Raw genomic sequence first — 72089 nt, forward strand, 5'->3', positions numbered from 1 at the left:
TGAAGATTCACAAGTTCTTGATCAGGTGTTTGATGTGGGCTGGCATGATCCTTTCTGCAGCGATAAATAAAGAAAACAAAGATTTTTTTTTTAATAATGGTAACAACAATAATATTAGTATAATTATGTATATAGCACTTACACAATTGCAAAGTGATTCTCACAACAAAAATAAAGAACAAAACAATATCAACAATAAAAAAACAAATTATTACAGGAATGTTGAGACAAATAAATGTTTTTTCAGTCTTTACAATGCACTGTCGGAAATGACCTTCCAAAGGCTAAATTCAAACTCAATACCATAAATAACTGGGTACCAAAGTGCTTTACCTGATAGAACACGCTCCACACGGAGCAGCAACCATCCGGCTCGGCCTTTTGCTGCATATCATCTCCTCCCTCTATCTCTCTCTCTCTGGTGTTAGGTTCCAGTAGATCTCTACTATCCAATAAAACAGAAATTCCCCAAAAAAATCATATTAAAAATGTTAAAAACAATGACTGGCTGTTGGCATTGAAATGGATTAGAATCTCACCTTTTTCCTGGATGTCAGGAAGGCCATGGAGTCGTTCCCTTCAAGTCCGCAACCAGTCATAGGAGTTCAAATGCAAAGCCTGAATGATGACAAGAGCGAGAGACATACATTTTATAATTATATTTTTAATTCATACCAGAGCAGTGTGTACAGGCCCTGTACGACATGCAAAGAACAGATCAAATCCCCTGAGAGACTCACACACTTTGGTGATGTCCTCATCTGATAATGTTTCATTTTTTAGCAGCATAGTAACATTACTCAAAGTATATGTCAGACCCAACTCATTTACAGTATGTTTTGCATCTCCTCAACAATGGTCTGTATAGTTGAGTAGAAAAAAACTGTCCCTACAATTTCAGGTAGATTAACACACATTTGTAAGAAAAGTTTACAATGAAGCACAAAATCCCTCTTTGTATTAAGCGAGCTGCCACAGAAAGTGCAGCTTAACATGCTAACCTTTGGTGAGCTACAGTAAAGCTAACTTTATGCTCAACACAAAACCTTTAACGTGCATTACATTGACGATTTTAAACACAACTTAACTTTCTCTACTTGTAAGATAACGTTTAGTTAACTTACCCTTAAATAACTACATCACGTTTTTCAGTGGAAACACAAACTGCAGAAAACGTTAGCTGCTAACTGTTGTTAGCTAAGACAGCTAGCTCTTAAGGGAAGTAACATAGCCTCATGGCAAACGTAAGGTTGAGTTAACGTAACGTTGTAAGAAAGCAAAACGAACCTTCGAGAAAGCGTTTACTCTCTCTCCTTAGCGGGCATTGTTGATTGTTCGAAACACGATCTCTTGATGTGCTGCCCCACACATCGTCGGTTTCATCGACCCTGGGTTACCTGGTCTAGCAAACGTCCGCCTCGTACGACGCACTTGTTTTGTCCATATACGCAACATTTGATCATTTTTTGGCCACAAAACCATCCCATAACCAGATGTTGAGACGGCCCCACATCCCCATACAACATATCGCTTGCCAATTATTCTTGGCGTCTTATTGCTGTGCATCCTTTGTCGTAATATTTGGCCCTTCAATGCATTCAAACGGGACTGAGCTCAGCTGTGTTCCACTCATGACGTCACCGCCGGAAATGGCCGAAGTTGATGTTTCCGGCGCAACGAACGATTGTTACTAACTGACAACTTTTGTATGCTGTTATAATCGTGATTTATTAAAAATAGATCAATAATAAAAAAATCATATGGCACATTCCACAATACAAATGCAACCTCTATCATATACTAAGCCCACTAACAGGTGCTAAAAGCATTTCGTAAGCTCTTTAATTTTCTTCATTATTAGTCGATTTTTTTTTTTGGACGAATGCTCCGGGCCAGAGGTTACGATGGTGGGGCCAGTGATAATACAAGTCCACCGGCCCGGAGGTAGACATTATTTACCCTTAATGTCTACCGCTAGTAAATTGTCTACCCCCCCCAGCCCCCCCGACAATTTACTAGCGGTAATTACTAGCGGTACCGCGGTGGGCCGGCGGTACCGAAGTGGGCCGGTCGAGAGTCCCGGGCTGATTTGTAGTCCCAGTCCGCCCCTGGCAAAGGGGGTTGTCGACCCTCCACTTCGCGTCGGGCCGAACCACGCCCCTTAGCTGTGATATAATGAGCATATACCACGGCCTGTCGTGAGCTATTGCTTAAGTATACTGTAGAATGCAGTACCCATATGAATGAATGCTTTACTGATTTTAATGTACTGAGCACATACCTAATAAATGTTCTTGGATATTTTTTAAAACGAGTTTAAACTGCTTTTCTTAATTTGTGTTTAAAATATACATCTATCACAGATGGGGAGACAAGGATCCTCTTGCAGTGCCACACGTGCTCCAGTGGATGACGGGTCCACATCCCCACTGATGTAAAGAGACATTTCAAAATAACACGCACATGTGACCATGACTGCAGGGAGCGGCTAGGAGTGCGTGCACTCAGCAGCACTCACACTGACTTTAGAAGAACCATGGGTGAGGCAGTGAGATATGGTGGTGGATTCCACAGAGTTTAGAACAACTAGCTCTACTCTAAGGCTGAGTGTATAATTGTTTAAAGATATTTGTTAATGGCTGATTGATGAAGTCATGCTTTTATTAGTTGGAAAAGCATACATTGTCCATCCATCTTCTCCCGCTTATCCGTGGTCGGGTCGCGGGGGTAGCAGTTCCAGCAGAGAGCCCCAAACTTTCTTTTCCCTGGCGACATCAACCAGCTCTGACTGGGGGGTCCCAAGGCGCTCCCAGGCCAGCGAAGAGATATAATCCCTCCACCTGGTCCTAGGTCTACCCCTTGGTCTCTTCCCAGCTGGACGTGCCTGGAACACCTCCCTAGGGAGGCGCCCAGGTGGCATCCTAACTAGGTGCCCGAACCACCTCAACTGGCTTCTTTCGACGCGAAGGAGGAGCGGCTCAACTCCGAGTCCCTCCCTGATGACCGAACTTCTCACCTTATCCCTAAGGGAGACGCCAGCCACCCGGCGGAGGAAACCCATCTCGGCCGCTTGTATCCACGATCTCGTTCTTTGGGTCATGACCCATCCTTCATGACCATAGGTGAGGGTAGGAACGAAAATGGCCCGGTAGACAGAGAGCTTTGCCTTCTGGCTCAGCTCCCTTTTCGTCACAACGGTGCGGTAAAGCGACTGCAATACCGCTCCCGCTGCTCCGATTCTCCGGCCCATCTCACGCTCCATTGTTCCCTCACTCGAGAACAAGACCCCGAGATACTTGAACTCCTTCACTTGGGGTAAGGACTCATTCCCTACTTGGAGTGGACAGTCCATCGGTTTCCTGCTGAGAACCATGGCCTCAGATCTGGAGGTGCTGATCCTCATCCCAGCCGCTTCACACTCGGTTGCGAACCGATCCAGTGAGTGCTAAAGGTCGCAGACCGATGAAGCCATCAGAACCACATCATCTGCAAAAAGCAGTGGTGCAATCCTTAGTCCACCGAACCGCAGACCCCCTCCCCCACGACTACGCCTCGAAATCCGATCCATGTATATTACAAACAGGATTGGTGACAAACCCTCACCGGAAATGGGTCCGACTTACTGCCGAGGACCCGGACACAGCTCTCGCTTTGGGAGTACAGAGATTGGATGGCCCTGAGTAGAGACCCCCTCACCCCATACTCCCGCAGCACCTCCCACAGTAACTCCTTGGGAACCCGGTCATACGCCTTCTCCAAGTCTACAAAACACATGTAGACCGGATAAGCGTACTCCCAGGCCCCCTCCAGGATCCTTGCGAGAGTAAAAAGCTGATCCGTCGTTCCACGACCAGGACGGAATCCGCATTGTTCCTCCTCAATCTGAGGTTCGACAATCGGCCTGACCCTCCTTTCGAGTACCTTGGAGTAAACTTTCCCGGGGAGGCTGAGTAGTGTGATGCCTCTGTAATTGGCACACACCCTCTGATCCCCCTTTTTGAAAAGGGGGACCACCACCCCGGTCTGCCACTCCTTCGGTACTGTTTCCGACTTCCACGCAACGTTGATGAGACGTGTCAACCATGACAGTCCCTCAACACCCAGAGCCTTCAGCATTTCTGGGCGGATCTCATCCATAGCATACATTGTGTTTTAACAAAACATCAGACAAGCAAAAAGGCACATAAGGAGCAGTTTAGGAGCAATCGTCATCGTTGGGCTCTGTGTATTCTCAATAGATATCTGTTAACCAAGGTTGTTGTAATCAGCTAATGTGTCAGTTTATAAGTTCACGTTCAAATGTCATTGTACACACTGTGCAAGAATCGTGTGTACAAGTCACAGCCATGTGACTGAGAATGTTCCAGAGGATCAACAGTTCTCTGAAGTTCTTCTAGGTCTTCGTCATCCAGGGGGCACACAACTCACGAACCACAACGGCCCGTTCCAGTCTTCTTGCAGACGGTACTCTCCTAGTCGATGCCTGGGTCTTGAAGTTCCTAAGGATCCAGGAAAACAATTAAAATAAGTTTAGTACATGAAGTATTTTCATACACTTATGTAACGTGTGCTCTTTTTAAATAAACACAAATGTTACATAAAGGTGATTTTGTTTACTCAAAATGGTATTATTCTAGAAATTCAAACTACTAGTTATTGAACAGATTGCTATTGCCAATAATGATATACATCTTCCAGATATGCCTCTCATCACTCAATGCAACATAACTGTAAGGTTTGTAGATGGAAACAATTTAACTACAGAATATCTATACAAAATTGAAGACAGAAGCTCACATTGATTCAGACCTTTTAACCATGTTGTCTGGAAATAAATATAAATAATGTTGGCTTTCGTGCTCCATAGTCCAATTGACGTCTCAAAACTAGATATATCTGCCTGCCACACACACATTTGCAACTCAATTGTTTTTTTAAATATATTTAATGGGAACTCTCTTTATAACTGTTACCTCAAGTCTCTCCCCTTCGTCTAGATCAGGGGTCGGCAACCCGCGGCTCTTTAAGCCCTCTGCGCTGGCTCCCTTGAGCATAATAATAATACATTGCATTTCAAAGCGCTTTTCCAGGTGCTCAAAGACGCTTTACAGTGGTGATAAAACATGATAAAATAGAATTTAAGTTATTAGAACAAGATAAAACAACAATACAGCATAATTCACAGATTAAAAGCCAGTCTGAAGAGGTGTGTTTTGGTCAGTGTTTTGAAAGTGGGGGGCTCAGTGCAGTCTCTGATGTGTTGTGGGAGGGAGTTCCAGAGGGTGGGGGCAGCAATGGAGAAGGCTCTATCCCCCCATGTTCGGAGCTTGGTTTTCTTGGGGATAGAGAGGAGGTTCGCTTCTGATGAGCGAAGGCTGCGGGAAGGGGTGTAGTGGTGGATCAGGTCGGAGAGGTAGGGGGGAGCCTGGTTATTGAGAGCTTTGTGTGTTAGCAGAAGGATTTTGAAGTGTATTCGTTGACGAACAGCTTTGACATAAATAAGAAGGACATTAAATGAAAGTATTTGTAGGACTATTTAAATGTTGTTGCCCGGTTGAAAATGTTTCGTATCTTGTATTTTGAGGTGATACCGTGACACATAAATAAAAAACAAAAGGGTTTTAATTAGGTCAACTAAAATATGCTCACATCCTGCTACGGTCCCGCGCCTTTTCCTGCAGGCGAATAACCTGACCCCGGCTCGATGAGCGAACTATGGATACATCAAAGAAATGAAAAGTACCGGAGGAACACAGGTTTTAATTCTGCGTGGACAGAGTTCTCTGCTCTCACAGCAAACGATGCTGGCTCACCGGGATGTTTGGTATGTGGAGAGAAGTTATCAACGGCGCTGCAGCTTTACGTATCGAGGAGAAACACGGAGAGGAAGACAGCTGACGATCTTCAGTCATCATTCAATCAGTTTACTCTTTTTAGGGAGCAGCTATAGGTTTTATTTATTTCAAAGTGTAACACCTGTGTCTTTACCTTCATTTAACCACAGATTTCAAGACGTCTATTTTCAGGTGTTGAGGAGTACTACTGAGTATGTGAAGAGTATGTGAAAAACTGTTCATATTTGCTTCCATTCATATTGTAGCTCCAGTGATGTCACATATTTAGTATGAAAACAAAGAAGAAAGAAATCTTAGAATAGGATAGGAGATAGAAATAATTGATTTGACTGGTTCTCTGTAGCCCTGTGCTCATCTCTGTGGCAGGCTGGGACATTCTTACATTTGTAAAGCTGAAATGACTGTCTATTAATTTTACAAACTAGTTAAGCAACTAACTCTTTATGACTTATTTTAAAGGGGTACACAAGTGAACTTAGAAGTATACCTTCATAAAGTGTGTCAGCCTTTAGAGTGGTGCAGGAGTACATTCATAAACATGGGAATTGTACCACTCTAAGTTCCCTCATTTAGTTAAATGTAAGAACAATCGTGTGGAGATAATTCTGCTGAACAGAACATGTAAGAATCATAAACATGAGTTTTTCAAAGATCTTATTTTCTGCAATATTCCGAAATCCAATGGAAAATTGGCCATTGCTGTAACTCTAGGGAGCCTGTATGTTTACATCCGGGTCGGCCTTCTGAAATAAGTCTAGCTGCACCACTGAGGAATTGGCTTTGTTGAGACAGCATCGGTTCATCCAGTGGTTCCCAACCTTTTTCAGTCAGGCCCCCCTTGTGTAATTGGAAATATTTTCCAGCCCCCCCTAATCCGGGTTCCCACCGAGATTGGTAGAATAAATGGTTGTACAAACAATACATTTTCTCTGCTAATAATAACAAGAAAAAAAGATCCAACTAGCATTTTATATTTTAATATGGATTGAACATGAACAAACGTGCTTGTATTGGCAGATGATCCTGTGCCACTCTGAAATAATGAGGCCTGATTGAAACAATTACAAATACTGCTTATCGATCCGGTTCTTTAACAGTATTTTTATAGGTTCTTTTTTAGGGGAAAAACTAAACAAATTAGAAACAGAATTCATGTTGATTAATTGTATGTATAGTGTGGATTATGGGCTGCTAGCACACATAAAATACCTGCAGTGGTGGTAGTAAGTAGATTTACTCAAGTACTGTACTTATATTGAAGTATTTCCACTTTTGCTTCTTTGTAATTCTGCTCCTCTACAGTTCAGAGGTACATGTATTTAACCCCTTTAGTTACTTCACAGATCTGGATGAATGATGTGAAATATAATCAACTCTTAAATCAGACTTTATTTACACCTGGAGTAAATTCACAAGCTACCCTGCAGTATACTACTTTTACTTAAGTACTTGATCTGAGTACTTCTTCCACCTTACACGTAATTGGAGCAACAGAACTCCGAGTTAAGGAAGTTGAAAACTGTGCATTTCTCCGTATGAATATGATGCCTTTTGGCCAGCTGATGGACAGATTGCTCGTGTTTCCGCAAAAATACTTATGGCAAACGAGCATTGACCACATCGAGCTCTGTAGATTAGATGTTCTCCACCGGCGGATCTCTGTGTGCACGGCGCTGCAGCGAGTATGAGCGAGATGCCCCGCCCCTCACAGACAAGAGAGATCTCCGCCCCGAACACGTTAGATGTATTCCTCATCACACTTTGTGTTACAGCCGCTGCTATCTTGTGTCTTTAACGTTGTGCATATGTAAATGAGCTGTGCAGTTCCCCTGCTGTCATTGGCCGTCCCGACCTCGCGGCATCTGCAGTGATTGGACGGACGTCACCCAATCCCCGCCCGCTTCTGCCACGTCATCCGGGGGAGGAGTACAAAGGCCGGGCACGGACATCATTCGGGAGGCTCTGTATTTTGTGACAGACGCCTCAACCCCCTCCTTGTGACAAAGCCTTCCTTCTGAGAATTCTGAGACTATTTAGCCGTGTGCATTGTGTATTAGCTCCACTGAGTAGCAGTGTCTTTAGTATCTGGGCGAGCACACTGAGTAGCAGTGTGTCGTAGGGTTCTGTGTTAGAGGAGGGGTTGTGTGCGTATACTGCGTAGATCCAGCACCTGTAGACCCGCACCAGCTGTGTGTTTCCACAGTCCCATTTTGTGTATTGTTTGTTTCCACTTTAGAAGTGAGATTTCCTTTTGTGCAGCGGGGCAACTCTCTTTTGGAGACCCCTTGTGTTGTGAACTAGTGACAGGTTGACCCGTTGTTGGGCAACGTTTTTGCTCAGTTGCAGTTACCAATAAAACCACCGGTAACAATTACAAACTGGTCGTGTCGTTAACCTTTCTTACCCCTAGACAAAGAGGGAACATAACACTTTGTTGATTTGGGCTTTATAGCTGAAAGGCTTGTCGTGGGCTCGTCCACTTTTCTTTTAACTGCCGGTTGTGTTAAAAATGTGTCCATTTTATTGATTTTACAGCAAACAAGTTTGTTTACAACTTCTTCCCAAGCTTCATGCGCTCCCCTGCAATAGCGCAGGTTGGGAACCACTGGGTTAAGATATGCTTTAAAGAGAACACTGACTTCTCAACGACCTGCAATGCAAGAACTTCTTCAAAACCCTCCCTGCCTGTGTCTTAAACTCCACAACACCAATTTGCCACACAGATTTGTGTTTCTAATTTGTCATGTTCAAGCACAAGCTGAGACAATAATAACGTCTCTAACGTCCTCAGAGTGTAAAGAGTACTCACGACACAAGAACAGGTGGAGTTCTTTTTAACACTAGAACCGCCAGAGGTCGCTGTATACCTATATCCGCCAACGGGTAAAGTTTACCCACTATTGATTTCCAAGGTACAATGTACCATACAGAACGGTGAGTTTTGATCGCACAGGGATGAAATGTATATCAATATAATCTGTGGACTCTCAGTTTTTCATATTATATAGTTTGTACAGATAGCATGAAGTATAAAATATGGATACAGTGCTGATTTAAATGCTTGGTGTTAGACTTGTGTTTTGTTTAGGTATATATCTCTCTATCTGTCTATATATATATATATCTCTCTCTCTCTATCTATAGGAACAGCAGTAGACAAAAGGCATTGCTATAGCAACACGTCATGTTTATGTTTACGCGCAAAGTCAATAGCGCGAAGATCACTGCATATTCTATGGAAGAAATATGACCCACTCTCGCGAATAAACTCTTGATGTTAGGCTTGTGTTTCGTAAAGGTAAACATGCTTCATATCGTCTGATAGCCTTCTACTCATAAAAAAACAACAACATGACAATAATATAAATTAATATAATAATGTATTTGTTATATAATTGAACAGCAGATAACACAGAACATATACAAATAACAAAAAACATCAGAGAAGAAGAACAATAAGAACACATCGATCACAACGCTTCCCAAACACTGAGCACCTTGGCTGTGCGTTCGCCTCACACAGCATCCCCACACGTGACACATTTGCAGAACGTTTTATTCTGCATGCAGTGCGCCTTCACCATGCAGGTCATTCTCCTGCGCTCTTCTGCACCGGCACCACTGAAGGGCAGGTCCGCAAGTGGTGGCGCTTTTGATGCCATCCACTCAGCGCGCAGCTCGTGTGCCAGCTGGAGCACGAAGTCCCTTCTCGGTGTGTTCTCCTGGCTCATGCAGCTCCTCAGCACCCAGGCATCGATGGCAGCGAGATCCAGCACATTATAAAAAACAGCAACGGGCCATCTACGCGTGCCACCTGAGGCTTTAGTAAAAACGATTGACCAATGCAGTGTTTTCTATCGGCCTAAAATAATAAGAATAACAATAATAGCCTACCTTTCACCGAATATTGGCGAGTCATTTGGTCGAGCACGTCAACCCCCACTTTTGAGTGGTTGTAGTATTCCACAGTCTCTTTCTTTCTGGCCACATGCTGGTGTTGCGTGCTGAGTATGGTGACGTTTCTCCTTGGCTTGCACTGGTAGACTGAGAGCACCATTTTGTCGCTCTTCAGCACCTTGGTGCTGAACAGCTCAGATCTCCCTTGCACAGAGGGTGGGAGCTCCCGCTTGTTGCGCTTGATGGTTCCCACTAGGCTGTTTTTGGCGAGAAGCGCTTTGGCGAGAGGGAGGGAGGTAAAGAAATTGGCTGTGGTTATATTTCTTCCCTTACCAACAAAGGGCTCCACCAGCCTCAGCACCACGTTCTCTCCTAGCCGTTGTGTTGCTGGCATCTTTTCCCAGGGAAGCCATTCAGCATGTATTTGCTGTCAACGTCAGCTGCCAGCCAAAACTTGATGCCACATGTGTCCGGCTTGTTGGGCATGTACTGTGTGAATGGACATCTTGATTTGGTCGGGAATAGTTGTTCATCCACAGTGATGTGGATAAAATTTACCCGTTGGCGGTTCTAGTGTTAATTCGGCTGTAATTTAAAAAAAGCATTGCTTTCTTTATTCCCATCTTTACGGACAACAACAATTCCACACATACTCTCAGCCACCCCGAACCAGGCACGCCAGATTCATTTTAGAAGTGGGGGGGGCCAAAACAAGTGCGTGTGTATGGCCCAATCCCAAACGACGCCCTACACCATGGGTCGGCAACAGGCGACCCGCGGGCCATTGTTGGCTCGCCAGCAATAATATTTGGCCCGTAATTTTGAGAATGTAAAAAAAAAAAAGATTTTTTTTTTTTGTTTACAACATCGGACCGACAGTTGCACATATAGGCTATAATGTCCGAATAGAGCACCTGAAGAATGCTTACTGTACTTGTATCGATGTTGAGAGTGAATGACACACAGCACAGGCACAATCAGGCAGCGGGGTGCACTGACGCTGATAGTGGATCAATAGGTGGACAGCGCGTGGTGCTGAAATAGCCAACATTCGGTGTGTGGTTTGAAAAAAATAACACCAGCTCACTAAATCATTCAAACATAATAACAATAAAAATTAACAAAGTTCAGTCAAAACATTGACAACAAAATTGGAGAAGCCGCTTGATCATGGAGGGCGAGGGGTGGTGGTGCATATCCTGAAACGACAGAGCAAACGCGCTACATTAGGGATAATAATTACAATGAGCCATTAATTCAAAAATATAAAAAATATAATTAGGCTATTAAATAAAATTACGACTTTAAAATTAGGCTATTAAATAAAATTACGACTTCAAAAAGTCAATATGGATACAGAAGTATAATAAAATAGTCCTTTTTTTAAATTCCCGTTCGTTCACTTAATGTGAAAACTGACATCTCCCATCGGTCGCTATTTTTTGGATATCTCGTGATATGGACGTCACTTTAATCCGCAGGCAGTTCTCAAGGTTTTTATGCATCGATCGATTCCTCTCCTGCGTCTTTATCGCATGTATAGGTGGAAGGGAACATTGTGAGCACATACAATGTGAGTCTCTTGATCGTGCTATACTCCTCTGAGCTTCCCACCCAAAAGGAAATTGAAAATCAATTAGCTCCATTTCTAATGCAGCCTCGTCTAAGGAGGGGATCATTTGTTTCGCCTGGGAGGTGAAGTCTCCACTCGGTCGGACTGAGAGAGGATCGCGTACAAAGGCAATGATGTATTTTGGGATGGAGTAGTCCTCAAACCTTGACGTGAAGTTGGCCCGTAGCTGCTTGATGAAGTCCACCATCAGCTCGGTCACTTGTCCCAGTGCCTGTGATTTTAGTGCACTGAAATGGAGGAGCCTGCCAGTGGATATGTCTGACTCGAACAACTCCAGCTTCCTCGTGAAGGATTCAAGCTTTTCAACCATATCCACTATGGGTTTGCCTCTCCCCTGTAGCTGCAGGTTAAACTGGTTGATCTGGCCAAATATATCCGCTAAAAATGCTCCATGAACTTTTCGTCTCCCAGAAGGGCAAGGTGGTCAGCTGCTGCCCTAATCTTGCTCAATCTAAGAAACGCCTTGACCTCATCCAGTAGCGCACAGAAGCGGTCCAGCGCTTTCCCTTTGCTCAACCAGCGCACCTCATTGTGAAGCAGCAGGTCATCGTGGGTGGCCTCTTCTGACTCAGCCACAAGTTGTCGGAAAAGCCGATGCTGGGTGCTTGATGTACCCCAGACACAATTAATGACACGCATCACTTTGTCCTTCCTTTAGCTCACCACTGAGTTTGGCACAAAGGACACTCTGGTGGATGAGACAGTGCAGTCCATGCATTTGGGGGGCGTGCTTCTTCAACCTGCTTACCAGACCTCTGTGCTTTCCCACCATAGCAGGAGCCCCGTCTGTCACCATTAGGTTAACCCTCTCAAATGACAATGAATGCAGCCTCAACAACTCTTCCAGTTTCGTAAATATAACGTCCCCAGTATGTGCCCTTCTAATGGAATAAGAGACAGCAGCTCTTCCCTGAACTCCTTTCCATCAACATATCTAACATAGACGCACAACTGGGCTACATCTGTACTGTCAGTGCTCTCCTCAATGGCTAAGGAAAAGTAATTGGCTTGACTGAGACCCTTGAGAATTACCCCCTGCACAGCGTCCGACAGTGCTTCTGTGCGGCGTATAGCGGACCTCGCAGAGAGGGACACCTGTTTCACTGACGCAATGACACCGTCCATGGACTTGTCGGTGGCCAGTTCCTCAAACGGTCACCATCACCTCCTTGAAAACCTCTGCATCAGTGAATGGCCGGTTGTGCTTTGCGAGCACCCGCAACGCCTTTAGGGACGCAGTTGTCACTTTCTGTTGGGCTGTGAGGCCTCGCACCAGGATCCTGCCGCTGTGCGCATAACCTGCTGTCAGTGCTTCAATCTTGCGCTTTCGTGCCTCTGTCTTGGGTGGAAAGGCCACTTTGAAGGTGTCATGCTTCGTCCCGTGGTGCTGCTTAATATTGTATTCTTTGCAAGCAGCCACAACTTCATTGCAGATAAGACACAACGGCGTTGCATTGATGAAACCAGGTAGGATGAACGCATAGTTCGCTGTCCAGTCCTCTTTAAATGCCCTGTTTTCACCGTCAACTTTCCTCTTTAGACCTTTGGAGAGTGACATTACTGCTTTGGATTACTAAGATAAGACTTTATTCATCCCGAAGGAAATTGTTGTGCCAGAGTAACAAAACACAATAAACACAGCAGCAAAACTGTACACTAAAAGTGCAGCAAAAAGAGCAAACATCCACAGACAACATGAAATGCGTTAATAACGCGTTAACGCAAAACAAAATTAACGCCACTAATTATTTTAACGTGATTAACGCATGTGCATTTTTTCCTCGGCCGCCCCGTAGCTTCAGAGCGCATCGAGTTTAAAATACCATCTACAAGCTGATGCTGACAGCCCCGCTCCTGCCGCCCGCTTGCCGCAGACCACACTTCCACGCTCACCGGCAGGCACCGACTGGCCATCGGGCGGACCGGGAGGGTGTGTGTGTGTGTGTGTGGCTCGAGCGAGCGAGAGAGAGACCTTACGTGCATTGTTGTTGTTAGCATCTGGTGCTAGCTAGCTGCGCTAACAGATATAAGGAGCTGTTTAAATGAAAACAGAGGAGCGACATTTCGCCACAACTGCGCCGAGCACTTGACTTGATGCAGGAAGCAGACAGCGGGACATTGTACGAAAAGTCAGCACACTCAGCACGGATAGTGCAACATGATTGCAGCGTCCAGGCAGCTCCCGTTCGAGCATATGCCTTGAGTTGCACATAGCTCCAACGATCCAACACACACACACACACACACACACACACACACACACACACACACACACACACACACACACACACACACACACACACACACACACACACACACACACACACACACACACACACACACACACACACACACACACACACCATTTGTATTGTATTATTGTATGAGAGAGGTTCCAGGTTGAATTGGGGTGAATATTTGTAATGTTCAGGTTGTTGTGTTTAATATTCATGAGAATATTTGTCATTGTTCAAATGATAATAAACATTAGCATAAAGCATATTTGTCCACTCATATGTTGATAAGAGTATTAAAAACTTGAAAGATATTCCTCTAAGGTACATTTAGAACGGATAAAAAATGTGCGATTAATTTGAATTAATTGAAATCAGATGAAAACAAACTGTCACGGACCCTGTCGTGTTATCTATGATTACTATACGCCTTACATTCATAATTTCAGCAGGAGGCGGTGCTGCGGAACAGCAGGGTGGCTGTCATCTTCCCTTTTAATCTTCAAAAATGTATTTATTGTGTGATTTTGGAAATTTTGAAAAGTTCCATATTCTGAAAGCCAAGACTTTGTTTAGTTAAAATCAAACAAAACACCCGAACCCCGAAAAACTAGTTTTTTTAAGCAAATACATGTTTATTTTTAAATGAGCCGTGGCTACTTCCGACTGATTTCGATAGAGCGGGTCACATAAGGCAAATGTGGGGAACCAGGTCAATTAAAGTACAATGTATTTAACTATTATAGTCACCGCAGAATGGTACAAAAACAGAGAGTGGTTACTTATTTGCAAAACCACTAAACGATAGTGATACATTGCGATGTTAACAACCTCATGATAACCTCATTTTTTTTAACTTAGGATCACCTGTGCTTAGTCTAGAAAAAGGTAATAGTGTGCATTTTATTATAAAGTTGTGTATATTTACAGACTGTTGCAAAAACTAAGAAGCTTATAAACATCAGGTTTAAAACTAAAAGAGCTTTGAAACACAATGAAAGATGTTTGGAGTTTTATTTGAGTTATTCATTTACATTTTTTGTCAAAGAGATGCTGATTTGAAACCGTTGTTACATACAGTTACGGCACTTCCTGTTTCTGCCGGAGAGAGGCGAGGCCGTCCCAAAGCTTGCCGCTGTATTTACTCCCTCCATCTGACAGGAGGGAGCCTTGTGTGTCACTCCACGGAGTTCACTCCGTCACGGAGGGGGAGTGTGTAGGGCAGGGGTAGGCAAGTAAGTTTGGCCGTGGGCCAATTTTTTGCTGAGCCACAAGATGGCGGGCCAGAACATAATCAAAGCCTAATTCAAGGAATTTATTTTGGCAAGAGGGCGCAGCGCCCCTGTTCCCCGGTTCAGAAAAAACTCTGATATCGCTGATAACCCTCCCCATCAACACTCTGATGCGCAGTCAGATCCGCTGATTGGTTCACTGATGATATAGGTGCCCAATCCAGAGCCTCTGGCTAGACCCGCCCAAAGGGAGGCTCGTCCTCTCTAGCCCCATTTCAGTCCCAAAGCCAGGGCTATTATCTGTATTTTAACAGACTTATCTTTTAAATTGAGGTGTATTTATTGTTCTCTTCAAAGTTTATTTTTCTCTGAAATTTTAGAGAGGATGGTCCTCCCTTTCCTCAATGGACGAGCCTCCACTGAGTAAAGTAGAGTTATTAACTAGCTAGCAGTGTTATTTAACATTATTCTGATAAGTATTGTCAAGTTCTCTGGGTTTTTGGCATTTATTTGAGAGGCTTGAGGGGCAACAGAGGACACATGGACAACTGGAATCCTTTTTCCTTTTCTTTATTTCAACTTTTCAAGGACACATTAGGATTCTTTCAGCATGTTTTGCTTTGCAATTTATTTAATATATTATAACCTAAATTAATCAGTAACCAATATATTTTACTCAAACTCAATGTATTTAATAGTATACTATACTATAGTCACAGACTCAGGAAGGAGACACCGTAGAGCAGGAGCTTTGATGTCAAACACTGGAGGTTTATTTGGAGTCACGGTCTGACTGCACGGGTCAATTCTGGAGCGCCTCTCTCTCGTTAGCCCATTTAACTGGTTTCACAGAGTAATCAACATATTTAGACAAGATAGTTTAACCAGTTGGGCACACTGAGTCACTTGCGTCCGTCACTTATGGCTTCGAAGATGTCATACCCTGGAGTCCACAAAGAAGGAAGTGTCCCAGTGCACCCACAACAACAGACCATCTGTGACCTACTGTAGTGTTGACCGGTCACAGAATGGGAACAATAACATTATGGCTCAAGCAGCCTATGTCCTTAAAGGAGATAAACAGACGTCAGGGTTGGTCCTGTACGTCATATCTAGGAGTCTAGGTCAATTATTTCCCTAACAGTCCTCTCTTTTTATCATTTATGATAACCTAAACACATTAGTCTAATAATACTTTGGTCAATACTTAAATCAATAGGCGTCTCCAGATTTGAGTGTGGTCTCACCGTACATGAATTACATCACAAAGTAGAATAAGATTGAAACATTCAATCACAATGATTGAGACAGCCAATCATAATAGGAAAAATCATCTCTCATCAGTGTTTGATCATCTTTCTTCAAAGGCACAATAATGAACACACATAAAACACAGATGCATAAATAGCAAAAATACTTGTTTTAAACTAATATATTTTATCATTTACCATTAGTTAAGTTCATTCATCAAACTATAAAATCAAAACCAGCTTGCTGCTTTAAAGATTTACTCCAAGGCAATCATTAGTCAAAAGCATTTTAAAACTTAGGATCGTAAGAGATCCAGCTAAGAAATTCACAGTTAGGGTATAACATTCACAATGGTGATTTGATCAATCTGTAATCTGCAAAAGTGCAGTGTCCTCAATATTACAATTACTTTTACGTTTACTTAAATACGCTTTAGTCAAGAGTAAGGCACTTAGTCAAATCAATACATTAATTTCAGTCAAGTATCTGAAAAGGAAAAGTTAGGCAAATATTCAAAGACTTTTGTAAAAACCTGAAAAGGAAGGATTAAACGTTCTTAAAACTTGAATTATTACATTTGTGAATGCTACCACTGATCTGTACCAAATTTAAGTCTATACATTATTTCTATTAGCCATACTTACCTGAGCATCTACTTATGGTAATTGGAAAGGATTCTTCTGTGTTTATCTAATGTGTGTTTACCCCCCCCAGTGAAACAGAGGCTCATCCGCCGGCATTCCTTCTGCTGTTTGATAGTAGTGCCAGACAAAACGGCGTATTCCAAGTGGCGCAGCCAGGTCTCCCCCCGTGATGGGAGAGGTTAGGAAGACATCTTGTATGAAGCCTCTGAAGTCCTCGCTCGTCCCGCAGGGTTGTCTGCTTGAGCCCGCCGAGCAGAATGGTGAAGAAGCATCCCATCTCCTCAGATAGTTGAAGATTAGAATCCTCTCATCTCGATCGACCTCGTGCCTCCTTGCCCGTGGCCTGGGGTGCCCTCTGCAGCCGGAGAGTGTGACCCTTGGCCTTCAGAGCTGTCCTAGTTATTGGGTTAACACTTGATAGGGATGTTTTCCTGAGTGCAGACACCTCAAAGTAATGGATTAGCACATTATCATTTTAATTACAAAAATAGGATAGGCCCCTCAGAATTATTTGGGAGCCTTCCCGACACATGCACATGCATAAATGTAAGGTTTGTATTGCGGCAGTAATCTTAAACAAAGTGCTGCGAGGGACTAAACAAGAGCAAAAACTCAGTCTTTCCAACACAGTATGCGTTTGACCTTTTATTTCCTTTCCAAAAATGCAATATTCCATATCCATGTACGTATCTCCTTGTATGCGTGCCTGAGTGCCTGCGTGAGTGCGTGCGGTCAACACAAATTGCCGGCTGAAGGGAATGTGCAGGGGCTGAGAGTATGTGGGTCTCGAAGTCAAGTCTCTGCTGAAGGATCCCAGTGAGGAGGAACTCCGCGGTGACGACTGGAAGAGATACAGAGAGCGCCGGGCCGCACAGAGACAGGTCCTCCTCGCAGGAAATCACGAAAGTCTGCGGCTGAGAGAGGCGGTCAAATAGTTACCGATATACTGAATGATGAGATAAAGAGACTGTCCCAAAATAATGTGCATGTACCTTCGGAGAAGAGGGCATCTTAGGTAGGAGGGTGGCTCCACTGCAGAAGATTATGTCCTTCATTTGGACTGGCTCTGGTTTCACTGACGCCGTAACGTGGATGTGATAACCCTAAGAGAAAGAGAAGAGATTCAATAAACATCATGTGGCAACAAATCAATACAAGGCTTTTAAGAATGGACATTTGTATTACATGTGTACCTGCCTGCATTTAGCTAGCTATACAGCCTTTAGTTTTACCAGGTGGAAACATTGTCCATATAATGTGAATACATGTAGAACTAAGAGGCCCCTGACATTAGGCCTATTTCAAAAATAGTAGGGGCTTTTAACAGCTTGCCAACTTACAGGCATCCTCTGCATAGCAGTATGAATAGCCTTAAAAACAACCCACTCTGCGGTAACGAGAGTCATATTTCTGAACCAAATGCCCTAAGTTAAGCCGTTAGTCCCATCTGACTGACCCAAGGGTTTGGTGCTGGTGTGACCGGGAGGCTTCCAGGTGTTCAAAGCAGATGTCAAGCTTTCAGTTCATGGCTCGGTGGGGGGAGTGGCCCACGTGAGACAGTATCAACGGCTGTAATGTTCAGTTTGAGGAGCATTGTCTCTGGGAGCAGGGAATGGTGTCCATTCTCGGACCAGACCATCAATGTCATGTCATGTAGAGCAGCCATAGCATCTCTGTGACTGCACTCAGCCGGACGGTAGCAGGGTAGAACTGGGTGACTCTAAGTGAAGCCGTCCAAGGCCATAGACAAAATGGAACCACGTACCAACAAAAGGGACACAAGGTCATCAATGTCTCTCTTTACCATTGGCCTAATTGCACAACAAATGAGTGGGGGAAAAAATGTGGAACACTAATCCATCATGTGAAATGTTGAGTTAATCTAAATAATTACTTATGGGTTGAAATCAAATTAATATTAACATTAGAACTAAAGTCAGTCAAAGTTGGACTTGCACGGATCAGAATCTAAGCAATACACCATTTTCCACCCAAACATGCACACTTATCTTATTCTAGTAGAGATTAGAGGACACGGTCTAATGTTGTGAACAAAATGATCAAGTCAAAGTTATTTTATTTATTCTATGTTATGTACCACATTTAATTTAATAATTAATCTTGAATTACTAATAACCTTAAAGAAGGCAACAATTTACAATTTGGATAAAGTGAATACTCATCCAAAGTGTGTGTGTGTGTGTGTGTGTGTGTGTGTGTGTGTGTGTGTGTGTGTGTGTGTGTGTGTGTGTGTGTGTGTGTGTGTGTGTGTGTGTGTTTGTCTGCCCAAGGTTTAAAACATGTGGGGCAGCACAGCAGTGAGAATGTTATGAGAACCAATATGTTGTTTACACTTTGTTACTTCCCATTGTAAAGCGTCCTTGGGTTTCGTGAAAGGCGCTATATAAATTGAAATTATTATTATTATTACACTAAACTCGAAGGAAGCTAGACTGGAACATTGTAAATAAATCAAGACACTTGCACATTAATTAAATACATTTGACATTTAGCTCGAGCTGGGTTCAATACTTTTCTTTATGGTATTTAAAATTGGGCTCGAGTAGAACCCCTGGATTTGGCTTGCAACACAAAGTGATACTGATCTCTGTTGGACTTGGAAGTGTCATGATTCAAAGTGTGGGCCTGTGAAAGAGAGGCCCTTGGAAAACAACATCTATTTTTTAACTGTAATTACTTATTTTAAAGAGATTGCAACATTATACTTTGCTCAATTAATTTAACACATTCTATTATGAACACAATAAGAACTTCAACACATGTATTGATCCTGGCTTAACCAGCGACCTTTACTCTATTGTTCATAAGCTCGGTTTCAGAAAACTTGTCAGTAGTTTAACAACTATTTTAATTTTAGAACATGTCTATAGACCAGGGGTCTCCAACCTTTCTCCACCTGAGAGCTACTTTGAAAAAATGAAAGTGGCCAAGAGCTACTTGCATCGCATCGCTTACATTTATTCACATAGCACTCATCAGTTGAATTAAGCTACTTTTGTGTGAAATTGCAACACCTAAAGCTTATCTAAAATCTTAACTTCACATCAAGGTCCAAGAAAACGACAATTTCTCACATATTAATATGGACAACATAGTAAGTACTTCACTGAAGATTCACATACAGGTCCAAGAGAAAAATACAATGTGTTCACTTCTTCTTACGGCCCACAGAGTAAATACATCGCCTCAATCACCACCTGGCAAGCATCTTATGGCACGTGTAAAATAAGTGCATTCACTCTTTTTTACAGTTAGTGAGATGACTGGCGCTGCATGGAGTCTACCATACAGGTGTATGCTGGACCCACTTAGGTTCACTTTAATAGAGTCATTTACATGTCCATCAGTCGGTCTTGTTCTGTATTTAGATTTCATGACATTCATGCCGGAAAAAGCTGCTTCACAAAGGGATGTAGAGCCTAATAAAGCAGACGTGTTCAGTGCTGCTTGGTGAATGTTCTTATAGTTTTCTGGGTCTACAAGGCTCCAGAAATGTTGTGAGTTTTGCTGAGACTTAAGCTGAACATGATTTTGGAGATGTATAACCTCCATCTCCACAGGATTAACACTGAACAGTGCAGCCATCTTTTCTTCTTCTTCGTCTTGACATTAAATTATAAACCATAATTAATCAATTGTATAGGTCTAGCCTCCCTATATCTGTGTGTGACATTTTTCCATCCTCAAAAACAAAAAACTAATACTTCTGCAGTCTAGCTGCAGCGTCTAGCAATGGTCTTCTGTTAAAGAAAGGACACTGAATGTCCTGAATGTGGCATCACACACAGGACTTGAGTCTGAACACAGCAGACAACAGGAGTATTTACAACAGCATTATAAAAACTAAAATAGTGCATGTGGGTGCACACTTACATTCTCTGTCGTACTGTTACATGAATCCCATGAATGTATAAGATTAAGTTAGCTTCATTATATATCAGTGATTAAGTGAATAATAAAGTTTCTATCAGCCTGTCACTCTTATTAGTAGTTATTTTTCAGGAGGGGGCGGGGTTTGGAGGAACCGAGAGGAGACGGTGATTGCGGAAGCTTTCCTCCTGCCTTCACAAACTTTACACACGTATTTATGAACTGAAAATAGCAAGAGGACATTCATACTCTGCAATCCAAGACTTGATTGAATCCACCAAAAACCTGACATGACGATAAGTGTTTTTCAAAAACACAAATCCCTCCCTGTGTCTCTGAGCCGCAGCCTGATTCAGAGCGGGTCATTCTGCCGTTGGTTCTGACTGGTGCTGCTGGAGAAAGCAGACTGCTCCGTGTGTGGTGTCGCTGTGCCGCTGTCACGTCTGTTCCTTGATCTCTGCGTCACGAACCAATTTTATATTTGTGTGACAGAAACAATTCTAAAATAAAAACACTTTATTGTCCGGCCGTGGCCGAAAAATCAAGAAGCAACGTTACTACGCTATAATCGATAATCGAGCGGCGAGCTACTGAAAAGCTGCCCTCGCGATCGACGTGTTGGAAACCCCTGCTATAGACCAATTGGTTGATACGAGAAATAATTTGAAGCAGTTTAATAAAGAATGTTAGACTATTTTTAAAACTGTAATTGAACTTCAACTTATATTAATTATCTGATTCCAGTGGCCAGTTGGAACAGACAATCAACAAAGTTTCCATTTTGCAGCAACAGCACAAAAGGTTTCAACAACAATTAATGAATTAAATAATACAACATTGACCTACTAAAACAGATTTTGCAACCCTGATCTCCTCAGGCAGGCCTCTTAGGGTCTGGGGCGCCGGACGGGGCATAGGGTTTATACAAGGTCACAAACATATCTTAACATATCAGCAATACCATTTAAGAATGGATTCTTAAAGCAATATAATCTTCTTTTCTTCTTAGACCTACAGCGCACACCCTGACCAGCGGGCTTCTTGTTTACATTTTCCATTGCACACTCAGAGGCAGGACATAGCTGTTAATCTGACCCATTCACAAAAGGACGCGTGGGGGGCCTTAGCGCCCCCACCAAAAGAATGACTCTGCCGCCACAAGAGTCATCATTTTGAGAAAAAGGCCTTTAAAGTTTTCTCTTCTCTGGAATCCATCGATCTGATTGATTACAGTGTGCGAAAAAGTACACGTCCCACCGTCCGGGACGTGTTATTTACAATATCGGACAAGTAGATCTTTCAATTGACTTGTCCGGCGGACAAGTGACGTTTTTCACCCCGATGTATTGACAAATTATTGATACATTCAGTTTACAAAAGGCAGAACTCATTCGCAAATTGTCCGTGTCCGCCATTGTTCGTTTAGAAATGTTAGTTTCGGTTCTGCTTGTCGATTCCTAAGGAAATGCATCTCGCCGCTTTCTGTACAGTTTGACGGGGCGGGCGGGACCATGGATGTATAATAAGAACGACGTGTAGCACAGTGGCAGGGTTGGGAAGAAAAACTCTGTTCCGAGTAGGAACAAATAACAATTGTCCGGTCCCGGGATTAAGAGTTGTGAGGAGGCGGAGGCCGAGCCCCGCGGACTGCAGCTCTCTCTCTCTATGCTCCGTATCAGTTGATCGCTGCACGGTGCAGCTCAGCGTCTCTCTCTCTCTCTCTTTCTACACACAGCGGATCCGCTGCCCGTTTAACAGCCTCATATTTGTCAACCTTTCTTATGTTCTTCCTCTAACACGTAATGAAGGTTATTAAGCGTTTTAGCTCCTATGTTGTTAATATTGACGCCATTTCCTTTATGAAGTGAAGCAGCCTCCCTGTCTGTGTCCTCGCGCTGTCCTCACATCCCCGGACCCCCAGACTCGGAGGAGCACAGGGATGTCAGTATTGTTTATGAAGCAGGGTATAGAAAGTACATTATTGAAATGAAAATACTATTTATTTACTTTTACAAACAGTGAGCAGCTGGGCAGCTGCAATACTATTGCAGGACATGTGTAAGCGTGCAAGCGTCTTTGAGTTGTAGAAAAGCGCTAGGCCTATAGGCTATAAATATAATAATAATAATAACTTTATTTGTATAGCACCTTTCATACAGGGGATTGCAGTTCAAAGTGCTTTACATCAGTAAAAAATAAGACATAAAATCAGTGTAAAACAAGCAGCAAGAGCAAAGCATAAAGTGGGATAAAATAATTAAAAATGTCCATTTAGAGCTTTGTATGTGAGGAGAAGCACCTTCAAATCAATTCTAAAAGTTACAGGAAGCCAGTTTAGAGTAGCTGAGACAGGACTAACGTGTTCCCTCCTTTTGGTATTCATCAGTAGTCTAGCTGCAGAGTTTTGAATGAGCTGGAGTCTTCCAATAGCTTTCTTGGGGAGACCAGTGAATAGTGCATTGCAGTAGTCTAGATATAAAAGCATGAATTAGCTTCTCTGCATCATTTTGATTTATGAATGGTCTTAACTTCGCTATGTTTCTGAGATGAAAGAAAGCTATTTTGGTCACTTTGTTTAAATGGGCGTTCAAATCTGAGTCCAGGATGACACAGAGACTTGTCACCTCCGGTTTAATCCAAGTGGTTAAACGTCCTAGATTATTTGTTAGCATCTCTCTTTTTGAGATAATAATAATGTATTATTATTATTATTAGGCCTATGTGTTGGACATGTGTCTCACAGGCAGGTTGCAGTGTAACATCAGAGGAGACTGGGCCAATTGTACATTCTCAAACTGCACCACTTAGAACTAACTAAACAATGCAGAGATTATTTTTATATAATTTTATTCAATAACCGTAAGAAATTCAACAGTATGAAGTGATTTGTAAATAGGAATACAGATTTGACTTAATGTTTTCATAAATATATTTTTACCCTCTCAAAAGAACCGGAATCGAGAACCGAAAATAACCGGAATCGTTAAAATCCAAACGATACCCAACCCTATGTGTGATGCAGTAAAATCTTACCGCTCACTTACATTAACGGTGTTGTAAAAACCGTAAAATACGATGACGAAGAAGAAGATTCCAGTGGCCCCAATTTTTGTCCATTCTGGACAAGTGAAAAATGTATTCGGACAAGTAAATTGCCAAACTCACTTGTCCATGGACAAGTACTCTCTAAAAACTTTTTCTCACACTGGATTATTAGCAAATTATCAAAATACTACGGAGGGAAGATATTTTCGTTTGAATTACTGCACTCACGGGAAACACCGGCTGTTGTTATGCCAGTTGTGACGTTAAGTTACTCCGTTCTCCGCTTGTAATTATGCCGAAGCTTCGAACCTGTATTTATTCCTAGCTTTCTAATGATATCAGGATTGTTGTTGTCCTCCAAATATTAAGCGAAATATGTCACATTATATAACGACTGTCACCGAGTCCTCATTTTGAGAAAAAGGCCTTTAAAGTTTCCTCTTCTCTGGAATCCATCGATCTGATTGGTTATTAGTGGAGCAAATGATCAAAATACTACGGAGGGAAGATATTTTCGTTTTGAGGGGAAGCTCACGAGTGTGTGTATACGTGTGTGTGTGTAATTTTGCGTTTGTGTGTATTGTGTTTGTTTCCCGGGGAAAACCCTCAGGAGAAACACCGGCTGTTGTTCTGCCTGCTGTGACGTCAAGTTACTCCGTTCTCCGCTTGTAATTATGCCGAAGCTTCGAACCTGTATTTATCATCTGAATTTGCCGAAACAAGTTTAATATTCTGAAAGCCAAGACTGTTTATTTGAAAACAAACTGTAACGGACCCTGCCGTGTTATCTATGATTATATGCCTTACATTCATAATTTCAGCGGGAGGGAGGGGAAGCGGCGCTGCGGAAGAGCAGAGTGGAGAGTGAGAGGCCAGCTGTCATCTTCCCTTTACAAGCTTAACAAATGCCTGTAGCTAGTGAGTATGAATATAACAATCAAAAATAACAAAATATACACAGCTAGATCAGATCACGTTTTAGATGCGACTTTAGAGTTGAGGGGAATTATTGAAACGGGATTTGTACAGTTGTCCACGGCATCTGCTGCTGAAAATGTGGGGCAGGGCTGAAAAGTGGGGGGGGCAATGGCCCCCCCACTTCCGGCGCCCTTGCCCCGAACTCTGATGACATTTTTGTTACATGACGTTGTGGCAGTGGGGTGTGGTTAGGGCGCCGGCTGCTGGAGTGAAGGGAGTGGCTCGGCCGGAGGCCAGACAGCTGATCGGAATCAGGTAATCAGTGACTGAATTAAAGCATGTCGTAACCTGGTTCTGGTCTCTCTTGCAGTAGGCGGGATCCTGGAAGGTCGCCAAAGGACCTGTGTGTGCTCTTGCCGTCCCTGTTTGAACCCTGTGTGAGCGGAGAGGCTCACAGTGGCGTCTGAACAGGGACGGAAAGAGCAGGGTTTAGGTTGAACACCAAAACCAAGTATACACGGGTCTCAAAACGTTGCCCGTGTGGGTAACCTTCACAGGTCCTTCGGCGACCTTCCAGGATCCCGCCTACTGCAATACAGACCAGAACCAGGTTACGACATGCTTTTATTCAGTCACTGATTACCTGAAAGAAATACTGACCCAGCAGAATGATAACTCGTATACATGCATCTAGCCGTGGGCAGGGTGAAAAGTACAACCTGTGATTCAAAGTATACCCCTACCACTCTTTGAAGGGAAATAATATAAACAATGCAATAGCACAAAACAATCACACAAATTACATTTTGTAAGGTTTGATGAGGTAATGGATATGCAGCCAATAAAACTGTGACCATTCAATTTGATCGCTGGATACATTTACACTGATGGTGGGTGATCTGTCACAAATACACAGTGTGTGTGTGTGTATCTGCTCTGAAGGCATTAACATCAGACTGGGTGTCTGAATAAAAGTCATCAGGACATATTTAACCTTTTGTGCTGACATGATTCCATTAAACAAGCTTATTGAAAGATACAACAAGACTCAAACATTACAGATATCCATTTGATTTAGGTTTTATTACCTTGAACCACAGCTGAGGATAGGAAATGTTTGATAGTTGCAAAAAGGTTGGATATATCAGAACTTTTGAATACATTGTATGTCTTCAATTGTAATTATTACAGAACCGCCAATGAAAACATATTTGGAAAATCCATATAGCCCCGTAAGTCCCAATGGATGTATAATGGGGTTGCTGTGTCTCAAGAGGAAGAACAGTCTTTAAATAATTGGAAGGTCGTTGCTTTGAATCCTGGTCCCTGCTGCCTACATTTTGTAGTGTCCTTGGGCAAGATACTGAACCCCTAGTTACTCTGAGTGTCCGTCTTCATTTACAATCTCTCCTGATAATCAGATAGCGTAACCTCTGCCACTAGTGTATAACAAATATGACTGTGAATAATGAGTTGCGTGCTTAAACATTGTGTCTATTTGAATTAGTTGTAATGTTGTGGGAACAACATATCATTTAATATCTTGTTTGCTCTAGATAATGGTATTAACAACTGATGTAAACGGTATTTATTAGACATGAACAGATCACAAGGCCGAATTCAGACCACAACAAATTAAGTGTGAAAAAGAAAATAGATCTTGTGACATACAACTATGGAAAATGATCATGGTAGCAATAATTAAATCATTCACATTAATGGTGGTTTGGTGTAATAGTACTTGACTGGCATTGCATTGTTACCACTCTACAGCAAAGGTTGGGCTACAGTTTTATTTCCATGTTGCATGCTGTTACAAATTGTGGTCTACATTTGGCTTCAGAGGGTAATTATAGTTTTCTTTAACTGTGTTGATTGATTGGATAATATAGTGTGGTAGGGTACTATTTAAATCCAAGCAGTAATTATAAAATCACATCGTATCCAAATGTTACAGCCTTCAGGACCTGACTTATTAGTGCCAACTACTTTTAGAAGAAAAAGCTCATTATGGGATATTATAAGCATCTGAGATAATGAGATAAAGTTAAGCTAACCATCTCTTACTCAAAAGGTAAACTTAAATATAGCTCAAAGGTATAAGTGTTTTTAAAGTTCAGTCTGTAGACAAATGGGCTATGCTAAATAGTAGCCACATGATACACTGAAGGCAGGTCTAACACAATGGCTCTTTACGGCAGGCGCTATTTAAATGTGATTTTGCTCATAGTTAAACTTTGCTTGCTATTGGGATATTTTATTTTTTAATCCTCTGGAGCAGAGAGGAGCTGTGGATTATTGTTAGTGATTAATGCATCAGTGTTTCTTTAGGGTCAAAAACACTGAACTCACAACTTAGAATGAAAGTGTTTAGTTTATTTAATAAAAGAGCACATGTTCAATGTGAAAAGTGACGGTAGATATAGATTAGTTGCAATTTGGTTTTCCAAAAAAAAAAGATATATATAAAAAATTGTTTATATATATAACACCTTGAATTTCAGGGGGGGCGCGGGGCTCCGTTGGCGGGGCAACACTGATGTATTAATGCACAAAGACTTACTTGACAGAAGGCACTTTATGTCAGGTTCAGAACAGGTTCCTAAAACACATGGGTATTGCAACAGCGGTAATTAAAGTTTAAAAGTCTCAAAGATGCTACAGCTACTGTCACAAACTGGATGAATGTGATGTATTGTGTTAAAGGAGGATGAAAGCGTAATTAAGGAGCACTATTGGAGTGACTTTGATGGTTATTGGACTCAGGATTAATTCATCTGGATTCCCGCTGTATGAAGAAATTAAAGGACGGCGAAAGTGGAAACAATTCACAAAGGGGTGAGACTGTTTAAAACACATGCTCAAAGTAAGCCGGATTTTGCCGATGTGTTTATGTGGATTCAAAAGTCGTGAATAATCTACAAAATGGAGGAGACCGATCTGATCGGAGCAACTGACAAATAATCCAACTGAAACCGGCATGGACAATGACTATGCTTTAAAAATGCGCTTATCCAGAAAAGCCCGCTTTGGACACTTTACGGGCAGAAGAAACATTTCTATCAAAGAAAGAATTATACATTTCTGTCTTTTTATGCCTTTAATAGCAACTAACTTGGATTTTTACTCAAATTAATTAATGACTTATATTGCAATGAAGAGACGAGGCTTTAGTGACAATCATGTATTGAGTTACAATTATATGTAAGAAAAACAAGTCTAAATATGATATTTGGCGCACCCCAGGTTGGGAACCACTGCTCTAAGGAACCTTCTCATTATCTGTACAGGGACATGAGTTGTTCCAACAGGGTACCATTAAATGATTCGAAGGGAAATGTGGATGTGGCCCACAAAGGTCCCCAGTTCCTCACACTCCGAGATGTGCATCATTAGATGCACTTTAAATGAGACATTATCTGTGCCATATAACCCCTCAAATTGTCTGACACATGTTTTCAATGCCTGTTCAGCTATTGCCACGTCGCCCTCTCTGATCCTTTCTTGCAGGAGATGATACATTGCGAAAACCAAAAGGAAAAGGTGGTTCCAGTATTTTTTGGGCAGGATCCCATTAAAAACAAGCAAAGCATAGAACAAAAGAAACGACCTCCACTCAGACGCCTTCCAAAACTTCCGTTCTTTGATAGATCGTGGTACTCTTGTGATCTCGGTCGGTGGCAAGACTGCCATAAGCTCCCTGTCGATCAGCTCAGCTTTGGTGCCTTTGTACCACCCGTTTTGATGGTGTGTGGAATCCAGCCACAGAGTAGCCAGCTGTCTAGTAACCCCGAGACATACACTGTGCTGGTATTCAGGAACAAAGCCTTGGACCATTTGAAATGTGTCCAATTAGTTGACTTGGGCCTTTCACTCCCATGACAGGCTGCTGAGGTGTTGCGTTCATGGCATCGTCAAAATGCTCAGCTTCAGTACGAAGACCGGGCTCAGGACTAACATATGGATAAGGACCCCACCTCTTTGATAACAGAAGTCACAATCATAAATTCCATTAAACTGCTTCGTATTTCGGATAAGTGGCCGGGCAACAGAATCTGAACTACATATTAGGGCATGCACCTTGAAGTGCAACCATCTGCCCAGGTGATGCCATGAGTTTGAAGTTCCTTAAGTTCGTTTACAAAAGGAGTGAGGAGTGTTTGGATATCACAGATGAAACCTGGAGTTGATGTATGTCTTGCGATTTGTATATTGGGATTTTCCAGAATCTCCTTTATCTGCGAGGATAAACTGACAACCAAAAAATACTAGTGCTGTCAAAATTATCGCGTTAACGGCGGTAATTAATTTTTTGAATTAATTGCGTTAAAATATTTAACGCATGTGCAGAATGGCCCGCCCCATACGTGCCACCAGTGGCAGCGCCAGGGTATGACTGGGGTAGGCTACACCCATACCAAGAAATGGCTTAGCCCCACCATGAAAAATGATGTTAAAGTAAGCAAAATAAAGTCTGCCAACTCGCGCGGAGTAAATTGCACAGACAGCAGTTAGTAAGATTGATTTCAGTAGCCACGGTTTTGAAAACTTTTGTCACGTAGTGATCGTCTTCTCAACAGAACATCTTTGATAACGGCGTGGTGTTGTTGCAGGAAGTCCCGACGGAGAATACTTTTGCTGTAGTACAGGGGTGCACATAACTGGTACGCAGGTTATGTGCGTAATCTGAAATGTGTACCGTCTAGAGATGTTAAGATTCACCGATTCGCATCGGTGCACCGGCATAAACGTTCAAGATGCGAGTGCTCCGGTTGAAAGAGTGCACATCGGCTACAGTTTGGGTTGAACCGGGTTGAACTCGCGATGCATCAATTGCGTAGCGTCTTTGCATCGGTAAAAAACCGATTCATTCATATAAAATCCCCTCGTCTTGTCAGCAGAGACGATCTTTGATATTTGCTTCGCCACTACGGAGGCCGAGAGTCTCGGTTATCAACACACACGGAAGTTGAGGAGAAAGAGAAACACAACGCACCGAAAAATACATAAAAATCAAACGTTTGGCAACACTTCGGATTGTTCAAGAAAGACGGTGTAATAGTCCTTTATGCTATATAGTTGACCGCAGGTCATGGAGAGTAATAAGGTATCCGTAGACCTTTGTATGAGGTATCTTTATTACTTAACAGGTCGACTACAGCCATGATACATAGATCCGTCCAGATGCGGGCTTGCATACACAGTATCACTCCGCAGCCGCACCCCATCAGTAATGTCCTGATGGTATATGTGCGCGGCACTATATACTACAGACGGTCAACTTGAAAAATCGCTCGCAAATTGTTAACGATGCCGTAGTAGTACGAGGAACTTAGCGACGCACATAAAGAGGCGACATGGGGTCTGCGGCTGAAAAGAGAAACCTGAAAGTTAGACATATGAGTTAAATCACTCAGTGAGGTGTTCTGTCAGAGAGAGTGGTGTTTAGTTTACAGCAGCCTGTGACGGCCAATACTAATTTAAATGTCTTCCTCACTGTAAGCAGTTATGAAATACCTGTTTGTGAAAGGTTATTCTTTATTGTTCATATAGAACCCACTGCTTTCTGCTCACTGGTAAGTTAGAATGAGTGTTAAGCACATCAGGCTGGCAGCTGGGCATTGCACTATGGTAGCTGTTATTTGCACATTGTTAATCATGAGCAATGCATCCTTACATTGTTTAACTGTGAGGTGTTATACAATTGTACTGTAGCCTACTCTGGAGAGCTAAAAAAATAAACGGCATGATGAGATGTGCAGTACCGAATATGTAAAGCACTTTTTTGTTAATTTATGATTTGCTGCATATAAGGAATAAAACTAAAATCCTCTGTCGTACCATATTGAAGTATCATTATTTTTGCATCGTGTTGAATCGCATCGTATCGCACCGAATCGCATAATGTTGAATCAAATCGTATCGAACTGTATCGCAACAGGGGTGAATCGTATCGTATCGCATCGCCTGGTGTTTCAAATGTATCGTTAATGTATCGTATCGTGGCAACGTATCGAGATGCGCATCGCATCGGCCTCAGTGATGGAGATGCACATCCCTAGTACCGTCACTTGTGTCACAAAGCGCATTGGCGTACCGACGTACTTGTGAAGCTTTTCCAGAAGGCGGTTCGATCACCGGACGACAGAGTCGGTCTCCGTGTGCACAGACAGGGCTGCTGTTAACGTCGGTCTGTACAACGGAACTGTGCCCAAACTACGCCAACCGGCTGCGGAGGGAGACTCCCCCCCTTCACTGGAGAACTGCGCTAAAACAGCTGATCACAACATTCACGCTCTGTGGTCACGAAGTACTCCACTAGCGCGCCCCCCCCCTCTGTCGACTTTCCTGAAGTACTCCCCGTTGATAGAAATCAACACGTAATGAATTAAGACCCCACGGTTTGATGATTGATAGGTGTGTGGGTTGTCTTTCATTTTGACACGCAGAAAAATGTTATAATAAACATAGATACTGTGTTAAATGGATATATCCGCCTGCTTTCATTTATCTTTCCATTCCCACAACAATATACATAAATAAATGGCATATTTTGGACATAGTTCGAATGGTGATTAATCATGATTAATTAATTTTTAAGCTGTGATTAATCTGATTAAAAATTGTAATCGTTTGACAGCCCTAAAAAATACATATATATACATATAGTTAGAGCACTGATGGCAGTAACAATGGGGCTCATACTCTCCATATTGACCATATGATTTGTGGAAGAGATACGAGGCAGACGCACACACCGTTAATATTGGGTATTTTATTGGAGAGAGCGCAGAGAAACATATAACACTGCGACTCCGCCTCCTGGTCTCAACTCCAGTTTGTCATGGTCCACAAAGCTCTGAAATGTTTGCTGAAATGAGATCTGCACCTTCCAAAGTAGGATGAATGCCGTCTCTCTTAACCTGTTAAGTCCGAAGGGTACTTTAGTTTTTTTTTTTTTACGATACTGTGTCTCAATATTTAAGAACCTATTAATGTGTTCTTCCAGATTAACGGGAATAATCTCAGCTAACTGACGATGCAAACCATTTTTACCAAAACACAATTCTCATAAGAAGCATCTAAACCAGGGGTTCCCAACCTTTATTGTGCCAAGGACCGGCAGATACATTAAAACAAAATCGCGGACCGGTTGTTCATTTTAACTGATTTTAATATGTACTCACCACCAGCAGGTAGCAACAGAGGCTAATTGTATGTAACAGCCTGAACAAATAACAATATGTATCCAAAACATATTAACAACGTTTAAAAAAGAACCGGTCTCGTTTTTTGGTTTTTCGGGAAAAACGGAAAACCGACGTTATTCAGTTTTTAAACCAAAACGGGAAAACGGATAAATCAACGTTTTGGTTTCGTTTGTATGATTTACGGATAATCCAGTGAATGCTGGGAAAACGAGGAGAAGGCGCATCATGAAGTGTGTGTGTGTGTGTGTGTGTGTGTGTGTGTGTGTGTGTGTGTGTGTGTGTGTGTGTGTGTGTGTGTGTGTGTGTGTGTGTGTGTGTGTGTGTGTGTGTGTGTGTGTGTGTGTGTGTGTGTGTGTGTGTGTTCAGAAGATATGACAGTGACGTTCGTTCCGGTGCACGTCCGACAGCATTTAGCACTACATCGAGATTAACTTCTTTTGGGAACACCCGCATATGGGCTACCTATGGAGTTAGCCAGATGTGTGTAAATTACTGTTCATGGTCATTTGAAAACAAATGCCGGTGTTGGACAGACACGAACACACAGAGCTGAGCAGAGCACACACACACATCATGCGCCTTGGTGACTGGACATCTCCTTCATAAAAGTAATAAAAGGGGGAGTAATCGGGCAGTTCGATGTGTGTGTGGTTAACACGTAGCAGCCTGCAGTCACTCTTAAGCTGTTGAAGGTAAACACAGCGAAGGCGGTGCGTAAAAAGGCACAGCTCTCGGCGCGCTGGTGCTGCACTTCTCAGAAGCGGAGTTACACGTCCCGCTGCCTCCTGGTGCTGCAGCCATTTCATGAAGTGAAGGTTTTCCTTCTATAAAACAGCTGCGGGCAGCAGATACCGTGAGAGTCCCGGACATGAATTCATAGATCAAGGCAGACTGGTTTACTCTCCTGTTTTGCCAATCCGGTGCTTAAACAAATAGCTCTACACCCCTGGCCGACATGTCCTTAAAATTAAGTCTGAGTTTGAAATACATCTCAAATAATGTATGCACTGCCATTTCCCCACATAAACATAACAGTCTGCAATCAAACGGTTGTCTCCTGTGCGCTCATCTTCCTACTCGGCGCACCGGTAACTTTCTCGTGCGTACGAGAGGCTGAGACCAGGCTGAGCTGCCGAATCCCTCGGAACATCATAAAACCATTTTCAACGGTTATCTGATGAAAGATTAACTGGGCTACTGGATGAAATAATATGACTGGTATAGGTGCGAAAATGAAACACTTTTTGAACAAAATATTATAATAAAATATTTTTATATATTTATAATTCTGCAAATATTACGATAAACTCACAGCTATTTCGTGGCCCGGTACCGGTCGGTTGGGAACCCCTGATCTAAATGACCCGAGCGGGAAAAAAAATACTTTACTGCACCGATAATCTATCCTAGGTCCACATCCGACACATCGTTTATGATCGCAAGGAGACACAGAATCTAACGTTCATCAAAACAAGTGGTGCTAGGTAGCTCACAACGCTAACATGGCTTACCTTCGTCTTTGCCTGGTCTAAACTGGTCTTCAATGGTATTAAAACGATAAAAAACGATGGTGTAGTTAATGTGTCTGTGTCCCCTTTGAAATGTTCTGATAATCCATAAGCAATAAAACAGCTTTTCCGTTGCTTGATATCAGAGCAGCGATATTTCTCCCCTCTAAGGCAAGCTAGCATGCGCAGAGAGGCTAACTTTTTTTTTTAACATGAGTGTGTGCGGGACGATTTCCCTTGGATTCTATTGGCTCTAACGGTCAGAAAGAGATGTCACATGTCTAAATCGAACAAGGGGGTGTTGGCATTTCCATAACAGGTTGAATACTTAAAACGAAAGTTAGTTATAATCAAATATAATCAATTATATTCTTATATAACTCTAAAGAAAATGTTTCATGTGTTATGTTTTTCTATAGTTACAGTATAAACTAAGTGGTTTGTTGAATTGAGTGTAAGACTTATAATGATGTATGGGTGTCACTGATAAGAGAGTAGGCAGTTTCTTCTCTCTCCTCTCACAGCAGGGAGGGGGGCTCCTGACTTAAGGAGAAATACATTGAGGCCTCAAAAAGGCGGTTATGTCATAGCCGAGAATAATATTTTTCAAATCCTACAGGGGTCATGTCCTTTTTACACAAACCTGAGAAGGTGTGTCTTATGCCATAAGCTATAGAAAATGTCTGGTTATGTCCAACCCTGTACATCAGAGGCCATGCCCAGTTTTACACAAAATTGGGTGTGGAGGAGGTGTTTTAGGGTTTTCTATCCGGTTTTGGTGCATAAAGACAGGGGTGGAGAGAGTGAGGGCTTCAGAGCTGGGTTAATAGCTCTCGGTAAGGTTCTCTCAAACTTGGTAAATATCTCTTGAATTTCTTGGTTGGAATGCTGAGTGAATTTCTTTGAATGAGGGAATTTCTTTGAATGCTGAATGGAATGATTTTATGGAAGAAGCGTTTGTGAGTATTAATACCTACCTACGTGAGGAACTGCCTCCGAAAACTGTGGGATAGGTATGCGTTTGTGAGTATTAGTACCTACCTACGTGAGGAACTGCCTCCGAAAACTGTGGGATAGGTATGGGTTTTTGAATGTTAGTCCCCGCCATCTGTGACGGAAAATATAAAGGTATGGAATCGATGTGAATCGATTTCGTGAATGAAAGGTTGAATGTGCTTTTTATTATCACCGGTCTTTTTATGAGGAAATGCCTCTAAATTCTATCGGGAGATTTTAAATGTCACAACTGAATTGGGCAGTTGAAGTGAAACATTTTGGTAATAAATGTAAGACTGTGAATTAAAGTTTCATATTTGAACATGATCACAGCATCATTTTTTTGTTTGTTTAGTATGATCATAATGTTGTAAAGAGAGAAGGTAAAAACCCTGTATTAGTTTGGACCTATTTTTCTTCAAATAAACTGATCCCACCTTTTGGACTGGGACAATTTAAAGGACATCTGTGCTCTCCTCTCCTGCTTCAAAGGTAAGACTGCACCCTGCCACACTCACGTTTAGGTAGGAACACACCCCATTTACTGATACCAAAATCCTTCGGGATCGCTTAAACAGATTAAAAAGAGTTGTCTGAATTGAAACAGCAGTTAATTGAACCTGGTTCTTCGGGGAGTTAATAGAGGTGAGATCTTGCTGACGTTTGGTGGATCTGAGCCAAGCAGTAAACTTACATAGACTCAGTAACTTCGGTCAGGTCAACTTTGAGAAAAAAGATTATTAATTTAACCCTTTTAGAAGGGAAGATATGGTCATTTGTTCTGGGAATGTCATTTGAGCCTGAGACCTGAAAAACAGGTTAATCAGACCAGGTTTTCCCCAGAAGGCTGTCCAATTATTTACGAAGCCCACATTGTTTGCTGGGCACCACCAAGACAACCAGCGCTGAAACGATGACATGCGGCTATACATGTCATCATTGATCAGATTGGGGAGGGGACCAGAGAAGATTACGGTGTCCGACATTGTTTTAGCATAACTACACACCGACTCCACATTAAGTTTGGTGCATTCTGATTGGCGTGAATAACAATCTTACTGTATTTACGTTTATTCTTAGCCAGCAGTTTAAGATGCGCCTTAACGTCGCCCGCTCTGGCCCCCGGAATGCATGTGACTGTGGAGGCTTCGGTCTCTAAATTCATGTGTCTCATAATAGAGCTACCAATAACCAGAGTTGGCTTCTCAGCGGGTGTCTCGCTGAGTGGGGAATATCTGTTAGATACGTGAACGGGTTGGTGGGGACCTGCGAGTCTCGCTTTATGCCCCTTCTGAGCAGTCACCCAGTCTCCCTGCTGCTCGGGAGTTGCCGGAGGACGACTAGTACAAGCTACCTCTTGCCGGTCTGTACCGACTAACATGGGTTTTAATATAGCCGAGTTACTTTCTAAAATGCGGAGCCGGGCTTCTATGGCTATGATTCCCGCCTCCAACCTAGCAACTGTAATACATTTAACACACGCGGGCCTATCGGTACCAGTAAAGGAGGAAGGGAAATAGCCAAACATAAGACAGAGCATGAAATAGCACCCAGGGTGGGGAAGTACCCATGGTTAGCTATCAAGCTAAAGTAGCGGTACCGTTAGCAGTATACATTGTGATTGGACGAGTCACTAACAACGTCCAATCACAATGTAGCAGTTTGCGCGCCGACTGTGGTGGAGCCAAGTGCATCGGTGGATGGTTATTGTTTGAAATTGAGCAGCCAGACTACAACAATTCAACATGTCTCTGCTGGACCCACCAACATTTGGACTGTTCTATTTCCCAGACGGGTCGGTTAGAGCAGAAAATACATCTATCATAAAGGATGTAAACAGGGCTGCAAAAGATACAATTACCTGCAGGGAAGACCTCGATTTGGAGCAAGGCTGGATCGAGGTGATTTGGCCTGCCAAACGTCGACCGCAAAAGGAGTCGAAGCCAGTTGCAGCCAAATTGCTGTTCGTAGGAGGTAAGTTAAAAATACAAGTTAAATATCTTTATAACGTTAGCTAACTTTGGCTATAGTCTCTAGAAATGTAACTGATAACGTAATACTAGTAGAAATAGTTGCTTTATTGTCTAGCTAACTAGCTAAAGTTAGCTATAAGTTCTCTGACGACTCAACATCAGCAAGACTAAGGAGCTGGTGGTGGACTTCAGGCGGAACAGCAAGAGGCCTCTGACCCCCATCACCATCAGGGGGGAGGATGTGGAGGTGGTGAACAGCTACAAGTTCCTGGGAGTGCACTTGAACCATAAACTGGACTGGACAGACAACACTGATGCTCTCTTAAGGAAGGGACAGAGCAAGCTGTTCTTCCTGAGGAGGCTCAGGTCCTTCAACGTGTGCACGAGGCTGCTGCAGATGTTCTGCCAGTCTGTGGTGGCCAGTGTGCTCTTCTTTGCCGTGGTGTGCTGGGGTGGAAACACAAACACTAGGGACACTGGCAGGCTGAACAAGCTAGTGAGGAAGGCTAGCTCTGTAGTGGGAGTACAACTGGACAATCTGGAGGAGGTGGCAGAGGGGAGGATGAGGAGGAAGCTCGACAGCATCCTAGAGAACCCCTCCCACCCACTCCATGCAGAGCTAGTGAAGACGAGGAGCACGTTCAGCCACAGACTCATCCCTCCACCACAACGCACCAAGCGCCTCGGACAGTCCTTTGTGCCTGGAGCCATCAGGCTGCACAACAAGGGGTTAAATATGAAAAATAAATCAAATTAAATCACTGGTCGTAAATATACACTGTTTCCACAACCCATGTTAACTTGTCACTTTAACTTATTCCGCACTTTATAACTTAGATGATGACCAAATATGTATATATGCTGACAGTTATTTTACTCTTATTTTTATTTATTTTCATAGTCTTTTATTATTATTATTATCATTATTTCCTTGATTTTATGTTATTTATTATTTATTTTAGATTTTATTGATCTGTCTGAATCTTTGCTGTACTGTTTTTTTTCACGCTTACCCTGTTGCTGCTGTGTACAACTGAATTTCCCCTCTGGGATTAATAAAGGTTCATCTTATCTTATCTTAGCTAACGTTAGCTTGAGTCCCATTATGAAGCTCTATTCAGTAAAAATGTGTATAAGGCGGTGGTAAATTATAACGTTAACATATGTTCAAATTAGGGGTGTGGGATATTTATCTCTTACAGATGTAGCGCTTCATTTCAGACAGTTTGAAACGCGAGGGCCGTGATTGGTACGTGATCTGCCCTCACTCAAGCGAAAACCTCCAGCTTGACTTGAGATCTCCCCCGTGATAAATAAATGTAATTATTATGAAGCCAGCTGCAATGGATCATTGATCCACCAGGGGGTGCAGTGGGGTTCCACACTGGAGCTCATGTGAAATAAAGTCGGATACAGTACGCTGGATGTACAGTGGAACTTTGTTCAGATCCATATGTCACGGATATCATACTCTGTGCTAAATAAGAGACATGTAATCATTTACAAAACATCACCATGTTGTTATTTAACAAAATAATGTACTGTATTCATTTTTTTCCTTCATTTTCAGTCTTTATTTCGAACAGATTGAAAAAAACCAAATAAAAAATAACAAATGTGAAAAACAGAATACCGTATTGTTATAATACAGCATTTATCCACATTCATGGTAATATTTGTGTATTAAAAAAAAAAAAAGTCTTCATATTAATAATAATAATAAATCATATGTGTCCAAAAGGGAGTAGGAGGAACAAATTAGCTTATTAATTCCCACCCCTTACTTGATCAATGATTGTCCTTTAAATCATTATGCAAGTTATTCCTACTTAGATTTACATTTATACAATAATTTCTCATCTTCAATCACCTTTCTTCATTCTCATGTGTTTCTGTACATCCTTTTAAACTGAATTATGCTTGTGCTTTGTTTTAACTCCTGCTCCAAACCATTCCATAAAATCACCCCACAGATTGATAAACTCATACTTCTCAGAGTTGTTCTGACCTTGAGTTGTTTAAAATGTAGCTTTCCTCTCAAATGATACCCACCCTCTCTGTCTATGAACAATGTTTTTAATTTCCTAGGAAGTAGATTATGTCTTGCTCTGTACATGATTTGTGCCGTTTTAAATTTAACCAGATCAATGAACTTCAATATGTGTGACTTCAAAAATAATACATTGGTGTGTTCAAGGTATCCAACACTATTGATAACTCTTAAAGCCCTTTTTTGTAATGTGCATAACGGCTGTAGGTTGTGTTGAGATCTTCATAGTATCTTGAATACTTAAAACGAAAGTTAGTTATAATCAAATATAATCAGTTATATTCTTGTATAACCCACAATGAAAATGCTTCATATTTTAGGTTTTTCTATATTTACACAAACAAAACACAAGTGGTTTGTTAAATTGAGTGTAAGGCCTATAATGATTTATGCCCTCCTCTCACAGCAGGGAGGGGGGCTCCGGACTTAAGGAGAAATACATTGAGGCCTCAAAAAGGTGGTTAGGTCAGCCATCGAATATGTCTGGTCATGTCCTTTTTTACACAAACATGGGAAGGTGTGTCTTATACCATAGCCAATAGAATATGTCCAGTCGTTTTCAATGGTTGGGTATGGAGGAGGTGTTTTTGGGGTTTTCTATCCGGTTTTTTGAGCATAAAGAGACTGGCTTTTTGGGAGGGAGTGAGAGAGAGAGGGGGGTTCCCCTGGTATACTCTCTCCCGGTAGGCTCTGGCCCTCAGAGCTGGGTTAATAGCTCTCAGTAAGGATCTCTCAGACTTGGTAAATATCTCTCAAATTTCTTGGTTGAATGCTGAGTGGAATGATTTGATGGGAGATGTGTTTGTGAATATTAGTCCCGCCAGCTGTGAGGAATCTTCCTCTGAATTCATGCGGATAGGAATGGGTTTTTGAATGTTATTCCCGCCGTCTGTGTCGGAAAAAAGGTATGAAATTGATTGGGTGAAAATGAAAGTTTGAATATGCTTTTTATTATCACCGGTCATTTATGAGGAAATGCCTCTAAATTATATCGGGAGATTTAAGAAATCACAACTGAATTGGGCAGTTGGAATTACAATTTTGGTAATAAATGTAAGACTGAATTAAAGTTTTATATTTGAACATGATCACAGCATCATTTTGTTTAGTATGATAATGTTGTAAAGAGAGAAGGTAAAAACCCTGTAATAGTTTGGACCTATTTTTCTTCAAATAAACTGATCCCACCTTTTGGACTGGGACAACTTAAAAGACATCTGCGCTCCTCTCCTGCTTCAAATGTAAGACTGCACCCTGCCACACTCACACTTACCCCCTAAACGCACCAGGAGCGTCTGCGCCGCGTTACGACCGCGCCGCGGCGGTCGTAAGGATCGCGGCCACTCTAGTCAATGGGTGCTGTTCCACCAGACGCGCCGCGGCTCGGAAGCTCCTCGCCGCAAGGAATTTCTAAAATATAGGATGAATCCTATTTTTGAAGCGGCGCAGCGCGGCGCAGGCAGGAAGTGGAACGTTCATCCGGCCCAGGCCCATCCCCCAAATAAACTCGTGTTGCAGACCCCCTTTCACAATACGACACCCAAAATGGACGAAGAGCGATTCATCATCGAAGTGGAAAAACACACTATTTTGTATGACATAACCCATCAATACTACAAAGACAACGTCAGAAAGGACAAGGTCTGGTGTTTAGTCGGTGGAGTTATTGGAGTGGAAAGTAAATATTAATGTTTTAAAGTTAATGAATACTTGTATGTACAGTACAGAGCCATTCAGTTTAACATGTTGTGAAAGTCATTAAAAAAAAATAGTAAACTTGCATTTCACAAGAAAGTAAGATCTTATTTCCTATATCCAAATATAAACATATATATACTGTATATATATATTATATGATTTTGTATTTATATAAAGAGTTATTGCATTTAACAGAATCAATCAGATATACAGATGAGACACAGGATTGAAGCCAATGGGGCAGACAGAAGGGGAAGCATCATGTTAATTACAACCCCCAACATCCATATGATAATTGCCTGACAATGGTCAGAGCGACACCCTTCTGTCTGAGAACATTTTGTAGAAACCTAGATGCATAAATTCCCATCATATATATTGTTATATACTGTTTTTTTAACTATACTTTAGCTTGTGAATTTTGCCCAGGGATCAATAGTTTTATTTAACCCATTATAATGATGATAATTTTTAATATTCAATTTATTTTGTATTCATTTTAAAGTATAGCTATCAGAAAAATGTAAAATGAAGAAATAATATTTCCCTCTGAGGTATTGTAGTAAAACAGGAAATTGTATTTCACAAGTGCCATTGTACAATAGTACAGTAATTCATCAAATATAGGGCTACTACATTTTGCTTTGTAATATTTTTTTACATCATTGAAAAAACAACTACCCAGAGTATAACCTTGAATTTATAGTCAGATAAATTGTGAGGACAGACAAGAATAATTTGGCAGTCATTTGTCAGACTATTTATTATGAAATGTATTATCAAAAAAATACATAATAACATAGGATATAAAAAATAAAGAACAGTTTTTTACAAATGCAACAATAACCTGTATTTGAGAGTACAACAACTAATACTTTTTTGCTTTTTCGAATTCTCTGGAATGAAAAAACACATCTTTCAATCATTTTGTCGTAACTTTTGTGTGTTCCAGTAATCACACCATCCTGTCCTGCCAAGACACACTGCCCTCAGGAGAGTTGAAGAAGGTGCAGAAAGCCTCCCTCACATTACAGGCCTCTCTTGATGCCCTGTTTCCTCCCATGTTTCTCACTGGTGCCATGTGTCTTCCTTGCTGCTCTTCCTCATCCAGAAACCTCTGGTTTTCACTAGGGGCCAGCAGGAAGTTGTGTAGGATGCATGCAGCCACCACAAGCTTGTCCACGTTTTTCGGGTGCAGGTTGATGCGTTGATGGAAGATTCTCCACCTGGAGGCCAGAATGCCGAAGGCATTTTCCACCACCATCCTTGCTCTGGAAAGTCTGTAGTTTAAAATCCTCTTTTGTTGAGTGAGGTTCTTTCCAGGGTATGGTCTCATCAGGTATGGCTTGAGTGGGAAAGCTGCGTCACCCACCATGACGAATGGCATCTCACCCAGGTGAGCAGCACCAGGTAGAGAGGTGCTGGTTGGAACATGAAGTGTTCTGGCCTCCAGTCCTTTCCCCAAATCCGATCCGGCATACACCCCACCATCACTTGTTCTTCCGAAGTCCCCCACTTGAATCACTCAGAACCTGTAGTCAGCATCAACAAGTGCCAAAAGCACTATGGAAAAAGTCTTCTTATAATTGAAGTACTGACTCCTAGACAGTGGTGGTGCTTGGATGACGATGTGCTTTCCGTCTATTGCTCCCAAGCAATTTGGGAAATTCCATTTTTCCCAGAATCCTTGTGCAACCTCCTTTTTGCTGCACACACCAAATGGACAGCTTCTCTCACAGTACTGCATCCTAGGCGATAGCTGAATGCTAGGCTGACCAGTGAGTCCCCGGAAGCCAAGTATCTGTGAAGGGAAAAACAAGCAAAATCATTTTATTAATCGGAATCTATTCTTTTTTTCAGTCGACGTTTGCAAGGCGAAATGGAAGTCACTGAGGGATGCTTTCGTCAAAAACCGGAAGAAGTCCATCCCCAGTGGATCTGCAGGTGGCTCGCAGAAGGCCTGGAAGTATTCAGATATAATGTCCTTCATTTTGCCATATATACAGCAAAGGAGGTATGTATGCACATTTTTTTTATTTATATAATTGTGTAACTTTGTAATTTGTCATGATGTATTGCAAAGGGTATGAAAGAGTTTATTTTAAATTACATAAATATGTTCATATTGCATAAATTAATCCCAGGAACAAATATTTTAATTGATTTCATGTTGTTGTTTCTTTTAATATAGTTCTACAAGCAGCTTGGGAAATCCTTCCCCATTAGAAGAGATAGAGAGAGCATCTACACCAGGAGCAGCATCTGGATATTCAGGCCCACGCACACCCACACCACCTACAGACCCACCACCTCTGGTACCCACAACCTCTGCAGAGAGGAGGCCCTCTAGGTCCCGTAGCCCCCAGGGATCCACACCAGCAGCGGCGGCCCAGCGTTCCACAAAGAGGAGGCCACAGACCACAGACCTTGGGGAGCAACTAATTTCTCTACTGCAGGAACCTCCAGCCACACCACATATGCCAGACTCAGAGCTTGAAGAGTCATACTACTTTGCTCTGAGTCTGGTGCCTATGCTACAAAGGCTGGACATAGACAGGAAACATCGGGCAAAAATAGCTATTTTAAACACCTTCCATAGTCTTCAAAGAGAGAGTACACAACCACAGGAACATTGGCAGCCAATTGTCCATCCCCCCACGTCACAACACTCCACTCACACCTCCAGCCCAGTAGCCCTTCGGCCAACTCCACCCCAACCCCCACAAGCCCAATCAACAGGGCCATTCCCAAACATGCTGTTCTCCAACAGTGGCTCTGCATGGCAGGATGGGTCTCAATATGAAGACTTGTAATTCATATTGTTTTTACTGTAAATAGTTCCTTTTTTTGTGTTGATTTGCTGTTATTTGATGTTGGTGTTTAAAATGTTGTTTTGGGTGATATGTTTCTAATTAAAATGTTTATTATACTTGTGGTCAGTGATTTATTGTCTGTGAAATGGGCATCTTACCTCAGTGCAACAGCCAGTCTCTGCTTGGGTTCTATGGCAGCTCTGAAATGTGTGGATTGTCTGGTCAGTTCAGGGCCCAGGAGGGACAGCAGTTCATCCATCTGCTCTGCACTCATCCGAAAATATTGGTGATGTCGTTGGCTGTCCAGCCTCAGCTCAGCCACGAGGTGATGAAAATCACCTTGTTGTCTCCTTTGCAGGTTGAGGGGGTGCACCCAAAACCGGCTCCTTCTCCTCCCCCCATCCCCCCGTAGTCTTTCAAGTAGGAGAATACATGCCAGCGTTCTCCTCCGGTTTACACGCACTGTAAATTATATATATATACAATAATTATGATGATGAATGCATATTTTGTTACCACTAAAATACAGCAACACATCTTTGATTCATGTCGTTTATAACTGGAATATTACAATTATTATTAACTGTGTCTGTAGTCTACAACACAACAACATAGGAAATAACAACAATAAACACGATTTAAACAGACACAAACATAAACCATTTAACTACGTAGCCTACTTACTTGTAGAAGTACAAAATGTCCAGGAAATATTCCAAAATCAACAACAACTGCGAGGCTGCACACACGACGCTCCGCCTGGTGTGTTAGGTCGCAGGAGAAGGTCGCAGCGTGGCGCAGACGCTCCTGGTGCGTTTAGGGGGTTAGGATGAGTGATATGAGGTTTCCAGCTGATTTTGTGCTCTAAAACCACACCAAGGAACTTAATTTCATATACTCTTTCTATGTGTATGTTATCTAGTATTAATTGTATCTGTGGATTTGTTTTTATGTTTTCCAAATAACATAATCTTTGTTTTGCTTATATTTAATGATAATTTGTTTGTGTCAACCCAATGTTTTACTTTAATCATTTCTGCTGTTATCACTTCCATTAGCTCTTTCAAATTGTCACCGGAACAAAAAATATTAGTGTCATCTGCAAATAAAATACATTTCAATATATGTGATACTCTGCAAATGTCGTTGATGTATATTATGAACAGCTTTGGACCCAACACGGACCCCTGAGGTACTCCACAAGTTATGTTCATGTATTCTGATTTATGTTCAACAATTTCAACAAATTGTTGTCTGTTCTTAAATAATCTCTCACCCAGTTTAATCCCACCCCTCTGATGCCATACCGTTCCAGTTGTATCAGTAAAATATTGTGATCTATGGTGTCAAATGCTTTTTGTAAGTCTATAAATATTCCCACTGCTTGTTTTTTATTGTCCATGCAGTTTGCTATTTCCTCACTTAATTCCATTAGTGCCATAGATGTTGATCTATCTTTCCTGAATCCATATTGACTGTCGTGCAAAAGCTGATGTGTTTCCATGAAACGGTCAAGTCTTTTTGTAAAAAGCTTTTCAAGGATCTTGGAAAACTGAGAGAGCAATGAAACAGGTCTGTAATGTGTGTAATGGTGTATATCCCCAGTTTTATATAATGGTATAACTTTTGCTATTTTCATTTTATTTGGGAATTTACCAGATTGAAAAGACAAGTTAAAGAGATGAGTCAATGGTTCTGCAATTTCTTCAATAATGTTTTTTACTATAATCATATCAATGTTATTCCAATTGGTCGAGGATTTGCTTTTACATTTTCGCACAGTATCGATGATTTCTTTTTCTTCGACTGGTGTGAGAAAGAGCTATTGTTTTCATTCCAAAGGTCCGTATCTTCCCCTTTAGTTGTTTCTACGGTTTTAATTTTTTCTGCCAGATCTGGCCCCACATTTACAAATAATTCATTAAAACCATTAACCACATCTTCTCTATTATTAATAACATTATTTTTGATCCATTTCTAATGACACTATTTAATACTTTCCATAAACCTTTCTTATTATTCTCTAATATTTTATTATAGTATTCTTTTTTACATATCCTCAGAATATGGGTTAATTTATTCTTATATCTTTTATATTTATTTTCTGCTTCTGAAGTTCTATATTTTAAGAATTGTCTATATAGTGTATTTTTCTTTTTGCAGGCATTTTTTAGGCCATTAGTGATCCATGCACTGTGAGTTTGTCTGTGTCTCTCTCTGCATTGTTTCACAGGACAGTTTTTGTCAAAGTGCTTTAAAGATGTTTAGAAGTTCATCATAGGCCTTGTCAATATCGTCTCTCTCATATATTACCCTCCAATTCTGCTTTAGTAAATCATTCTTAAATGCAATTATGTTATCTTCAGTTCTCAATCTTTTGTTTTTGAAATGGCTGGCGACTTTCGGTTTCTTAGAACTGCAGTGATAACTAACTTTAACTTCATTAAAATGTTATTTAGTTTCACAGCGTGAAGGTGGCCATTTTAGAGGCCCAGACATAAGAATCAAATTGTTCTTTCGTAGTGACAGGTTAAGTTTAGAATGACTGTCAGATAGTGACATATGGGGTCACATGAGAAGGCACTGGCTGGTTAGGTTAGGGTTAGGTTGAATTAAATAATCCGCGATCCAGACATATCATGATCAACCTAAAGCATGGGCCATCCTGGGACCGGTGTGTAGGGCCCCTTTCTGTTCATTTCAACCACAAGGATATTGTGTTCCCAGCGCGAAGAATAATCGGAAAGCGATGTGTGGTATGGGGATGTGGGGCCGTCTCCAAATCTGGCTATGGGATGTTTTTGTGGCCAAAAAAGTATCAAATGTCGCGTATATGGACCAAACAAGTGCGTCGTACGAGGGCGGACTTTGCTGGTCCAGGTAAGCCGGGGTCGATGAAACCTACAATTTGTGGGCAGCAAGATCGTGTTTCGACCAGTCCACAATGCTCGCTAAGGAAATTGGATTAAAAAAGAATTTCAAACTGAACAAAGATGCTGTTCCAACAATACTGCCAAGACCCCAAATGCCAGCACAAGCCACCTCGCCAATTCCTACACGTCCCCAAGCGGCAAACTCTGGGGAACAGCCGGGATTAATACGGAAGTGCCACACACTGCAGTTCATACATGGGCCGCTAGGGACTGGCTGCAGAAAGGAGCAATTTCCATAGACCCCCATGTTAAAATGCCCAACTTTACATGTTTCTACCCATGGATGCAATACATATTATTATCAATATAGTTAGATTCCACCTTCATGATTATGAATCTGTGAGTGAATTGTTCTCTAACACGACCCTTCTATTTATATTAGGTCTTAAAGTTTTTGCATAAATTAGGGCGTGGTCACGTTGATGGACACGTACATGCCTCACTGTCAGCTAACAGCAACTTGTCCACTCTGCTAGGCTACAACCATAGAGGCTACAACGTTAGTTAGTCATAGTACTGTATAGTGTTAATTTCGTTGACTAAAACTACGACGAAATATGTTCGTCAACGACCTTTTTTTCCATGACGAAAACGAGACGATGACGAGACGGCACCGACGGCAGTAAACAACAACTGTAACGAAATCATCATGCAATATCGTTGACGAAAAGTGACGAGACGAAAATGTAGTTTACTAAATAAAAACTATGCCAAAATCTCTCTTTACTTTCGTTGACGAAAAATGAGGAGACGAAATATTATCAAAGATAACGTTAAATCTCTGATAGTCAGTTTTTCTCCCAGCAGTTCCATTTCCGGTGCTGCGCAGGGCAGCAGCTGTTTCTGTGCTGCGCGCGGCGGAACATTTGAATTACACCGGGCAGCGGCACAATATGAACTGTCAGGAAGACTCGGGTCTAACTAACCTTATTTAACAGAAAATAAAATGGCAACAACAGGGCTTGGGAGCAGTGGTCGCACTCGCGTTAACCGAATACCCCCCCGTCAGCGCGAGTGAGTGATACATTGTGCACTCTACGGGTAATAATAGATTATGACGGAAATGTTACGATCCTGTCCGTCAAAATGACTGACAACGAAAAAGTCTAAAGCCACCACTGCTTGGGAGAAAGAAACGATGTGATATTTGGGCCCATTTTCGCTACAATGAGGCGGAGAAAAAAAGCGAATGCATTGTTTCATCAGAAGGGAAGCAATGCGGCCATAACACAGCTGGTACAAACACCGCAAAGCTGCTTAATCATTCAACCTGTGTTTTTCATCAAATAAGGACAAGATAATCTTATTTATTTATATACTAAAATGACAAATTATGGGTTTTGGCTAGACTACTTTGACTGAAATGTTCTATATAATCTGATGACTAAAAAAGACTAAAAAAGACAAAAAGTAGACTAAAATAATGAGTTTTCTTTGACTAAAATAAGACTAAAATGTTTACTGTTTTAGTCGACTAAAATAAGACTAAAATGCTCAGACTTTTAGTCGACTAAAACTTGACTAAATAAAAACAGGATGAAGGTGACTAAATATGACTAAAACTAAATTAAAAAATAGCTGACAAAATTAACACTAGTACTGTACTTGACCCTTTAGCTTTAGCCGTGTTCGTGGTGATTGTGCCTTTTAGGGAATATCGTTACAAATACCAGACAATTAAAATATCGTGCTGTGCGCTTGAATGTACTAACAGAACTTCCAAGAAGTCTAAAATGATAATATTATACATGTTAACCCCGTTCGCAGGTGTTTGTGTGCTTGGTCTATTAGGAAGCTGCAGCTGATTCAGAACGCCGCTGCTCGAGTCCTCACTGACACTAAGAAAGTGGATCACATCACTCCTGTTCTGAAGTCTTTACACTGGCTTCCTGTGTGTCAAAGAATAGATTTCAAAATATTGCTGCTGGTTTATAAAGCACTGAATGGTCTAGGCCCAAAATACATTTCTGACCTCCTGCTAAATGATGAAGCATCCAGATCTCTCAGGTCTTCAGAGACTGGTCAGCTTCCTGTCCCCAGAGTCAGAACTAAACATGGAGAAGCAGCGTTCAGTTATTATGCTCCAAATATCTGGAACAAACTCCCTGAAAACTGCAGGTCCGCTGCAACTCTGACTACTTTCAAATCCAGCAAGAAGACTTTTCTCTTTGTCGCTGCTTTTAATTGAACTATTCATATCTTAGACTGCACTGTAACTTTTATCCATGTACTTTTTCTTTTAATGTTTAATTGAACTATTCATATTTTAGACAGCATTGTAACTTTTATCCATGTATTTTTCCTTTTAATGTTTATTTTATTAGCTTTTCTTTTTTAATGCTTAATGTCTTTAATTTTTTGTAAAGCACTTTGAATTGCCTTGCGTTGAAAAGTGCTATATAAATAAACTTGCCTTGCCTTGGTAGCTTAGCTTGTTACTTATTAGCCAGCTAAGGACGTAACCCTTTATGCATACATATACATTTTAGTTTATGATTCAGCCTTGGGTAAGACTTTTATAGTCTATGGCTATAATGCTAAACGGGAGCAAATGTTAATAGGGGACCCAATTATCCCAGTGGTGGCCACCGGAGCTAACGGAGCCGCAGGGGGCTAGCTCCAGCCGGCGTCCCGGAGCTAGCCCACTGCGACTCCGTTAGGTCCGGGCGGTGGAGTCCGTCTTTTCTCAACGTGTGAATGACAAGCATTAAGAATAACAAAATATAGCTAATTCTCTTGCAGATTGTCTCATTTGATTATGAATGTAACGTTTATATAGGGGAACTACACTGTTAGCAGTAACTTGGTATGCATGTATGTCATGTTAGCTTAGCTTCTTAGCCTGAGCTAGCTCTGTTTACTTCCAGTTCGGAGGCAGCAGGTCCCGCCTCGGCTCCGCCTCTTTGCCCTTATTTGGAGCAGGCGGGATTAGACTCGGACGGCACAGTCGAGCCGTTAGTGGCCGACTCCGCCTACTAAGGGCTTCACGGCAACTCTGCAGAATCCTATGGGTGACTTCACGGACACTACGTCCATTTATATATACAGTCTATGACGTCCCCCGATGCAGAGTCCTCCACTAAAGAGACGGTGAAATGCATTCGCCAAAAGGGAGAGAGCGAAGGTAAACCGCGCTACTTGTTGTTCAATGTTTACAAGCATAAAGCCTGAATCAAAATGACATGTAAAATCTCACACATGTATGAGTTGATGAAGTCACGATGTCATATATTATTGCATGCACTTTGCCCATGAACAGCATTTATAGTAAAAGTATACCTCATACAACTGCTTCAAATTATGAAAATGTCAATAGTATTACATAGCAGGGTTCCCGTTAGCCGGTAATTACCGGTTTTTAGCTGGTAAAATTTATAAAAAACCGGTAAATTCAAAACCTGACGGTCAAAGTGTCTGGTAATAATTAGGGAGGCTCCGATCGATCGGCCGATATTCACTCTTAATAGTTTGATCGGTGCTCTCTATAAAGGCCGATCAGGAGAGCTGGATCTGATCGATATGGACATAAACGCGAGTGAAGTATAACCGGACGCGAGAGAGAGATCAGATCAGCTGCTGAGTCTGACCGAGACACGCAGCTCTGCAGGATCACCTGAAGCCACGCCCTCTGTTTAGCGGGCTGCAGGAGCTGCATGAGAAACTGACGGGCTGTCAGGAGAGAGAGAGAGAGGGAGGGAGAGAGAGGGAGAGGGGAAAAGAGAGGATCCGTTTCTCCCGTGTTATTATTCAAATGTAATGTAAACTTCTGAATAATGTACGTTATCTACTACAAGTAGTGTGTTTGAATGTAATAATTATGTTGTTTGTGGAATCATTTATTGAAAATTAATCTGAATTTTTTCGATCTGTTACGATTATAAACTGAAGCAATATAAAAATGAGCCCCGTGAACTGAGTTTTAAACTGAAGCATATCTGCTCATAGTCCGGTAAATTACCTGCTTACGGAAACTCTGCTACACAACTCTTATTATTATTATTGAAATATGACCGGTAAGTTTCAAATTTGTCCGGTAAAATAAATTCTGCCCGGACATTTGACCGGCGAGAAAAAATCCTAGCGGAAACCCTGTTACATAGGTATTGGAAACGTTGTTAAATGAAGCCACTGACAGAACTGAGGATAGCGACAATCTATTGGACATTCACACTGGGGAGGAAGCTGTGTCTACACCAGTAAGTATACAGAACGGACTGTAAAAATACAATTTGTATCTTCATCACATGTATGTACATAATTCATATATTTATTTTTTTGATTTTATAGCATTGCTCTCTCAATCAATTCAACCACATGTTGTATTATGAATGTTATTAGATATTATATTATGTATAAACTTGTGTTACCTTATTTACTAACGGTATCTCGGCACCGGAACCGTCGATTCGTGTTTCTGACTTGGCTTGTTGTCAGCCGGTGACCAGCTGCCCAGACATTTTGAGGGGAAAAAGGATGAAAACGGGGCTTCGGGTGCTGTGGGAAGAACCTCCGTGTATTCACGTTCTTCACAGTAATCAGTTACATTGACACTGTATTGCGTAGGCCTACAGACCAGCGCCATATAGATAGAATACAGACTACGGGGCTATTGATTGGTTGTCAATCTTATGTTTTTGAAAGTAGGCTAATACTGAAGGGGCTGGGCAGGGAGAGAGCGAGGCCCGCGTCAGAGGTACACCCATCAAACAAGCTCCCTGAGAAAACCGTCATGAAAAAGTTTAGCAATGTTATGACTAGTATAATATGCCCACGGCTGTGATTGACAACCTGGACAGCCAATCAGAAGCTAGAATGCTAACCTAGATAGCCAATCAGAACCTAGAACGGGCTGCAGGGCTGCCCAGACTATTATATTGTGCATAAAGTTCGATGCATGCTCATGGTATTCCAAGTTAAATTATATAATATTAATATTATCATATTAAATAATAAGGACAGAGATGTGTGGCCAATTCACTATTGCATTGTATAGGCCTGAATTAGACAAGTAGTTCCTTTCCGAATTTTGATATTGATATAATATTGGTAATTTAATTGATTGCTGATGTTCTTCTTATGCAGTTGACCCTGAGGAAAGTGAGAGAGCTGCAGTTATGGCTTGACTCTGGGGAATATAGCCATAACAGTATATGAGCATGGATGTATAATTTATCTGTAGGCTACAAGGGTGGTCCGCACGCGTGGGCCGGTGCGTCTGAACGTCCCGGGCCGAATTTGTGTCCCAGTCCGCCCATGCTTTCGTATCTCTCTTCATACCTCCGCACTTCGCCTTGGCCATCACATTTTACACACACACACAGACCCCACAACCCACAACCCCTTGCGGCTGCTACTCTTGAAGTGACAGGCCAAGCCTGTAACACTTTCAATACAATTTCAAGCTAGTTTCAAAAATATATTTGTAAAGTTGTGCTATGTTTTGTACATTTCATAATGAAATTGATGTGCAAACGGACCCCCCTCCACGAATACACCACAAGTCCATGCAGGCACGACCACGTTTCAGGTCAGCAAGTTCGAATCCATGTTGGTTGTTCCAAAGGTCAGTATCATAATATTTAAATATTGATATGTAAGATACAAATACACATACATACATGCGTATATATATAACTATATAATATTATATAATATTTTCAGGAATTGAAGTCAAACCAACTGTGTGTACTGTTGGGACACAAACACATGATGACACTGTGGATGCTGGGATTCAGTGCAACCTGCACTAAACCTTCCTGAAAGGGACACAATTGATGAGGAAAAAGAGCTTGAAGCCGACAATAGCCAACATGAAGAGGATAATCAAAATGATCATCTTTATAGCCCATCAGATGTGGAATCTGATTCGTCAGCTGATGAGTATTGTCTTGTCGTGTTTTTTAAAATGTTGCTACATTATCATTATGCAGGGCCGGATCCAGCGATTTATTGCAGACTTGATCATTTTACTCTTTGTCCATTTCACAGGGACAGTGACAACCAGGACGACACTGATCCTCTTAGGAGTAAGCTTCTGCTTGTGTTCATGTCTTCCCTGATGTCACTATTCACCCATTGTCCGATGTGTAAAGAGAACTCGCCAGGTCGCCTTCGGAGAACAATGGGCACATTTGTGGAAATCGATCAAAACTGCAAACATTGTGGTTTTCAAAGGTAATATTTTTAAATGATGACCATGCGAAATATGTATTAGAGAATGATATTTGTGGCCATGATTGACAGGTGGTCCTATTCATGAGATACTCATACAGGTTGTATGATAGAAAATTGAATTGATATATTTTTCTCACAGGTCCTGGCAGAATCAACCTTTAATTGATAAAACTCCTGCTGGAAATCTGCTGTTGTCAGCAGGAATTCTTTTTGCGGGTACATCACCAACAAAAGTGCTGAGGGTACTGAAATCCATCAACTGCTACACCATCACAACAAGGACATTTCTGAATCATCAGAAGCCATTCCTTCAACCTGCAATCAAGACAGTCTGGACCAAGAATCGGAACAACATTGTGCAGAAACTGAAGGAGCCGAACAAACACAAAGAACTGGTGTTAGGAGGGGATGGACGCTGTGATAGCCCTGGTCGCTGTGCCAAGTATGGATCCTATACCATACAAGACCTCACAATAACCAAGGTGTTGGATGTTCAATTAGTGCAGGTCAGTATTAGTGAATGTATCCTATGTTATGAATAGCCTCCTCCAAATACTTTATAGCCAAACACAGCTGAGAATATTTTCTATCGAACCCAAAACAATATCATTTCAGGAGTGTTTTTTTTTTGGCCGATGCATTTCAAGCTCAAAGCATTAACCATGTTTACATATGACCGCTGAAAATCAAATGCTCGATGATAGCCATCTTTATAAAATACTATGTGTGTTCTGAATGTATTTCCAGAGTAATGAAGTCCCTTCAAGTGTCCACATGGAAAAAGAGGGGCTTGTGCGATGTGTCCAGTTCTTGGAGAGTGAAAACCTCGTCATGAAGACAATTGACAGACAGACAACAAATGGCTGAAGGAAAACCAAGAACATGTGGACCATCGGTTCGACGTTTGGCACCTTGCAAAAAGTAGGTTAATTTTTAAACTATAGTAATTCACTACAATTTAAAAATAAATAAATACTGAACTTTCTATTTTATAGACCTAAACAAAAAACTGGTAAAGCAATGTACCGATATCTGTATTGGTGTGCCGTATCAACTCCGGATGGAAATGGATACTTGAACGACGTGTAGATGTCAGATGGAAACGTCGCCTGGATATTTTTAATGGCACATGATGGCAGTGGGATTCTGCTCGGGTTACCAAGTATTCCCCAGCAAAATCTCACTAGCTGGCGGTATGCCACATAGCGATACATTCTGTAAAATACAAGATCATAAATGTCGAGGGTAATCACTTTTTATTTATTTTTATTAACCTTATTTGCTTATGTATCTATTTATTCTGTAACTTTGCCAGAGTGACCCAAAAAAAATGACTTCCCAAAAATACATCAAATTGCTGCGCTCTACACATTTGTGAACACAAGTAACTTACTCATTACGTGGCTGATCACCTGCTTGTTGTCTGTCCCTCTTTGAATAACGATGGTAGGCTGTCTGCACGCCCACACATCCAGACCATTTGATTGGAATCCTGGGAGATCTATTACGCAGGTTATGTTTGCACCATTGAATTCCTCCATGTTGGCCACCATGACATCCTTTTCTTGGCAGCATTGGCACTCTTCAATTGTTTCCATGATTGTACATTTTTCACATGTACACCTAAATGTACAAAAGATAGTTGAGAAATAATTGCATTTTTAGGAGGAGACCTACTTCTGTGGTGAGTTCCAAGCCTAGCAGAGTGTGATACAGTTACCTGAGCCAAGTGTCTATGAATTATAATCAAATGTATACCAGTCTGTGTTCTGTTGCCTGAGCCAAGTGCACCAGCTCTGTTTATTATTTATTTACTATTTATTGAGAATCTCTATGAATTAAAGTCAAATGTATATACCAGTCTGTGTTCTGTTGCCGCACCGGATCTCCGCCAAATCCAGGATCATCGTCCCCATTTTCGCTCCCGTCTGTATCTCTACCGCGACTTGAATACTGTGGCTCAAACTGGTATGGTTCCACCACGTTAGACTCGCCCGCATGATCTGATTCCACCACACCGGCATCCTCTTCAATAAAACCCTCCTCTTCTTGAAAGTGCACCGAGTCTATTGACGACTCACTGTCACTCGATTCTGTCGAAATATCCGAGCCAGAGTCCGACATCAGCCATATAGTTTGTGTATTATTCAACAAGTGTTCTACTCGAAAGCTGTTTGGTCCGGAGCGGTCGTGTAACATCGGAAGCAAGCATGGAAAGTTGTAATAAATCACGATTTATAAATACAGCGGGCATATTGTCATTAATGACGAATTATTTCCCATTAATAATAGTATATATTATCCTAATAAGAACAGTGTGTCCTTCATTTCATAAGCTCTTTAATGACGGAATGGTTTGGCAGCTGAATTAAAAGCTAAGCAGGTCAGTGAAAAACTACCAGCTGAAACCCATTGAGGTCATTTAGGAAGAAGGTACCAATATACATGTTGGATAGAAAGAGGTTCAACCTTTCCAAACACAACATGTCTGATGCCATGGCGTGCATTGCAGTAGGCCTTGATGTATTTAATGCAGGAGCAGTCCAGGTGCCGACGGGCACGACTACAACTGGCTATTGGTTTAATGGAGGTAAGCATCACTCGTCTGGTGCAGTATGGTTTCACCAACAGCAATTTAATGTAAGATCAATTCATTGTCAGTTTAGTAAAAGCGAGGTGCTGAAGGCAACACGTATCTTTATTTTGCAGATGGATGTCGATCCCATAGCCATTTTTTTTTTAGCTACAGTCCTTGCTGTGTTCTTTGATGGCCAGAGGGACCTCATGCAGGACTACAGACTGGGGCGCCAGTCTCTGGAGGCCCTGCTGAGGATCCTGCCATCAAAGAACACACACGGCTGGTCACATGAGGTGAATATTTTAATTACCCTTTATTGGTTGGCACACGGCTTGTCATACAGTGTGGTCTGCCGCAGTGGTGTAGTCTACTTTTTTGTAGTGGGTATACTGTAGTAATTGTATTCATCCATCCTAGAGCGACGCATCGCGGAGCGACACCTGTCTCGAAGCAACACCTCATGGACACCATCACACTCACTAATGCATAGCTAGTCTTGAGACTGGTTATGTGTTATCAACATGTCAATGTATTATAAGCACTTTTATGTGACTTTTAACTGCCAGTGACATTAACAATTAAAAAATAAAAGAATGAACAATGATGGAAAAAGCCCACTTATCTTCGAGGGTTGAACAATTAATCGACATTTTTATCAATCTCAATATGGCCGACTGCAATTTTCAAGTAATATATTAAATAAGGTCATGCTACAGATGTCCTGGCCCACACATCATATCCTACACTTAAAAAAACATCTTTGTTTCGCATAGATCTGCACAAATATCACACAATAATCATTTTAAACATATTTTTCAATGCATTCGTTTATTCAAACTTGTTCAGCCCTATTATCTTCCTTAAATCATTGTCAAACTATGTTCTGTATCAGCTTAAATGAACAAGCAAACATCCTTAAGTGCTACAAGACAAATAAGCTTCACCTCAATAAATGAGGGTTGAAAAAGCACTCGACATGTCCATACTGTGTTCACTGTTAGTCCACTCGCCCTGCAGATGGAGCCTCGTCAATGAGAACAGACAACTTGCTAGAAGACGTCACAATACTGTGAACTATTTATTCTTTTGCTATGTGTTCTACACTTGTTGTGGAACTGTACCTTGAGTGCAGACTAGTGCCCATGTTGGCACCATTTGTTTCCTGAAGCTCAATGAGACTATCATGGTCAGTAAAAGGTCGGTTCATCTTCGCAAGATAGTATGCTGTTCTGAATACAGAATCTGTCTCTGACACAGCTCTCACCACATGTCCAACTCCATCCTGTCCACCCTTCTCCGTGAGCTCCTGGGCTGTGTTGTGTGCTCTGGACGTCTCATGTCGTCTAATCTATTTACCTCACTTTCTGTCCCTCCACTCTAACCAAGGATGCCTGTTCTTAAATTCCATAGCCTGACTTTCAGTCCACACGGCTGGCCAGGAGCTCTCATCTGTGTCCGAAACAAGGAGATACTATAAACATTGTGTTCTGTTTATGACCACACACACACACACACACACACACACACACACACACACACACACACACACACACACACACACACAGTATCTCCCTCCCTTTCTCTTCCATTGATCCACCACACTAACGTTGATCAAGTTAGCTATAGTTATGTTACGTTATGCTAATGTCACTTACCGGTTAAATATGCGGACCGCCGGGCTCGTTCGTCACCTTTAGGACAGCCTCCTGACATGGCTCTTCTTCTGTAGTGGTAATAGGGGAAAACATTGAAATATTGTCGTCTGTTTTCGTTTCATGTTTGCTTCCTGTTTAGCGCTCCGCGAACTTGAATGGTGGACGGATCAAATTCTGATAACGTTAGAGAAACTTGGGGTTTGTCAGAGCCGTGTGTTGCTGTTGCTTAGCAACAGGCCACAGGCGACGGAAGCTCCAGACGTCCAAAAGTATTAACGAAGAGGTGAAAGCGCAGTCACAAAATGATGTTGTTACGTATCATCGCTCATTTTTAAGAGGGTATACGGAAATCATACCAACATTATACCAGCGTATCACGTAGACTATACCACTGGTCTGCCGGGCCTTTGATGTCCCCAAGTCGACCGTCTGCAGACTGGTGCACACTGGAGTAGAGAAGATTGCCGCCCTTCGCCAGGTCATCAAACTACCCCCCCCTGGAGAACTGGAGGAGGTTGGCCAAGGGTTTGCAAGGCTGGCCACCAGCCCAGTATCCTCCAGGTGTGTGGGGGCCATTGGCATGATGCTAGGGCTCGCTCCATCGTAGAGCGGGGCTTTGGCACCAGGTGGAGATCGCTGTTCTTCAAGGCTCTGGAGGTCCACCACACCTTTGTCCCCTCAGTCATCACCGCCTGTGCAGTGCTCCATAACATCTGCCTCACAGCGGGGGACATCCTGGAGCCTGCAGAGGATGATGGGGACATTGGTGTGGTTCCACCACGTCTGGTGAGGGGGGATCGAGGCGGACATGGCCAGCGAGACCGACTGGCAGGGCTGCTCTCTGCTCCACGTGTGCAACCAGTCGAACTGCAAGAACATGATTATTTGTAGGACTTGGGGACACGAAGGCCGTGGGCACCACACTGCGTGAAAAGCTGTGTGCCTTCATTAGCGGTTTATTGCGTTGTGATGTTTATAATTTAACAAATAAAGGAACAATGGAACAATAACAACGTTGCAAAAACTTAGAAACAATCATTTATTAACTAATTTCTCAAATAAATCCAAATACTTTTTCGTGTTAGCCTGATTGGCCTCAAAGCGCTCCTGCTCTCTTTGAGAAACTCTAATAGGGCCCCCCTACTTGCCCTCTTGTTCTTGGCAGGCGGGGGACTGAGAGAGGTGGATGGCTCTTCATCCAGTGTAGTGGTGCTGCTACTTGTGCCAGGCTGCCCAGGATCCTCCTCTTCCTCCATTGCCTGGCCACAAGGAGCGGCCCCAGCTCCACTGGATGAAGAGCCAATCCCACTGGGGGTCAGGGAAAACCACGGCCATACCAAACCATAGCATCCAGGCATGCAAAGTCTGATTACTTCTGACAATATGCTTCATGCATAATAATTCCATGACACACTCAGGTTCACTGTGGTTCATTCACAGTAGTGGTTGCATTGATTATCATACCATGCACCAAAACAATATTGTCAAAACACTGATGTAGAACTGTAGCTCACCCCCAGGCCTTCTTGGCTGTGTGCCTCTTTCCTGTGAACAGGTGCTCATTCTCAGTCCTTTGTTTAATGAGGGCTCTGGTTTGGGCCTCCGTCCCTGTTTAAGGAGAAATATGTTATATACATCAGCAAAAGGAAACCTTAAGCCATTAACATTTCACTCACATAATGCTGCATATAAATGACAGCTTAATTATTGAATTGAGCCGATTTGAATGTATTGAATTATTTATTACAAATACATTGTGACTGCCTGCCAAATGAATGATGGTGCCTTAGTTACATCTATATGTGGGAGGTAGCCTAGTTAAATGAACAAACACGTGGTTTCCAACCGAAATATATCCGATAAATAACGAATGCTGTGTGGACGCACGCTATTTATTGCAAATCTTGCCTTTAGTTGGGCATTTCACATGAACATTGTTAAGAAAATATAAAGCGTTCAATAACAGAAATATTTGAGTAGTGGGTTAAATAAATGTGAACAGATGTTGCATTATCGTAACGGTATCGTTGTAGGCATACAAATAACATTAAGTAATAGGTACTTACACTTGTGTTGTTTTTCTGCCGCCATGTCTTTCAAATGTGCCAGCTGCATGCTGGAGGCAGGCCTTTCAAACCGAGTGGAATCAAGGATGTATGCCTCAGCTGTGACTGAATGGAAATGACAATACATGAAACTGTAAAACGAAAAAAGCGAACATTAAAATGTTTCCAATAAAATGATTTGTGCCCACTTTGTTGTTCAGATATATCACATATTTGTAACTAAATGATACATTCATTGAAACAAAAGACGGTATAAACTGAGGAGTGAGTCCCGTGAGGTTCATGTGTTTTCTTCACTCCGCTGGGAAACTGCTCTCATGTCAAGAAGCATGAGATCAGTGCATGCGCTGCATCGTCCAATCAGTGAGCGATACACAGTAAGGGGGCGGGGCGAGTGTCTGAGGATTTAATCGGAGGCTGGTCTGGTGGTTCCTCCATTATCGCTCCTCGCTCCTCAAGATGGCGCAGACAAATCAACTTCCGGTGAGACCGAGACCGAGCAGCGAGGAAATGAAAATAGTCGACCTGAGACGGGGCCAGCGAGCACAGCAGCCAAGGTTACAGGTGCGCGTGCTCAGTCAGGACAGTTTGAACTGATACACTGGGTCAAAGTTATGGGCCTTGGAAAATACTTCCCCAACAATTAAAAGCAGGATTACCTTAATACTGGGAGGAGCGGAAATTGGAGGCTCCAAAGACAAATCCTAATTTTCCTCGTTTGTCACGCTTTGTTTCTGTTCATCAGGTTTGTAACTTTTTCTTATGAGAAATCGATAATTTTTTTCTCTACAAACACTTGCTAACTAGTATGAAATGGAGAAGCTATTCGATCGTAGCCAAGCTAGCGAAAGTAAAATGTGCCAGGTTGGTTGTCGTATCCTCCAATTTAAATGCTCCAATGTAGTGATATACATTATTCTTTCATATTCATGAGCATGCACATGATAACATATTTGTATTGACCTTAAGTTTATTATTTTCCTATACTATCCCACCATGTATCTACCCGTCCAAGAGCACATTCGCCATGTAGTGCTGGATAGACTGCCAAAACTGGCAACTCAGCAGTGAGTCAGTGTCGGGGGGGCAAGTTTAAATATCTTGTTGTCTATTTTTGCATCTGTATTTGTAGGCTATTAGAGCGAACATGTTCAGTGTTTTAATGGGTTATATGTAAAAGCCATGCTTGTTTTTATGTGTATGCACTGTATAATCATATCTATCACCCCTTTATTTAGCCTACTGCCATGCGAGCCACCAATTAAAGCTTGGTGAGCTGAAAAAAAATATCTCAAAGTTGAACACAACACAAGTCATTTTCACAACATAAATTACAATTTCGGTTGTCTCAAAGTTGGAAACAACTTTGACGCTGTGTCTCAATTCGGATCCTTTCCTTAGTACACTGCATGTTGTGAACACTTATGCAGTTTGTGAATTCTGACCGTGTATTTTTTTTTTTTTAATCACACAAAGATCACTAACTAGCTAGCTATAATCATACCAGTATAGTAAAGTACAGTATAGTGGACGTCACTTTAATAGTAAAAAAAAGTTTGATAGTTCTGGGTTTACAGGAAACACTGCAACCGCTGCTGGTAGCGTAGCTTCCGTTATGTAGCCAAGATGGCGGTTGTTGAGTGTGAGAAGTCCCCAGTGTTCCGACTCAACTTTGTTAGTGTTATGAGTGTACCATCCAGGTACTCAAACTGCATTTCGCCGTACGTCGCATACGGAAGCACTATTGCACTCAAAACGGCAAGTTTAAGAACAGAAGTACACAAACTGAGACACAGCATGAAAATATTTCTGTGACAACTGTACCAGCTTCATCTGTTTTCAGGACACACAGTGTTTTTTAAGCTCCATTACAAGGAGAACCTTATTGGAGAGTTTTCTCAACAATACCTTTGATTAGAGACCAGCTGTGTCCCAGGTAGAGTGGCCATCCACCAATCGGAAGGTCGGGGGTTTGATCTCCAGAGCTGGCAGGGATCTACATATTGAATTGTCATTTGGCGAGATACTGAACACCAGGGTGCACCCAATGGCGTAGCAAGTGTGCATATGTATATGTGTGTGTGTGTATCTCTCCTAAAGAGAGAGAGTGGCCATGTGAATGTGTTTGAAATTATGTTGTAAAAAAGCACTGACTTGTTGCAAAAACTAGTAAAATGTTATATAAATTCAGTCCATTTAAGACAGGGGTGCCCACACTTTTGAAATGACCAGCTCACCGAGATCTACCAACCCAAAATAAAATCCCAAATTGCAAGGGTTGCTGAATAACATTTAGCCATCAACTTTTAGATTTAGCTTGAGGTTGTTTTAGGCATGTGGAAACTAACAATGAAGACAATAAAGATGAATACTTGATTCAAAAATACATATATTATTAAATTAACTTAACAAAACTAACATTGCTTTTTATTTAAATTAAATAAATAATATTTCACATCAAAAGAAACAACGGTGTTTTAACAAATCGTATTAAATAATCTGATGACAGAACTGTAAACAGAATAGCTGAAACTTTAACATAATAAATAACTCGGTTTCCTCTAATCTTTAACCCATGTTTGTATAATGAGTTATCTCCGTGTGTTGCTGCTAGCATACATAATCAATCAATGTTTATTTATATAGCCCAATATCACAAATGTTACATTTGTCTCAGTGGTCTTCACAGTGTGTACAGAATATCAGTATGACAATACGACACCCTCTGTCCTTAGACCCTCACATCGTACAAGGAAAAACTTCCAAAGAAAACCCAGTTTAAAGGGAAAAATGGGAGAAACCTCAGGGAGAGCAACAGAGGAGGGATCCCTCTCCCAGGACGGACAGACGTGCAATAGATGCCGTGTGTAAATTGAAAAGATAACACATTTGCAACATAGGTAGTCCAAATGTTTGGAAATGCATGTGTGTATAATAGGAAGACGAATCCACGAGGACATCCATCCAGGACCTATGATCCAGGACCACAGCCATGCCTTCTTGCCCCTATGCAATATAGGGAACAATTTAAACATAAACTATCCTATGTGTCCTTGGGTGTTATGAAAGGCGGCCCCCTAACATAAATGTATTATTATTATTATTATTATTAAGAAGAACAACTTGGTGTGGTGTGGAGGGGATGTAGGAAGCAGGAGCAGGTGGGGAGAGATGGGGCTTCAAGGTTATTTGTTTTAAATGTGTCTTGGAGATAAGGACCAGCTGCACACAATAAAATCCAGTATAACACAAAACCAATAAGACACACGGTGACACATGGCACACCAACAATCAATCATCGTCCAGCCTCAGCTTTGGTATTCTTTCACAACCATGTTATGGGTTTATTAGACTGAGCAAACGTAAACATATGTGGGGAACATAGTGCTGCGTCTCATGGAACATGAAGATTTAATAAATACATAGTAGGTGGCGATATATGCTCCTAGTGGTAGCGATTCGCCATTAAACAAAGAAGAAGAAGAAACATCAGGGGGAAAGAGAGGGAGACACACAAGCACCCACTACGGCACGTAGCACATGTGCACACACACAGTTGGAGCTAATGCCCTTTGAAAAGGACTGTTTTTGTGAGCTTCTGTCTCATGCTGCCACTCTGTAAGCTCAGAGTAGTTGTTTTTGCAATGTGATGCAGCCTTAGCTTAAAAAACAGGGACACAACTAATGTCAACAGCGTATGGTGGTGACTGTCAATGCCATACTGTGTGTCGACAATGTGCTCCCCAAGCAAAAACACATCCTCTGGACCTCTCCTCTTCCGCACAATGTAGAGGACCTCTAGCAGTTTGATGGGCTGTGATCGTCTAGAACAGGGGTGGGGAACCTCCGGCCCCCGGGCCGTATACGGCCCGCGAGACCATTTGGTATGGCCCTCGAGGTAATTTATAAACACATGCAAAAAAGAAAAAAATTAATAATAAACAAGAATATAGTTTGAAAGGAGAGTGATTTGTAAAATATCCATAAAGAAAAAGTAAATCTGCTTACAGTTCCGTTTCATATGGGTGTTGAAATATGTTTCCATAGATCTCTTCATTTTGCGCTCAAAGTGCACCAGATTGATGCTTTTAACTTCAACATTTAAGAAAAAAAAAATCTTCCCGGGGGAGCATGCCCCCTGGACCCCCCTAGAGGAGGTTAGGTTCCCCCCCCACCCTCCCCACTTAAATCATGTCCACATGGATAGGAAACTAAATACATTTGCACATATCTTGTGTCCATATCTTTCTGTTTGGTGGTCATACCACACCGTGCTCGTGCATGCATGCGCGAGCCATGGTAAGATATCTGGATTAAGAGGTTGCTTTTTCTCTGCACAGCATGAAAGAAAGGCCAAATGAATGGGCTGTGATTTTTAAGCAGAGGTCAATAATTTGTACGGCCCTCGGAGGATGTTGAAAAAATTTAAATGGCCCTTGAGAGGAAAAAGGTTCCCCACCCCTGGTCTAGAATCTGCTGATGCCTGGCGAATTACCCACTCTGCTGCCCTGACAATAAACATTAAGGACATGTTGAGTGTTTAAAATGTGCTGTAATACACAACACATTATTTATTCCTAAACTTTCAGAAAGAAAATCTAAGGTGTGACATTTAATCACATATTTATATATCAATGTTATACACCTTGAATTGTTGTTGGCCAATGATACACATACCCTTTGAAGATGAGTTGGGAAGTTGAATATTGTTGGCACAACACCATCTTTAAGCCGGACAGTCTGCCCTGTCCGCTCTAAGTGCTCACGACAGAGCAGTGTCCTGTCACAGGAAACAAAACCGTCCCTTCTTAGGGCGAGTTCCCACTGCCTCCTCCTCTCTTTGGTTTAGGGAAACCTTAAAAACATGAGAAAGGTAGCCAGATATATAAATTATTGTCAACATGTTCCTCCCTTCTTTCCTTTAACATTAAGGGTAGGACAAAAATACACACCGAGATTATCATATTTTTGGTATGTATGTATGTATGTATGTATACTTTAAGAATAAGACAACCACACTAAGAGTAATAAAAAAGGTGTCCAAAAGAAACATTAAATAATTGTGTAGCAACATATTCTAAAGAGGCTGGGTCAACAACAATCTTGCAATACTATTATCTCACATAGCCCCACTGATCCTGTGTAGCAGGACTTGTAATGTACATACATCCACTAAGTAATTAACGATTATCTTAATTTTAGTCGTCATATTTTTTTTTATGAATGACTCGCGATCTACCAGCATTGCCCCCGCGGTCGACGTACTGGGCACCTCTGATTTAAGATGTCCCGCAGTAATCCAGGAGGAGCCTTCAGGGCCCCTTGGGTTCTTGAACTCCAGGGTCTTTTCCTTCTCTGCCAGCCTCGACCCTCTCCTCCCTCTCCTCCCTTTGAATCACCAACAACCTGCAGAATCTGCTGATCAGTGTGTTACTCTTCCCTCTCCCTCTATCTCTTGATATCTCTCTTGCACCTACATGTAAGTGTCTGCTTCACTTCACCTCCTCTGGCTCGTTCCTCCCTCTCCCTCCCTGTCCATGGGTCAGATGTCTTGCTTAAAGGAGTTTTAACCTTCCTCTGATCGGCCTTTCCCTTTGATTCCTCTTCTTCCTTTTGATTCTTTGATTCAATGCTGTTGAAGTTGGCCAGTGGGGGTAATATGAGGCAGCTGAGAGATTCCACCTGGTGTGTGTGTGTGTGTGTGTGTGTGTGTGTGTGTGTGTGTGTGTGTGTGTGTTGTGTGTGTGTGTGTGTGTGTGTGTGTGTGTGTGTGTGTGTGTGTGTGTGTGTGTGTGTGTGTGTGTGTGTGTGTGTGTGTGTGTGTGTGTGTGTGTGTGTGTGTGTGTGTGTGTGTGTGTGTGTGTGTGTGTGTGTGTGTGTGTCATACCGTTTGTAATGTTGAGTGTAAATGCATGAAAGAAGTAGCACAGATTTAAAATGTGTCTCTAACTTTTGCAGGGACTTTTAAACATAATGTGCGTGAAAGTGCAACACAGAGTCCTAGATAGCTGAGAGGAATAATTACAAAGAAAAGAGAGAATAGGAGACTTTATGAGAATGTGTTTCTGGAAGTCTGACGGAAATGACTCAAGGTGAGAAACATTAACCATTTCTTGTTCTCTTGGATTGGTTGATAAGTCTAGCAAAGCACAATATAAATAAACTCAATTTATTAATGTACTTCATTTTGTGTTTTTGTATAGTTTTTTCGAGCGTGTAAAACTAAAGAAAATACAAATGAAACAAAAGGTGATACAGACATGATACAGTACTATACAAATGCATGCAATAAGAAAACATTTAATTAATAATTGAATAAGCTGTAGTATCATTGTCTGATATCAATAAACAACAACGCTTTAGCTAATTACACGTCCGAAAAGGGGTCGGAAGAAGTTTACACTTATTTAATCCGACCCCTTCTCCCAAAATCTAAATTATTTTAATTTTTTTACATCTTAATATATATTAAAAGTGGGGTAGGTAATTTTGGAGCAACCAGATTGAGTGCGCTATAATTTGAAAATACACAGCCGGAACAAATCTACCACTTCCTCACAGAGCCCCTCCCCCAACACACACGAACGCGCACATGACCAATCAGGGCAGAGATAAGTTTATGCCCAGATGGAAGGCTGACAGGCAGGTAGGCCATCCAGTTACTTTAGCCGGCTCAGATGATTGGTCGTGCTTTTTACAGCGCTACGGCTTCCACAGATGGATTTTTTATGGTTTATTGTCAAAGCACTTCAGATATTCATTGCTATCGGGATGTTGAGAGCATTTCATGGAATATAACAAAACGTGTATCTCGAGCCGGTTTCTCAAACGTACCTACCCCTCCTTTAACATACAATATAAATGTATACTTATAATCTTGAATAATTTATATAATCATTCATATAATATATTGTCTATATACAGGCAAGTTAGGAGAATGGTCTCTATATATGCATACAAACACAAATTCATAAATAGAATACAAAATAAGAATATAAACAGCTATGGTTTAGCAGTCCCTGTACCTTGTGAGAAGTGTGTCTTGATACCTCTTTTTCAATGGTTGTATGTTTGGACATCCCTGTAGCTCCTCACTCACATTGTTCCAGATCTTCACCCCACAAACACATCTCTTTGTTGGGCGCACCCTAACATTAGTGAATATAAAAGAACCCCGTAAATAATAATTCCCTTGTCTTTCATTGAACATTATCTGAATATTCAAATTAATAATATACATATATAGTAATTTTGGAATTCAACAAGATCTGACAGTTTTAATAATTGTAGCTCTAAGAATAATGGGTTTGTATGATCCCTATAGCCGACATTTTTAATAAGTCTTATTGCTCTTTTTGTGTTTTATAATTACTGCCCCAAACCTCTGCACAGTAACTTAAATAAGGTAAAACCAATGAACAGTGAAGAATGTAGAGGGACATATGATCAAGAATCTGTTTTGCCTCGTTTAATATTGCAATGCTTTGGAATGAATATGTTTTATGTGAGGTTTCCAGCTCAGTTTCTCATCAATTGTGATTCCAAGGAATTTATTTTCTTTATCTCTCTCAATGTAAATCCCATCTATCTTAAAGCCCGCGAAATGTTCAAATTCGGCTCTGATCGTAGCAACATCGGGCCATTCGTGAGGCATCTAAAGCCATCGTATGACCGCCGGTGGAGTTTCTCAGGCTCCGGCAGCAACTTCGGGAGCGGTGGCAACATCTTTGGCATGGCAAAGCATTGCCGAAGGACCTTGAGAAGGTTCATTTTCGTATTGACTTCGTGTGTCCATGTTGCCCTTCGTAAGGCCATCGTGTAGCCATCGTTTCCCATGTGTCATGGTAACGTGGACATATACAAGGCTAACTCCCAAAGCTTCAATCACAATTCAGTTCCTGCAGAAGGGCATACGATGATGAGACAACAAGGAAACAGAAGGCAGCAGCATTGCTTCTTGTGATGCACCTCAGAGAACACGATGAGCAACTCTTACAGGTAAAAATTGTCTTATTTCACATTGTCATCTCTTGCTATTTGTGACCTGCTCAACAGTAGCAGTGATGACACCTGTATTAAGCAGGTGAAACAGGAGCATGAGGACACGGTGCGTGATGTTTCCTTGCAGGTCGCTTCTCTGGTTGTTTTATTGCACAACAAAATCATGTAAACAACCCAATGCGTGTTCTGTGAAACTGAAAAGGATATTACATTGTTTTCGTTACTTCCGTTGCAGTTGTATCGTACAACTGCCGCGGCGCCAGGATTTCAATTTCGGCTGGGCCTGTTCTAATAGATGTTTCTCGTTAACAAAAAGAAAAGAAAAATAAATACTTGCTCATCATTGTAGGCAACTGTGGAATGCATATTTCCTATAGTAAAGTCACTTTTTCTAAACCCTTCTCTTTTAAACATTTTCACTTCTAAGAAGCTTAAATATTATTTCAATGAGTGAAATTAAATGTTAACCTGTTAAGCCCCGAGCCTGTTTTTCAGGTCTCAGGCTCGAAAATAACATTCCCAGAACAAATGACCATATCTTCTAAAAGGGTTAAATTAATAATCTGTTTTCTCAAAGTAATGATGAACCTGTGAATTGGATGTAGAAGAGTCAGAATCAATATAGATGTTTTTATTTTAAAGAAAATTCAGATTGAATATAGTAAATAACTGTAAATTATAGTGTCCGGGCTAGGGGAACCAAAGGGAAGCGACCAGAGTGTAATTGGTAACAGTTATAAGTGGTTTTATTTATAACAGGAGATAGCAATCAGCCTGAAACAAACCAAAAAAGCCAAAACGGCTGGTCTAACCAGCAACACAAAGAGAACTCCAAACGAGAGTTGTAAAGCTTAGTCAGCGTAATGGGTAAAGGAGAAAACAAAACCTCACGTTAAACGTGGTACAAATAAAATGAGGAAGGAGCTAAGCTACCTGGGTCTAAGCTAACACAATACCACACTCCTTAGCACTAAGCAGTCTAACTAAGTACAGAGTTTACGAACACAACAACTGAGGTAACAAGAGGCTGGAGGCATCTGTCTTTCCACACAGAGCCTCCAAACTGATCTTCGTCCCCGTCCTTTGTACTCCTCCCCCGGATGACGTTCCGGAAGCGGGCGGAGATTGGATGACGTCACTCCAATCACCGTTTCGGACGTTGCGAGGGCGGGACGGCCAGTTGCATCAGGAGAACTGCGCTCATGCGCTCATTTACACACGTGTACACACACACACACACACACACACACACACACACACACACACACACACACACACACACACACACACACACACACACACACACACACACACACACACACACACACACACACACACACACACACACACCAGTCCCAGGAAGGCAGCGGCTGTAACAATAGGTTCCAATCTTCAGTGAAGCACCATAACAGGCAGAGGAGGGTAACTCCTTTATTATGTCATGCCTAAGACACTGATACAACGTTATTTAGAATCTCAACAAGTTGTTTACGTGGCTACTACATCGATCGGAACATAAATACTCCTCATTCCACAGAGTGCCATTCAATGTTCTCTAGAGCAGTGGTTCCCAGCCTAGGGGGTGCCAGGCCTCAGATGATTTGAGGCCAAATATCATATTTAGACTTTTTTTTTTACATATAATTGTAACGCAATACATTATTGTCACTAAAAGCCTTGTCTCTACATTACAAAAACATATATAAAAATAATTGATTTAGTATTAAAGTTAGTATTAAAGGCATAAAAAGACAGAAATGTATAATTCTTTCTTTAATAGAAACGTTTCTTCCGGCCGTAAAGTGTCCAAACCGGGCTTTTCTGGATAAGAGCATTTTTAAAACATACTGTAGTTATCGTCCATGCCGGTTCCAATCAATGGTAAATATGTCTTTAGTAATTATTTTTGTTTTAATGATTTAGTTTGTCTTGCACAATAAATTAACCTCTGTTTTTTCTGTTAGTTCACTAAATCACGCTTTGGTGGGTCACAATCTGCCTCACTGAAGCCACAGTTAGTGGCTAGGAAGTCCCCCAGCTCTTCCCCTCCTTCTCCATCCTCTGTGAGTTCTCCCTCTACATCCTCTGTGAGGACCTCCATGCCTGCTCCATCCTCTGTGAGGACCTCCATGCCTGCTCCATCCTCTGTGAGGACCTCCATGCCTGCTCCATCCTCTGTGAGGACCTCCATGCCTGCTCCATCCTCTGTGAGGACCTCCATGCCTGCTCCATCCTCTGTGAGGACCTCCATGCCTGCTCCATCCCCTGTGAGGACCTCCATGCTCTATCCTCTGTGAGGACCTCCATGCCTGCTCCATCCTCTGTGAGGACCTCCATGCCTGCTCCATCCCCTGTGAGGACCTCCATGCCTGCTCCATCCCCTGTGAGGACCTCCATGCCTGCTCCATCCTCTGTGAGGACCTCCATGCCTGCTCCATCCTCTGTCAGGACCTCCATGCCTGCTCCATCCCCTGTGAGGACCTCCATGCCTGCTCCATCCTCTGTGAGGACCTCCATGCCTGCTCCATCCTCTGTGAGGACCTCCATGCCTGCTCCCTCCTCTGTGAGGACCTCCATGCCTGCTCCCTCCTCTGTGAGGACCTCCATGCCTGCTCCATCCCCTGTGAGGACCTCCATGCCTGCTCCCTCCTCTGTGAGGACCTCCATGCCTGCTCCATCCCCTGTGAGGACCTCCATGCCTGCTCCATCCTCTGTGAGGACCTCCATGCCTGCTCCCTCCTCTGTGAGGACCTCCATGCCTGCTCCCTCCTCTGTGAGGACCTCCATGCCTGCTCCATCCTCTGTGAGGACCTCCATGCCTGCTCCATCCTCTGTGAGGACCTCCATGCCTGCTCCATCCCCTGTGAGCACTGCTGTAAACACCATCCTGGCAGTAGGCTCTGTGAGTACTGTGTCTACTCGTTTGTATGGCTCTGTTGTAAATCTAAATGTAGCCTTTATATATTCAACAGTTTGTTGTTCTCTTCCGAACAGAATGAGTCTGGAGGAGATGAGCCAGCCACTGCTGCTGCAGCTTCATTCTGGTTGCCTCTGGAAATGAGCAAGGCCATCCCTGTGCAGGACCAGAGGTGGATTTCCAACACCCTTTTTCATTCTGGCAAACTGCGGCCACATGTGAAGCTGTGGTACGAGCCTCCTGTCCCAGCCCTCATATACCACCAGACCCCGATGCCAGACCGCGTCTTCGCCCATCGGCTGATGGTGTGGATGCCCTACACCTGTGGAAGGTGAGGGTGTTCTGCCCAGCTTGTAGGAAGCAGCTGACGGGCGGGGGTGTCCATAGGAGGTCTCGGAAGGTCTCGGACATCGACAGGTATTACCTGATGGTGACAGAGACACTCAGGTGCAGCGTGTGTGTCCAGAACTTTCTGTCGACCAGTCAGACCGTGCGGGACCTGCCGCACGGCTGATTCTGACCCAAAAGTGAGTAAAGCCGTTTTTAAGAGATGGTGATTGAGAAGACTCAAACCACTGCAAAAAAATATATAGTCAACAATGGTATAGTACATGGAAATTCATAACATTGAATGCATTTCAAAAGTCTTCTTGATTAGTTAAATACAGCTGTGGTATTCAGGCTACATGATATCATCACTGTCTTATGGTGTCCCCTCCTGGTCCCAGCCCCGTGTAAACTATTTAAACTAGAAGGTCAAACTGATGTAAATGAACCTTGTGTTACATCTGATGCAATGGGTTTATCACACACTTCCTGTGTTTGGATAAACACATACAATGAAATGTGCATTTCAGGTATGCTTGTGACATCCGTGTCATTCGGTTGCTTCGGGAGAGAACACTCGGCAACAGCCCAGCACGTCTTGTGAAGCAGCTGAAGGAGAACCATGGGGAGGAATGGCTGAACCGGTTGGCACACTATCTTGGGGAGTGTGCTGACTTTGTGGCTCGGCCCAGCCTCTTCCCTGTGCTTTGCCAGGAGCCCCCAGAGCCCATCGACCTCCCAAGCAGTCGCTGGGTGCTGTCCGCGTACGGCAGAGATATACTATCCCGCATGGGCCACATCGAGGCGAGCATCACCTCGACATTTGGTTCCATCTTAAAGATGGACTCAACCAAAAAGGTAATATATAATGTGACTGTGTTTTCCATGTCCATGTATGTTATACTCTTCTATGCACAATCATCTTGTTCCGCAGTGATAACATTACAAATATTGTTTCTATTGTACATGTGTTCAGTGTCATCGATCTACATACATGTACTGCTATAGATCATTTCTGCTTTGACTTCCAGATCACAAAGAAGCTGGCTGGCCACGCCAAGGGGACAGCTCTCTGGGTGACCTCTATGGCAATGAGGTCGGCCAGATTGTGACAAGTGTCCTCACAGCACAGGAGGGGCCTGGACACGATGGTCTCTGGTGTGATGGAGCGGTATCGCCAGGCAGCTGTTCCACCCCCAGTGCTGCTGTGTGAGTGACGGGACAAGCATGCTGCACAGCAGGTTAAGTGATGGCCAGATCTCCACATTCGGCTGGACATCTGGCATTTCATGAGGAGGTTGGCTGTTGGCTGCACCACTGACGCTCATCCCCTTTACCCCACCTTCATGGGCTGCCTGTATCTTTGAGTGGGACGCAAGGGACCTCACTCTGTTGCGGCAGGTACAGAGGGCGCTACTCGTGCAGGAGGGTGCCAGGTCTTACTGATCAGATGGTGGACGGAAAGATCAGTAAAAAGGAGCTGAGCCTGTACTGCCGCAGGAGGTCGCGTGGGGAAGTGGCCACTATCAGCCTGCTTCCTGCCTGCTTCCTCCTCCCTGGTTGCTGCCTCCTCCCAGCCTGCTGCCTCCTCCCAGCCTGCTGCCTCCTCCCTGCCTGCTGCCTCCTCCCTGGTTGCTTCCTCCTCCCTGGCTGCGGCATCCGCCCATGCTACTGACTCCTTGCACCCTTGTGCCTCCTCTCTAACTGTTGCTCCCTCTCTGCCCTCCCTGTCCGCTGCCTCCTCTCAACCTTCTGCCTCCTCCCAGGCTCCAGCCTCCATGCCTCAGCCAGGTGTCTCTTCAGCACTTGATTCTGCGCCTCCTGATGAGTCTGGGGTATATAAATCAATATGCAATTATGTGTTTTAGCTGTGGTTGTCCTTTTTCACTGTCCTCACATTCTTTTTCTCTTTTCTATATGTTGGCAGGCTGTGGATGACTCTGGCATGGCAGGCATGGACCGAGTGGACAGCTTGGCAGAGTGTCTGGTGGAGCTGAGAAACCAGCTGACTATGGTCCTAACAAACCAGCAGGTCAGGATCATGAACAGTCAAGCTGCTTTTCCTCTGTGCATATCCAAGTTCACACTTTGAGATATTCGTGTCTCATGTGCTGTGTTCTCCCTCTCTCAGGTGAGTTGCTCTGTGGCAGAACCTGCTGGACTACGATACGCAGAGGGTGGTTTGTGCTGCCAGACATCAGAGCAGGCTGAACACAGGGCGGTCCAGGTCTCCTAAGAAGAGGCAGGAGTTCACTCCAGGAGTTTGAAGAGGCATGCTCTCACCACCACGGCCCCACTTGCACAGTGGCCAGATTGCTGCCGCCTGATTGAGGCGATCTTTGTCAGGCTCTGTGTAATCCACCGTCCAGGAAGAGAGGGACTGGCACAGTGTGAAGATGGGATCTCATCCTGGAGGACTACAGGAAAATGAGGCGCCGCATGCTGTCCAATGGGACAGTGATGCAGCAGACCACCCTGCAGCTGGTGGACGTGAGCCACACCACCCGGTGCAGTGCACAATAAGAGGGTGGAAAGGGAAGACAATGCAGTGGTGTTGCAGGGGCTGGTGTTGCCTAGCCGCCTGTCTGT

The 72089-nt window shown here is 42.4% G+C and overlaps 1 protein-coding gene, 1 long non-coding RNA gene and 2 pseudogenes across 3 annotated transcripts in view; 1 reads left to right on the top strand and 3 right to left on the bottom strand.

Annotated features, from left to right (window-relative positions):
* LOC139434649 (uncharacterized) overlaps positions 1-1382 on the bottom strand; it is a 1592-nt gene extending 210 nt beyond the window's left edge. The window contains exons 1-4 of one of the 2 annotated variants that reach the window (XR_011643986.1): positions 1288-1382; positions 540-618; positions 334-442; positions 1-54 (exon numbers count right to left, since the gene is read on the bottom strand). The exon at positions 1-54 is cut by the window's left edge and continues 210 nt beyond it. This is a non-coding gene — a long non-coding RNA (uncharacterized lncRNA). Of the gene's footprint in view, positions 55-333; positions 446-539; positions 619-1287 lie in introns of both variants that reach the window. The other variant, XR_011643987.1, reaches the window with a different exon arrangement.
* A 30060-nt stretch (positions 1383-31442) lies between these two features.
* On the bottom strand, positions 31443-35855 carry LOC139434560 (uncharacterized; annotated as a pseudogene).
* Positions 35856-40991: 5136 nt separating this feature from the next.
* On the bottom strand, positions 40992-54080 carry LOC139434561 (uncharacterized; annotated as a pseudogene).
* Positions 54081-71927: 17847 nt separating this feature from the next.
* The window catches only part of LOC139434562 (uncharacterized), a 1932-nt gene continuing 1770 nt past the window's right edge, over positions 71928-72089 (top strand). Inside the window, exon 1 of the mRNA XM_071204515.1 lies at positions 71928-71990. Coding sequence (XP_071060616.1) covers positions 71928-71990 — 63 coding nt within the window. The remainder of the gene's footprint in view (positions 71991-72089) is intronic.

Source organism: Pseudochaenichthys georgianus, chromosome 10 (genome assembly GCF_902827115.2).
Source record: "Pseudochaenichthys georgianus chromosome 10, fPseGeo1.2, whole genome shotgun sequence".
Classification (NCBI taxonomy): domain Eukaryota; kingdom Metazoa; phylum Chordata; class Actinopteri; order Perciformes; family Channichthyidae; genus Pseudochaenichthys; species Pseudochaenichthys georgianus.